The sequence below is a fragment of the Periplaneta americana genome, unplaced genomic scaffold, assembly GCF_040183065.1.
Source record: "Periplaneta americana isolate PAMFEO1 unplaced genomic scaffold, P.americana_PAMFEO1_priV1 scaffold_85, whole genome shotgun sequence".
Lineage (NCBI taxonomy): Eukaryota > Metazoa > Arthropoda > Insecta > Blattodea > Blattidae > Periplaneta > Periplaneta americana.
The window spans coordinates 156156-228244 of record NW_027185566.1 but is presented as its reverse complement, the minus strand read 5'-3'; the positions used below and the strand labels follow the sequence as shown (position 1 = coordinate 228244).

General features: G+C 33.6%; 2 protein-coding genes across 2 annotated transcripts; both read left to right on the top strand.

Moving 5' to 3' along the window:
• The first annotated feature begins 38148 nt into the window (after window positions 1-38148).
• LOC138694244 (V-type ATP synthase alpha chain-like) lies at window positions 38149-39915 on the top strand. Its single transcript, XM_069817774.1, has one exon. It carries the CDS (start codon window positions 38149-38151, stop codon window positions 39913-39915), a length of 1767 nt encoding a protein of 588 aa, XP_069673875.1.
• A 12-nt stretch (window positions 39916-39927) lies between these two features.
• LOC138694243 (V-type ATP synthase beta chain-like) lies at window positions 39928-41310 on the top strand. The gene has a single exon (XM_069817772.1). The coding sequence runs from the start codon at window positions 39928-39930 to the stop codon at window positions 41308-41310; it is 1383 nt and encodes a 460-aa protein (XP_069673873.1).
• The last annotated feature ends 30779 nt before the right edge of the window (window positions 41311-72089 follow it).

Here is a 72089-nt window from a genome sequence, read left to right as displayed (position 1 = left end):
GATCTACCCCAATCACAGGAATTCCAAGATTTCTAGATAATCTATCTAAATCCAAAATGAGTCCATTATGAGCGGCTACATCCAGCATGGTAACTACCAAAATAATAGGCTTACCCAGTTGAAGTAAGGATGTTGTCAAATATAAGTTCCGATCTAGATTATTGGCATCTACCACATTGATAATTAAATCTGGAGAATCCTGATTATTGGATAATAAGTAATTTCTAGTGATTTCTTCATCGGGAGCACGAGAAATAAAAGAATAAATTCCAGGTAAATCCACAATTTGATAAGTTTCTCCAGCAAAATCTAGAGTTGTATGTTTTTTCTCAACTGTCACTCCTGGAAAATTCCCCACTCTAAACTGAGAACCCGTAATAAAATTAAAAATAGATGTTTTCCCTACATTAGGATTTCCTACCAACACAACTTTTTTCATAGAGCTATTCCTGTATCTCTACCATAACTAGATCCGCTTCTGCTTTGCGAAGAGAGACAAGGTGCCCACTCAAATCTACTACCATAGGATCCCTTAAAGGAGACTTGCCCATCATTCTTACGGTAGCTCCAGGAATAATCCCTAAGGCAAAAATTCGTTCTCTAATCGTATCTTCTCCAATAAACGGAAATGTTTCTGTAAGCTGTTTTTTTGTCTGGCAATTTTTTTTACCAAAAAAAGCCAAAATTTTAGCACGAATTTTAGATGGTTTTTTTTCTACCTTTTGCCTATGTTGATGAGGACAACCTTCCAAAAAACATTGATCCGGACAAATATCCATAACAGCTTTAATTTTAGCCTGTTCATATTCTTTCAGCTGACTAAGTGCAATATTCATTTTATTACCCCATTAATTCCTATTAATTTACTTGGTATATAAAAGATAGTCGTTTTTTTTGTAAAAGTTCAAATTTTTATTACAAAATAATAGTATATTTTCTTGGTCAATATAATAATCTAAGAAGGTCTCTCTATGAATTTACTCCAAGAGATGTTGAGAACTCATATTTTCTCTCAAATTCAACAACTTTGGAATAACACCATTAGGGAAACAGATATTCTTATCTCCAGTACTCCAAATCCAGAATTAGGACATCTTGCCAGTTCTGTGGCATTTATCTTGGCAAAACACCTGAAACAATCTCCTACAGTTATTGCCGAAAAACTTGCCACAAAGCTTCAAGACCATCCTGATTTACAAAAAGTACAGAGTACAAAGGGATATATTAATATTTTTTTCAATCCTGCTTTTCTATTAAGAAGTTGTAAAAAACTCTTAAATGATCCAAAAGCTTATCAATTTGACAATCAGCACCAAAAAATACATTTGGAATTTATCTCTGCCAACCCTACAGGTCCACTCCATATAGGACATGGGCGGTGGGCTATATTGGGAGATAGTTTAGCACGAATTTTGAAACGAGTAGGATATAATGTTTTTACAGAATTTTATGTAAATGATGCGGGGAACCAAATCCAAAAACTCAAAGAGAGTGTGATTGCCCTGAAAAATGGTCAACCCGTTCCTGAAGATGGATATCATGGAGAGTACCTAAAAGAAGTGGCTCAAACGGATGAAGAACCCGTCGATTTTTTTAAAAAGCAACACGAAAATTTAATTAAGAAAATCGGTGTTACTATGGATAACTACTACTCCGAAAAATCTCTGATTGAAAACAAAGAAATAGACAAAGCTATTACAAAACTTCGTGAACAAAATTTAATTTACTCAAAAGATGGTGCCACCTTTTTTGCCACTTCACAACTGGGAGACGACAAAGACAGAGCATTAATTAAATCAGATGGTTCTTTCACGTATTTTGCCCCAGATATTGCATATCATTACACCAAAATTCAGTCGGGTGCTCACTGGATTATCGATATTTTAGGGGCAGATCATCATGGTTATGTCAAACGCATAACAGCCACTGTAGAAGCTCTCTCTCATCATCAAACAAGGTTTACAGTCTTATTGGGGCAACTTGTCAATTTGATGAAAAATGGAGAACCTATAAAAATGTCCAAACGAGCTGGCAATATTGTCAGCTTACAAGAAGTTGTAGATGAAATTGGTGTAGATGCCTTGCGAATCGTCCTTTTATCAAAAAAATTTAATCACTCTATCGATTTTGATTTGGATGTTCTCAGTTCAAAAAGCAAAGAAAATCCCTTATTCTATATCCAATATGCCTATGCCCGTATTCAATCTATACTGAGTACGCTTCCTTATCGTGATCAAGCTCCCCAAGATGCTCCAACAATCAACCATTGGGATTATCCAGAAGAATTACAAAGTGTTGAAACTAGTTTATTGTTACACGCCCTTAATTATAAAGAAACAATACAAATGGTTGTAAGAGAAATGGATCCGTACTATCTGTATGCTTACATTTACGATCTTGCAAGTTTATTTCATAAATTTTACGAAAAAATAAGAATCCGAGAAAAAGATATGATTATCTTTTATCGAGTGAGTATAATTGAAGGTGTGGCAAAAATACTCGTAGATGCCAGCACCTTACTTGGGATATCTATGCCAGAAAAAATTTAAAAGGATTTAAAATTCAATGAATATATCAGTTGTTCTCCCTATTTACGAAGAAGAAAAAGCTATAGAAAAATTATTTTTAGAAATTCAAAAAATTCTCACTCCATTAGAAAAAACTTTCGAAGTTATTATGGTGAACGATGGCTCTAGAGACAATTCACAGTCCATACTGGAAAAATTAGCCCATGATTTTCCTGAACAAGTAAAAATAGCCCAATTAACTAGAAATTTTGGACAGACCGCTGCCACCGCTTGTGGAATAGACATGGCTAGAGGAGAAATCATTATTATTATGGATTCCGATGGTCAAAACTCTCCTGAAGACTTCCCTTTACTTTTGCAAAAAATAGAAGAAGGCTACGATATGGTAGCTGGTTTTAGAAAAAATCGAAAAGATGGATTTTTTAGAGTTTTCCTTTCTAAAATTGCAAATACCATCATCAGAAAAATCACCCGCGTTTATATCAAGGATCTAGGATGCTCGTTAAAAGCCTATAAAAAGTCTGTTTTAGATAATGTAAAGCTTTATGGAGAAATGCATCGTTTACTACCTATTTATGTTGTTTGGACCGGTGCCAAATATACTAATGTTCCTGTTCATCATTATCATAGAAAATTTGGAAAATCTCACTATGGTTTTTCCAGAATTTTTAAAGTTCTAGCGGATATATGGATCTTAAAATTTACAGGTAAATTTTTTACTAAGCCCATTTATTTCTTTGGGAAATTAGCTTGTTTTCCATTATTTTTTGGTTTTATATCTTTCCTTATATATATTTATGTATGGATTTTTAAAGGAGATGGATTGAATTACTATCTTCCAGCTACATTCCTTTTTCTTATGTTCGCATTGGTTTTAATATGCTTTGGTATTGTGGCCGAAGTGCTTATGCGTGTTTATTACGAATCCCAACATAAGAGTATTTATTTAGTAAAAAATAAGTCTCCTGATCTAGAAAAAATAAAATCAAGAGAAAGTTAAAGATATAGATTTTTCTATTTTATACGCTGAACTTTTTCTTTGGAGTAACCCATTGCAAGATTCAACTAACATAAGTTTTAAAGACCTCAATCTAAGTCCTTCTACCTTAGATGCCTTAGAAAAAAAAGGTTTTACCAAACCTTCTCCTATACAGGAAAAGGTTATCCCTCTTCTTTTAAAAACAAGTAGTCATGTTATCGGTCAGGCACAAACTGGTACAGGGAAGACAGCCGCTTTCGGCATCCCTTTAGTGGAAAGGCTAGATGACCAAGCTCATTACACTCAAGCAATTGTGTTGACACCTACTAGAGAGCTTTGTCTTCAAGTTTGTGAAGAGATTAATTCTCTTAAAAGCACAAAAAAACTCAACATTATCCCTATTTATGGTGGACAATCTATCTCGTTACAAATGAGCAAACTGAAAAGAAACCCACATATTATTGTTGGCACACCTGGACGAGTCATCGATCATTTAGAAAGAGGAAGCCTAAAAATTGAAAAAATTAAATTTTTTGTCTTAGATGAAGCAGATGAAATGTTTTCTATGGGATTTCAAGAGGATGTAGAAACCATTATGAAATTTTCTTCTGCAGGAAATCCTCAAATTCTTTTATTTTCAGCTACTTTTCCTAAAATTGTTCAAAAGTTGGTAAATAAATACATTCCAGTTCATGAGCAGGTCAGCGTACAACCACAGGAAGTTACAACAGCACTCATTAGCCAAAAGTATTATTCTATACCCAATAACCAAAAATTCCAGGCACTTACTAGAATTATTGACACCGCTGGAAATTTTTATGGAATTATCTTTTGCCAAACCAAGTTGACTGTTCAAGAAGTAGCCCAGAAACTCATAGAAAAAGGTTACAAAGCCGCCGACATTCATGGGGATTTATCCCAGAACCAGAGGGAAATTGCTCTCAAAAAATTTAAAAAACATAGTATTAATATACTTGTAGCAACTGATGTCGCTGCTCGTGGAATTGATGTACAGGATCTTAACTATGTGGTCAACTATTCTTTACCTCAAGATCCTGAAGCCTATGTTCATAGAATTGGAAGAACTGGTCGTGCTGGTAAAGAAGGAGTGGCCGTTTCTTTTGTGAGTCAGTCCGAATACCCACAGCTTTTACTCATAAAAAGAGTTGCTAAGGCAGATATTGAAAAGGCTCATCTTCCTAGTGCTGAAGACCTTATAGAAAGAAGGAGTGCATTGTTTGTAGAGTCTTTGCATAAGCTTTCCCATGAAGATAAGTCTTCTAAAGATTTTTCTCATATATCTACTCTAGCGGATGAACTCATAGAACTTTACCCAGATACAAAAAACTTGGTCAGTTTGCTGTTGGAACATTTTGCAGGAAATATACTCTTACCAAAACAGTATGGGGATATTCTTGAAGAAGATTATACAAAATCCTCTTCTTCACAGAGAATTTTTATTGCTTTAGGAAAAGTACAAGGCACAACTAAAGAAAGCATTCAAGACCTCCTCTTTGACAAGGGTGGTATAGCTTCTAACGATATTCAGGACATACTGGTCTTAGAAAACTTTTCATTTGCCACTGTTCCAAATACTTATGCTCATGCTATTGTAAAAGATGAAAAACGACTAGCAACTAGAAATAAAAAACCTCTTATTACTTTGGCCAAAAATAAGGATGGTAATCACAGTGGGGGACATAGAAATTCTAGTGTCGGTGGTGGATACGATCGTAATGGAAGATCTTCTAGAAGATTTTCAGGTAGTGGTAGCTATGAGCACCGAGGTGGACGAGGAGAGCGTAAATATTCCTCTTTTAAACGCGGGGCTTAAAACTTAAAATATAGGGAGGAAGTTTTATTTATGGACAAGATGTTCATTGTTATTTCCTTCCTTATTTTTTTCGTTTTTCCTCCCGTGTTATTCTCACAAGAAGTGGAACAGCAAGAAATCGATCTGATTCAAAAACAATCAAAGAAGTTCTTCATCAGTCATATAAAGACAGATGTGAATAATATTTTTTTAAATGGTGTCAACTATATTGAGACTAAGGTATCCCCTTTTTTTAAAATTGAGAATTTTTATTTTGCACTAGATTTCCCATTACGAATTGCTGCAAATAATGGAGGAATCTTAAACAGCTGGGATTATATTTATCCCAGTAATTATCTTAATTTTGTTCAAACATTAGGCTATCAACTTCCTGATCAATCTTTTAGTTTAAAAGTGGGTAGTATTCACAATCTTTCTTTAGGAAGTGGTTTACTCATATCTCATTTCAGAAACGACCTATTTCTTCCTACTATTAGACAGTTAGGACTTTCCGTAAAAGGAAGTTGGAGATATGCCAGTTTTCAGTTTTTCACTTCTAACATAGAAAGTTTTGGACTCGGTGGAGGTGAAATTTCCATAACACCCTTGAAAAGTTTAGAAAACTCCCTTTTTCAAGACCTCAAAATTTACACAGATTTCATTTATGACCGAGATTCTTTACATATTCTCATGAGTAGTGAGAATAAAATTAATCTCAAACCAAATCCCTCTTCAAAAGCAAGATACACCTATTCTGTTGGTATTACCACTCCTGTATACCAATCTCAAAATAAAAAACTACTTTTAAGTTCCTCCTTGGAATATGCTGGGTTATTATCTTACTCTCAAAATGCTATTTTAGCCCAATTTTCTGTAGATTACAATCAGTTTTACCATCTAGACATAGGGTTAGCTTATTTACAGAATGGTTTTCATATCAATTTCTTTTCACCACTATATTTCCAACCAGAAATTAGAAAAACAAGACCCACTAGCTTAGACAATAAAAAATCTTTGGGCTATCAAATTAGTAACCAATTTTCTTTTTTCAAAAATAACCTTAACTTCTATTTAGATATTTATGGGCAAATAGACCCTTTGTTCTCATATATTCTTTCGATAGAACTCAAGCCCTATATACTAGGTCAACTCTCTTTGAGCATAAGTTACATAGCTGAAGATATGAGTAGTTTGGGACAAATATTGTCCTGGGACTCCCAAAAGGTTAATAATTTTGTAGCAACACAAATTGCATATCGCTTTGGTGATAACACACAACTCGCCTTTCTCTACAGACGAGGAATCCAAACTACGGTCAATAATGCCGATATAAAACCTAGTAGTGAAATTGGCGTCAAAGTGAGCTTATTCTTCTAATTTTTGTAAAGAAGATATGGATTCTTCCCTTCTCTTTCATTTTTCAAATTCTGAAAAAACACTTCTCTAGGATTTAAAGCAAGCAAAACATACTCCTTGCCTAAATCTAAAAAACCAACAGATCCTAAGTATGGGGATTTTTCTTCAAATAATGCCTTAGCTACTTTGATAGTATCCAAATTTTCAACAGCATTCAAGGTTCCTCTTACCTGTACGTCCCACATATCGGAAACAGATTTACCTTCCTTAATGATGGTCATCAGAACTTCTTGCCCAAAATCCACTTCTTGGATAGCATCCGAAGCCTTACTCAACAAGAAAAAACCGCCATCTGGAGCAACAACAAATCCAACACTTTTACATAAAAGTTTCTTTTCCGTATTAAATCCTACAACATGTCCAAATAGGGTAAAGGCAAGTTGTACATATAAATCTTTTTTTAATGCTATTTCCTCTGAGTGTTGCATATTTCCTCTCTCTTACAGTATTTTTAAAGTTTCTTCCATTTGAAACCGCGTTTTCTCTGCAATACCTTTATCGGCATAATCCAGTGGATCTAAAATTTTTATTTTGATTGGAACAAATGGATTGAGCATAAATTTCCCCTTAGGATTAACATACCAAGCATTTTTGATAACAACTGGCACAATTGGAGTTTTTGACATACGAGCGATAGTAAAAGCTCCTTTTTTAAAAGGAAGCAAATCCCCATCGTAAGATCGTGTCCCTTCTGGAAAAATACACAAAGAATAACCATGATTAAGATGTTTTACTGCCGTTTTGAGTGTTTTCATAGAACGTCCTAAATCTTCATCTCTGTAGGTTGGTATATGTCCTAAAGCCCACATGGCGGATCCTAGAAAGGGGACATTAAAGAGACTTCTTTTGGCAATCCAGTTCACAAAAGTATGAATCACCGTTTGGTAAAGATAAATATCCAAAGCACTACTGTGATTTCCAACATAAAGGTAGGTTTTTTTAAAATCTATTTGAGGTGAAATTTCCACTCTAAAACGGATAAAGCCCAAGCGAATTAACCCTCTTGCCCATAGGGAAGCAAAAAAATACTGAATCTTCTTCTTAATCTTCTCTGGAAAAATAAAGCTTAAAAAAGCTGTTAATGCCAATAAATAGCCTGCCCAATAGGTCCAAAAAAACTTGAAAACATGAAAATAAATACTGTACAAAAAAGCTAAAATAAATTGCCACCATTCCATTTGTTTCGGTGTGTACGGTACCTTTTTTTCTTTTGACATAATATAAAACTCCGTTTTTTGCATATATTCTTGGTAATTGTCCGCTGATTTATCTTATACAAACACGGACATTAAAATATACTCTCAATAAAAAAACTTCTTAATATTTTTCAATAATTTCTCAAACTTTTTCACGTTCAAAGCATTAAAAATCGGGTCTAAGAGTACCTGAACGAAAAGCAGATATTTTATTTCCTCGTTTGATAATAATAGCTCCACTCCAATCAATTTGTTGAAAAATTCCGCGAATTTCCTCTCCTGTTGACAAAAATAGAATAACCCTTTGATTTTGATAAAGCCAAGATTTTTGTAAATGATTCCAAAAATAGTCAGGAGTTTTTCCCCAGTAATTTATTTCTGTGTAAAAATATTGAATAAATAAATTTAAAAATTCTTCCTGTTTTCTTTTTTTTTTGTCAAATTGATACAAAGAAATAGCTGTAGACCGTAATTCAAAAGGAAATTTTTTTTGATTAAGATTTAAACCAATACCAATAAGATACCTGTTATTTATTCTCTCAACGAGTATTCCTGCTAATTTTTTATTTTGTAAGTAAATATCATTGGGCCATTTAACTTTTGTATCAATCTGAAACTCAATATAAAGTAAATGTTGAATGACAAATGCCAAAAAAAATACTAATAGCTCTTTCTGAGGTACATTTTTTTCTTCTAAACAAAAAGACACAGCAAAAACATCCCCTGCAGGAGAACTCCATTTTCTCCCTTGAGTTCCTATAGCTTGAGTTTGGTGCTTAGCAAGGATAAATGTTTCAGGTACAAAATCCCCCAAAAGGATTTTTTCTTTCAGATAGAGATGTGTTGATGGAAGTTCATCAAAAATTTCTATGTTCATTTCAAGCCTGTAAGATATCCTGGAGTTCTTGCCAGTTTACAGTTTGTTGCTTGGTTGTTTTTAGGTTTTTTAAAGTAAATAAATCTTGTTCCACTTCTCTATCGCCCAAGATAATCAGCCATTTTGCACCTAATTTATCCGCCCGAGCAATTTTTTTACTGATTCCTCTTTCTTGAATGTCAAAATGAATAGCAAACTCTTTTTCTCTCAAAGAGTTCACTATCGCAAAAATCTTGGGAAAGAGATGTTTTTCTGTAATAACAACAATATCTATTTTACGAGTTCCTTTCGGTATTGGATTCTTCAGTCCATCCAAAGCGATCATTAACCTTTCTACTCCTAATGCAAGTCCTACTGCGGGTACATCTTCTTTTTCTGAAAGAAGCTTAACCAAATTATCGTAGCGCCCTCCGCCACACACAGCATCTTGTGAACCTAGTAATTCTGGTAAAGTAATCTCAAAAGCCGTTCTTGTGTAATAATCCAACCCTCTAACCAACCTAGGTTGAACGATAAATGGAATAGAAAGTAACCCCAGCCCTTCTTTAACAAACTCAAAGTGCGTATGGCACTCTTCACATAAATACTCTAAAATAGAGGGAGCTTGAATGATAATTTTTTGACAAGCCTCCTGTTTACAGTCTAATATTCTGAGCGGATTTTTTTCCAAACGGATTTGACAAGTTCGACAAAGTTCTTCTTTGTACAACTCGAAATACTCTCTGAGTTTTTTCACATATAAAGGTCGGCATTGCTCACAGCCAACAGAATTAATCCATAGCCTTGGGGAAGGGATTTGTAAACAGTCTAAAAACATCATAGCAAAATGAATTGTTTCTACATCTGCCAAAGGTTCCGCTTCCCCAAAAATTTCTATTCCAATTTGATGAAATTCTCTCTGTCGTCCTTTCTGGGGTTTTTCAGCGCGAAACATAGAACCTGCATAAATATACCTTTTTAACGGTTCTCTGAGTTGCCCCTGCTCCAATAAAAATCTAACCGTTTGAGCTGTCCCCTCTGGGCGTAAGCATAAATCTCTGTCGGCTTTATCTCTCCAGCTAAATAATTCTTTAGAAACAACATCTGTGTCTTGTCCAATACTCCGTATAAATAGATTTAAATGTTCCAAAATAGGAAGTTCAATATACTCAAATCCAAATCTTTTAGAAGTCCGAATGGCTTGCTCTACAATAAAATGATATAAATGTGCTTGAGAACCAAAAATATCCCTTGTTCCTTTGACAGATTGAGGAAATTCCATAATACTAACCTTTTTTAGCAATAAATTTGGGTACTTCGACTTGCAACGTTTTGAACTGAGTTGAAAACCCCCATTTTTTCAAAAGTAACCGTATCATTCTCAGAGCATCAATTTCCTCTGGTGTGAGAGCATTAGGTTTATTAAAAGGAATTTTTATTCTTTTTGCTTCCCACTCTAATGCAGCTAAAAGTGCCGATACGGCCAGAATCTGTTTCGGTTTAGAGACTTTTTCAAAAGAATCATCATCCAAGATCGTTTCCGCCTCAAAGTAAAAAGATACAATACTAGGGTATGCAAAATTCTTTTGAGCCATATGGAGCAACTGTAATGATTTGTCTTGATTTCCAAAAAGGATACGAGGTGTTTTTGCATACATCCTACCCAGACCCAGATAAATAGCCCCATTACGAATATTTGAATCCGTCTTTAAAGCTTGTTCTAGAAGATTTCGACCTTTAATAATAAGAAATGGGGAGGAAGTTAGAGAAGCTATCTCTCCTTTAATCATTCCAGCTGTAAATAAAACTTCCGCTTTCATTTTTTTATCTTCTACTTTGTATTTCAACATCTCATCCGCCAATGCTTCTGCCTGTCTGTAATATTTTAGCCGTATATCTACATACTCTTTACCTTTGGATTCATTTTCTCTGGGGAAGGTATATGCCGCCTTGTAGTAAAGAGCATAAGCATAATTTAACATCATGGATAAATTCTTACTCTCTTTTGGGTGTCTTTTAATTCTAATATCCTCTTGCTCGTTAAGTTTAGCTAAAATAGAAATAGCTCCTTCCAATTCTTTTTCTCCTCTTTTTGTACTAAACAAAAGATATGTCGCCTGATCCAACTGTTTGTTAAAATCCTGGGATATTTGTGCATACAATAAAAAATTGGGTGCATAAAAAAGAATCCATAGAATCAAAAATAGATTTTTCAACATATTAAACCGCCGACCAAGGGAGTATGCAAAAATAATAGAGCGGTGCTGTAAATATTAATGCATCAAAAACATCTAAAATTCCACCATGTCCAGGGATGAGGTGGCTAGAATCTTTAACATTCGCCGCTCTTTTGATTAAACTTTCAAATAAATCACCCACAATAGTTCCAAAAGGTAAGAGCAACATAAAAAATGTAAAATGAACACCGACAAAATAAGAAGCAGCAAATAAAGAAATAATGGATACCACAATTCCAGAAATAAAACCTTCCAATGTTTTATTTGGGCTAATGGCTAAGTTGAGTTTAGTTCTTCCCAAAAGTCTCCCTCCAAAATAAGCCCCAATATCACACATCCAAGTCCCTGTGAGTAATATCACAAAATGTAAACTACCCACAAAAACTTGATTTTCGTTATAAAAAAAACTTTCCAATCCATTAAATTGTCTTAATAGAAGAGTTGAACCCCACATCATACCTAAATAAAACAAAATAAATAGACTGGACAAAATATTATTTAAAGATTTTTTAAAATCTTGTTCTTTTTTAACCCAATAGGCACTTTCCAAAACTAAAGTGAGAGAAAAAATGGCTCCAATATAAGTATAAGCCCTAAAAAACAAACTACAGTAAAGACTAACTAGTGCTACTGGAACAATAAAGGTATGCATCAATTCTATTTTAACAAAAATTTTATAGAGTTCTAAATAGGCTAAAAAACCAATAATAACTACTCCACAAAAAAAATAAACTCCATGATATGTATTGTCTGTAAGCCCAAAATATAACAACGGCAAAAATATAACTGTTGCCAGAACCCTCTTCCATGTCTCTATCATTATACTCCTCCAAACCGTCTATGTCTTGTAGAAAAATTATCTATTGCCTTATTTATATCGTCCAATGTTAAATCTGGCCAAAGAATATCTGTAAAATAATATTCTGCATAAGCTGATTGGTATAAAAGAAAATCACTCACCCTTTGTTCCCCACTAGTTCTAATCACCAAATCTACATCAGGAAGATTAGGAATAAATAGATAGTTTTTAAATAATTCAATATCCATATCTTCTACATTTTTCTCTTTTCTGAGAACATCCACAGCAAAAGATTTTGCTGCTTCTACAATTTCTCTTTTACTACTATAATTAAAACAGATATTAAGCGTATATTTTTGAAAATGTTGAGTCTCCATTTGAATATCTTTAAGATACCCAATGGTATCGGTAGAAAGAAAATCATTAACACCACTAATACAAACACGAACCTCTTTTTGCTTGTATTGGTCTAACTCCTTGAGATAAAATTCCTTGATCAATCCGTGTAAAAAATTCACTTCCGACGGATCCCTATTCCAATTATCCAATGAAAACGCATACAACGATATGACAGGTATTCCGGAATAAAAGAGAGGTTCCAAAATTTCTCCCATCGTTTTAAGACCAGCTTTATGACCATCTGATGTGGATTTGCCATTTTTTTTTGCCCATCTTCTATTCCCATCCATAATAAATGCTAGATGCTGAATAGAATGTTTCTTATCCATTTTAGACCTCTAGGATCTCTTTTTCCTTATGTTGGTAAGCATCATCTATTTTTGCAATATATTTGTCCGTCAATTTTTGGGTTTGATCTTGAGATTTTTTAGAATCATCTTCGCTTATTTCACCATCTTTTTCCAATTTTTTAATATGTTCATTAGCATCTCGGCGAATATTACGAATAGCAACTTTTGTCTCTTCAACTTTTTTCTTAGCCATTTTCAAAATCTCTCGTCGTCGTTCCTCTGTAAGAGCAGGAACATTAATACGAATAACCATTCCATCATTGGATGGGTTTAAACCTAAATCGGACTCTTGGATAGATTTTTCAATAACTTTAATCAGATTTTTCTCCCAAGGATCTATAACAATGGTAGAAGCATCTGGAGTGGAAAGCGCCGCCACTTGATTTAAAGGGGTTTTCTCTCCGTAATAATCCACACGAATATTGTCTAAGATAGAGCTACTTGCCCTCCCCGTTCTAACAGTTTTCATATCTTGGTAAAAATGCTCTAGTGTTTTTTCCATTTTTGTTTCATATTCTGCAATAATAGACATATTAAACTCCTTGCTTAATAAGATCCCTTTCGGTTTCATTGGTAACTAATGTTCCTAAAATTTTCCCTTCCAAAATATAAGAAAGACTGGTAGGATTAAAAAAATTATAAATAATTAAAGGAAGATTCCTCTCTTGGCATAAAGAAAATGCAGTCATATCCATGACATTATATCTGTTTTGAATTACCTCAGCATACGAAATCACATCCAATTTTTTGGCGGTTGGATCTAAAGTAGGATCAGACGTATAGATACCGTCTACTTTAGTACCTTTCAGAACAATATCGGCATTCATTTCTAAGGCCCTCAGAACACTCGCTGTGTCGGTAGTAAAATAGGGGTGTCCTAGTCCAGCACAAAACAACACAATTTTACCATTTTCCAAAGCACTTTTTGCGTCATTAGGATTAAAGCCCTTTACAATATGAGCAACAGGAAGAGCTGAAAAAATCTCTGATTCCAGCCCTTCCTCTCTTAAAATATCGCTTAGTGCCAAAGAATTCATCACCGTAGCTAACATACCAATGTAATCCGCATTTTGTTGAGCTATCCCAGATTTAGTTCCTTGAATTCCACGATAAATATTGCCGCCACCAATAACAATACAGACACGTTTTTCCGCTTGCAATATCATCTTGACTTGAGTTACCACATAAAAAATAGAATCATAAGAGAGAGAATTGCCTTCGCCCATCAGAGATTCCCCTGTGAGCTTAAGACAAATCGTTCGAATATTTTTTTTATAAGAAAAAGACAAGACTATTCTCCAATAATCTTTTTAACAAACCCTTTTACTTTAATATCACCTGCACCAGCTTTTTTACCCGTTTCGATAACATGTTGTTTGACAGTAATATCTTCATTTTTTAAGTAAGGTTGTTCTAAAAGAGTTTCTTCTTTATAGAATTTTTGGAGTTTTCCCTCCACAATTTTAGTCGCTATCTCTTCAGATTTTCCTTGAGCTTTTGCCTCTTCTATAAATTCTTGTTTTCTCTCTTCTAAAAGTTTCGCATCAATATCAGAAACGTCCACACCAGCCACCGCGTGAGCACTAGTATGAATAGCCACATCTCTTGCCAAAGCAACTAGTTCTGGGTTAGGTTTAAATGTTCCTTCTAGATGAACAATAGTACCATTTTTACCATTACTGTGAATATAAGCTCCTAAAACACCTTGACCAGAAATAGTCTGTATAGAGCCAATAACAATATTCTCACCAAATGTAGAAATTCCCAACGCAATCTTGTCCTTAATCTCCTGGGGAATATCGGTAGTATCGGTAATCCCAGCATCAAATAAAAGTTGAGAAACCTCTTGTGCAAACTGGATAAAATCTTTATTATTAGCAACAAAGTCGGTTTCACAGTTAATTTCTATGAGAGAGCCTTTATCGTAAGTTTCAGAAATAATAGCCGTCAACCTCCCTTCAGAAGCACCGCGATCTCCTTTTTTGGCAGCTTTTGCTATCCCCCATTCTTTAAGAAGCTCAATAGCAGCATCCATATCACCTTTAGCTTCTTGTAAAGCCCTTTTAGAATCCATCAATCCAGCATTGGTTCTTCTTCTTAATTCACCAACTTCTTTTGCACTAATATGCATAATATTACTTCCTTATCGTTATTTTTCTTCGGCAACAGATACCGTAGTTACTGCCAATTCATCTACAACTGGGGTAGTTTCCAGTGGGAATTCTTCAACTGACTCTTCGTTTGAAGTTAAAACTTCAACCGTATTTTCACGCATACTCTCCCCCCCTGTTGCCTCAGCAACTCCTTCATTAATCGCTTGAGCAAACTTGTCTGCAAAAAGCTTAATAGTTCTAATAGCATCATCGTTAGCAGGAACTCCATGAGTTACTAAGTCCGGATCACTATTAGTATCTAAAAGAGCAAAGGTAGGTATTCCTATCTTTGCAGCCTCTACCAAAGCTATTCTCTCTCTTACAGTATCAATTACAATCAAAGCATCGGGGAGTTTATCCATATCTTTAACTCCGCCTAAAAGACCTTCGATTTTGTTTTTTTCTTTAAGAATACTAATTCTCTCTTTTTTAGAGAATTTATTGAGACTTCCATCTACTTCCATTCTGTCAATTCTTCTAAGTTTTTTTACACTATTCCGTACAGAATCTGCATTGGTAAGTAATCCGCCCGGCCATCTTTTACACATGTAGGGCATATTGCAACGAATAGCGGCTTCTTTTACAGAATCTGAGCCCTGTTTTTTTGTACAAACAAACAAAAATTTCTTATTTTGTCTTGCCATATCACGAATCACATCATAAACCTGGTTAGCCATACGAACAGTTTTTTGTAGGTCAATGATATGAATCCCACCCCTCTTCGCATAGATATATTTTTTCATCTTTGGATTCCATTTTCTTACTTGGTGTCCAAAATGCACTCCTGACTCTAGAAGTTCTTTCATTGTAAATGCCTCATTCATGAGCATTCCTCCAAAAATTAATTTCACGCTTTTACACGGATGATACCATATTGTAATTCTATGGATTTTGCACTAAATATATCATATTTTACAGGAAAAATCAAATATTAATAGAGGTTCTTTTAATGGGGTGGTGAGTAAAGCGTATGGCTCGTTTAATAAAAAACTTAGCTTCTAAGAAAACAGTATGGATGTATGCTAGTATTCTGGTTTTTATTATTATCTTGGACAAGATTTATAGAGATAATTTCACTTGGTCTACTGGACTTTTAGGAATCTTTTTTATCTATATCTTATCTTATTGTCTATTTTTTGTTTCCACTACAATTTTTAAAGCTTTTATGTCTTTGGTAATTTTTATCTCTTTTATTGCTTTAGATTTTTTTGGATTCCAACACTATCCTGTACATCCTTCTATGACTTGGATGTTACTCAGACAAGCATCAGCTAAAGAAATCCTTTTCTATTTAGACGTAAAACTCATCGTTAGTATCGTCGTTCTCATTTTTTTATTAGTTTTACTTTGGAAAAAGACACCTGCTCGTTTGCATCCACTTTCTAAATTTTGGCAATTTACTCTCTTATTAGGATTTACTATCCTCCTTCCTTTGTTCTATGTCACATTAACAACCTACGCTACGAGCCGTTCTTTAGTATCTATCCCCTATGTTCTTTTTCATAGATCAAGGATATTTATGAACCCCACTAGCCACAGAACAGACTACATAAACCAACTGCAATACAAAAATAAACCTCTCCACCTGATACTCCATATAGGCGAAACAGTACGAGCAGATCACCTAAGTATCAACGGCTATGCAAGAAATACAACACCTCATCTTAAAAATCACCCCATTATTAATTTTGGTATTACCAAGTCTTGTCAATCTTTTACTCTAGCTTCTTGGATTTATTTGAATACTCCCATAGACTGTACAGATGATTTTGACAGTGTACAGCAAAAAACGCTCCCTTTTTATTTTGGACAAGTGGGGTATAAAACTTTGATGACAGGAGAAAATGACGAATTAAGTGTTTATAATGTTGTACAGGATAGTCAAACATCAAAAAAAATACAATTTTTTGAGCAAAATATTTACAAAGCCTATCACAGTTTAACCACAAAAACTCCTAGAGAATTTCTAATATTAAATTCCTATGGTTCACATCTACCATATCAAACAATTCCTAAGGATTTTCAACCTTTTAGTCCCACTTGTAATGGAAGAATTGTGGAAGATTTTAAAGAGTGCGGTGTAGAAAAATCTGTAAATAGCTATGACAATACTATCCGTTTTTTAGATCTTACAATATCTCAAGTTATTAAAGAAATAGAACATTCTAATGTCCCAACTGTATATATTTATACTTCCGATCATGGGGAAGATCTTTTTGATGGAAGTGGAGATCAATATATCGGTCATAGTACTAAAAGTATTGAAAATCGTATGGTTCCATTTTTTATTTACACAAATACTAGTTTTAAAAATACCTATCCAGAAAAATATAGTTCTCTTGTAAAAAATTCAAAGTATTTCCAAAATCAACTCACTCACGAGGTTATTTGGCATAGCGTAATGGATATTGGTGGATTTACCAATAAAAAAGGTAAAACAATCATCGATTATTCCCGCAGTATCTTTAGCTCTCAGCTCCGACCTAGAGTTAAACCAGATTGGTTTCAAGTAGATTACCAAAGAAACTAAAAAATTTTCTTTCATTTTTTTGGATCTAGAAGTTAAATTTATTCGGTTTATTTTAAACTTGTTAAGGAGGTCTTTATGAAGAAAGAAGGAACTATTGGAATCCATACGGAAAACATTCTTCCCATAATAAAAAAGTGGCTCTATTCAGAACACGATATTTTTTTAAGAGAATTGGTGAGTAATGCTCATGATGCTATTACAAAACTGAAATATCTCTCCAATATTGGAGAATATACAAAATCGCATTCAAACTACCAAATTGACATACTATTGGACCCTGCCAATAAAACATTGACTATTAAAGATAACGGAATTGGACTCACCGCAGAAGAAGTAGAGAAATATATTAGTCAAGTGGCTTTTTCAGGAGCACAAGATTTTGTGAGCAAATATGAAAAAAACCAAGATTCTCAGGATATTATCGGTTTTTTTGGCTTAGGCTTTTATTCCGCTTTTATGGTTTCTAATATGGTAGAAATCCGCTCTTTGTCTTATCAAGATAATGCGAAAGCTGTTTATTGGAAATCCGAAGGAACCCATACTTATGAAATGGATGAGAGCAATAAGACAGATATTGGAACAGAAGTGATACTACACTTGGACAAGGAAAGCGAAAGTTTTTTAAATGCCAAAACAGTAGAAACAACTTTAGAAAAATACTCCAGTTTTTTACCAACTCCTATTTTTGTAGATTCTCAACCATTAAAACAGCACACAGCTACTTGGCGAAAATCTTCTAACGAAATTACCGATGAAGATTATAAAACACTTTATCAATCTTTGTTTCCTAATCGTATTGCGGAACCTGTTTTATCCTTTCATATTAAAACAGAATTTCCATTTGAAGTTAATGGGATTTTTTACTTCCCTCGTTCTACAAAAGGAATGGAGCCACAAGAAGGTAATGTAAAACTTTTTGTAAAAGATGTTTTTGTGGGCGAAGGACTGAAAGAAATTGTACCTGAATTCTTATCTCCCTTGTTAGGAGTCATTGAAAGCAATGACATCCCTCTCAACGTTTCTAGAAGTCAACTTCAGGGAGACCCAAGAATTCATAAACTGGCAACCCACATCGAAAATAAATTTATAGACAAGGTCATCCAAATTTTTAAAGATGACAGAAATAAAATGATAGAAATTTGGGCAGATATCGCTCCATTTATGAAGTTTGGGGTCATGAAAAGTGATCATTTCTACGACAAAATTAAAGATTACATATTATTTGAAACATATAAAAAAGAATGGATTACTATGCCAGAATTTTTACAAAATTCTCATCTTCCTAAAAAAGATAATAAGACTATTATTTTTTACACGGATCGTTCTCAGGGCTTTTCTTCTTATACTCAAGCTTTAGAAGAAAAAAATATCCCCTACTTAGTTATGGAATCTCCTTTTGATGGACATTTTTATTCCTTTTTAGAACAAAAAGATTCTCAAATTCAGTTTGCTCGAGTAGACTCAGAACTCAATGAAACTTTATTTGGTAACCAAGATGCTCTTTCGACAGAAGAAAAAGAACAGATGTCCAAGTCTTTTAAAGAACTTTTAGTGGACGATAAAGCAGAAATAGAAATAAAATCTTTAGACAACATAAATATTCCAGCTGTTGTAGTAGCTAACGAACAAATGAGACGCTGGAGTGAAATGTCTTCTATGATGGGACAAGATATGGCACAGATGTATCAAGGGCTCTTGGGAAAAACAATTATTCTCAATAACAATAACCCTCTTACCCAAAAAGTGTTTACCTTAGCTAAAGAAGGTCAGCAACAAGAAGCCAAAAATCTAGCGGAACAAATTGTGGATCTAGCTTTGTTAGACACAGGAGCTTTAACACCAGAAAGACAGAAAGAATTTATTACAAGAACGATTCAGTATCTTAAGTAGATTACTCTAAACCCCCACACTTTTTTGATAGAGGGTGGGGGTTGTATCGCAATATACATATTTAGCTAAGTTTTCAAAAGGTTGGGCTTATGAAATTTATTGATTTATTTGCAGGTATAGGTGGTTTTCATATAGCTTTACATCAAATAGGATTGGAATGTGTTTTTGCATCCGAAATTGACAAAGATGCTAGACAAACATACCAACATAATTTTGAAGAAATTTCTCCTCAAATTTTTCCAAATTTCTTTAATGAAGATATTAAAAATATTATGCCTGAAGAAATCCCAGATTTTGATATTTTGTGTGCTGGATTCCCATGTCAACCTTTTTCTCAAGCAGGACTAAAAAAAGGTTTTGAAGATACAGCTAGTAATGAAAGAGGGAATTTATTTTTTAATATTGCCGAAATTATAAAAAAAAAATCACCTAAAGCATATATTCTAGAGAATGTACAAGGTCTCATCAATCACAATCAAGGAAAAACATTTTCTACCATCAGAAGTATCTTACAAGACGAACTAGGGTATTCTTTTTACTGGAAAGTTTTGAAAGCCTCAGAATATGGATTACCGCAGTTGAGACCACGAGTCTTTATTGTTGGATTTAAAAATGATGTGTTAAAAACCTTTATGTTCCCAGATAGAATTCCTCTTCAACTAACTATGTCCGATATTTTTAATGGACATTGTCTTAGAAAAGTTGGATTTACTCTACGTGTAGGTGGCCGTGGTTCGACTATAAATGACCGTAGAAATTGGGAATTTTATCACGTTGATAATACTATCCAAAGAGTGACTTCTAAAGAAGCAAAAAAAATGCAAGGTTTTCCAGATAATTTTTACTTCCCAGTCTCTGAAGTAAAGGCTATGAAACAGCTAGGAAATAGTGTTGCTATAAATGTTGTGTACAGCGTTGCTAAAGAGGTAGTTACATATTTAAAAAATCTAGAAAATTATAAAGAGGTATTAATGAAAAATAAAGGAGAATGGAGTGAGCTATTTGTTTTTGTAAAATTATTGCATGATAAATGTATTCACTTGGCAGACAAAAAATTACAAAAACAAAATGATAAACTAGAAATACTTAAGTTAACAACAGAAAATTGCAATTTAGATTTTGTTATAGACAATAAAAATAGTTTTGTTAAAATCATCAATAAAAAAGAAGGTTCAGAATCAATTTTAGATATTTCTTCTATTTACAATGAAAGTACATTATCCAGTATCTTTAATAGTATTGCTAATGCTTCAGGTAGTTCTTTTAATATACCTGAATTCAACACTATCCGACACAAACTTGGTTTAAGCTTTATTAAATCTGGAAATAGCTTACAAAAATCTGATATACTGATTTCATTTAAATATAATAATATTGAAAAATATAATGATGGTTTTGGCATTAAGTCATATATAGGGAGTACAGCAACTTTGCTAAATGCTTCATCTAACACAAATTTTTTATTTCATATTGAAGGATTAGATAAAAATAAAGTAGAAGAAATCAATGCTATTAATAGTAAAGAAAAAATTAAAGATAGAATTTCTAAAATTTATGAGTACGGTGGGCATCTTATTTTTGATAAAGCAGAAAAAGATACTATGCAATATAATTTAAAAATGATAGATATTTATATGCCAGAAATTATCGGAGAATGTCTCCTATTTCACTACAAACATAGAATTTCTAATCTAAAAGAAATAGTAAGTAGTATTTTTACTAAACAAACCTTTATTAATTCCTATAAAATTGATGACCAAACAATGATTAATGCTAAAATAAAACAATTATTAGTTGGTATCTTACTAGGCATGTTTGCAGGCAAAAAATGGGATGGAACTCTTCAATCTAATGGTACTATAGTAATTAAAAAAGATGGTGAAATTGTTGGTTTTCATATAATAAAATTAGATATTTTAAAAGATTTTCTACTAGACCATATAAAATTGGATACCCCTTCTTCCACTCGTCATCTATTTGGAAAAATAATAGACATTAATGGAAAGTTATTTTTTAAGTTAAATCTACAACTAAGATTTATTTAATTTTTATCCCAAAAACATAAAACTCATCAATAGACTCAATTCAAAAGAGATTGAATAAACTGTTTTTTATTAAAAGGTTGAATATCCACCATTTTTTCTCCCACCCCCACAAAAAAAACTGGTAGAGCAAGTTCTGAGCTGAGAGAAAGTACAATACCACCTTTACCGGAGGAATCCCATTTAGATAAAATCACTCCATCAATCCCTACCGTATCGTGGAAAGTTTTTGCTTGCTCTAAAGCATTTTGCCCAGTAGTGCTGTCTAACACCAAAAGGTTTTGGACTTTAGCATAAGGGGCTTTCTCCTTAATAATTCGTTGAAGTTTGTTGAGTTCTGCTAGTAAATCTTCTCTATTATGGAAACGCCCCGCAGTGTCTATCAGTAATACAGATCTTTTTTTAGCCAATGCACTGTCTAAAGCATCATAAACAACAGCAGCAGGTTTACTTTTGCCATCATGAAAAACAATAGGTACTTCCACTTGGCTTGCCCAGGTTTTTAGTTGTTCTACAGCCGCGGCTCGATATGTATCCGCCGCTGTAAGAAGAATATCTTCTCCTTGCTGTTTTAAATGATGGGCTAATTTAGCTACACTGGTGGTTTTACCCACCCCATTAACACCAAAAATGAATAAAATATTCAACTGATCTGGATCCAGACTTAAATATTGTTCCAATACTAGCTCATTCAGATAATTATCTAAAACAACTAAGGGAGTATCTGCCTTGCTTAATTGTATTTTCTTTTGGATATGAGATAAAATAGTCGTAGTTGTCTTCACACTGACATCAGATGTCAACAGTATCTCTTCTAAAGAAGAAAACAGATCTGTTGATGGAGAAGCAAATAATTTCTTGAGATTCCAACTGCTCTTTTTTTCAGTTGGAATCTCCAAAAGTTGATGAGATTTTTTCTTTTTCTTGAATAATCGCCCCAAAAAAAACATTAAGAACCAACCCGCATCGTATTCATAATATCTTTAGATGAATCGATTTCGGTAATTCTTACACCAAAATACTCATCAATAACAACAACTTCACCCTTGGCAATTACCTTGCCATTAACAAGTACATCAATCGGCTCCCCTGCCAACTTTTGAAGTTCAATAATAGATCCCTCACCTAGTCTAAGAATATCTCGTATTTTTATACGGGTATGTCCAAGTTCTGCTGTAAGTTGCATAGAAACATCTAAAAGCATATCTATTTTATTATATTCATCGCCTAAATTTTCAATCCCATCCAAAACAGAAAACTGAATTGGACGAGCTGTTTGTGTCATTTGAGTCCCTACCGGTTCTTGCTCCAAAAGTTTGGAGAGAGAACTTCCAAAAATATAGGGCATAATAAAATAAACAGGACAACTCACGCTCCCCAAAATCATATTGAAAAATATTTCAATAAACTGCCCTTCTGTAGTAATCAGTCCATTAATATCCGTAATTTCTTGAGATTTCATCACATCCAACGGTATCGTTTTTCCGTAATCTTCTTCAATATGAGAGAAAAATTCATCTGTCAATCGAGCAAAAGCTCTTTCTAAATCTTTAACAGCACGAGAATTCATTTCTAATTCTTGAAATTCTAAAAACGTTTTAGAAATTTTAAAAGCATTAGTATCCCTAGTCAAAAAAATAATTTCTCCAGGAAATCGAGAATCCTTAATCTGTTGAGAAAACGCAATAACTTTGCCGTCTACAACTTTAGCAAGTTCTTCTTTAGTTTTTACAACAACATTGAAACCACTAATCCCTACTCGAATTCTTGAGAATTTCGCCAACGCTTCTTTTAAAATAGGTGGTACTTCTCGCAAGAAAATACCCATAACTTCTTTAGCGGGGAGTTCTCCATAGAGACCTAAAGATTTATCGTCTTGCATTAATGCGTCCATTTCACTTTGAGATAATTGCTCACCCACTATAAGTCTCCTTTCCCTATAATATCATCTATCGTAGGTATTTTTTCATATGTATCCACAATCTGGACAGCCAATTTGTTTCCAGACAAACCAGGTACTACTTTAAATTTCGGCTTTTTCCCAATTTTCAAAAGGATTTCTTTGTTGATTTTATGACCAGGGAGTCTAATGACATCCCCAGGTTCTAAATTCATAGCATCATCCACAGTAATATTGGTTTCTCCAATTTCTGCAAAAGCACGCGTTTCTGTATCTAAGAGGTTATTTTTTAGAAGTTTATAATTCTTCTCTGAAATTCCTCTGTTAACACTAGAATACCAAAATTGAGCACTCAACTTGTTGATAATAGGTTCAATAGTTAAATATGGAATACAAAGGTTCATAGATCCTTCATATTCTCCTATCTTAATTTCAAAAGTAATAAGAACAACCATCTCACTGGGTGGCACAACTTGAGCAAATTGCGGATTAGTTTCTATATTACCTAAACGAGGTCGTAAATCCACAACATTAGACCAAGCCTCACGAAGGTTGTTCAAACTCCTCAATATGATGGTTTCTATGGCTGTGGTTTCAATATCTGTTAACTCACGATTTACACGAAGCGGTTGCCCAGTGCCTCCAAACATACGATCAATAATAATGAATGTTACAGATGGGTCAATCTCAAAAATAGCACTTCCTTTTAGGGGATCCATATTGATAATGGCCATAGTGGAAGGGTTGGTAATAGATCTGACAAATTCTTCATAAGTCAGCTGTTCTACGGCAACAATGTGGACCTGTACTAAAAGTCTTAACTGACCCGATAGAGAAGTTGTCATTAAACGTGCAAATGTCTCGTGAATCATCTGTATTGTTCTTAACTGATCCTTAGAGAATTTATCTGGTCTTTTAAAATCATAAACTTTAATTCTATGGTATTTTTTAGTAGTACCCATCTTTTTATTAGCAGATGTTTCCTCTATTTTACCTTCGTCAGTACTCGTACTGTTAGGATTTAAAAGTTTATCTATATCATCCTGTGAAAGAGCATCATTCATAAACTTCTCTCTTAATACCTTGTTCTAACAAGGTTAAAATCTGTAATATATACATCTTGAACAACTCCGTTGATCAAGATGGAGTTGATCTGATTAATAATTTCCTGTTTGAGCATCACCTGTTTATCAGGAGTATCTAAATCTTCATAAGATTTGGCAGAAACAATGCTAATCACCTTATCTCGTATTTCAAAATTTCGTTTTTCCAATTCTGACGCCATAGGACTGAGAACTTCACCACTCCCATGCTCTCCACCTTCTGCTTTATCAGCAGAGGCATCTGCTCCTACCTCTTGGTAAGCTAAAGCCATAGTAACTTTAACAAAAGCAGCACTATTACCTGTAGGATCATTTAAATTAATTTGTAAACTAGGAATGGCAAATGTCTTAAGAGGGGCAGTTTTAGATTCTGTAGCTGGAGCCCAAACTTGTTGTTCCACATCGTGAACTTTTGTATTACGAATATTAAAAACAACATTAGAAATAATCACCATAACGATAATACCCACAAGGAATATGGCAACATAAACAAGAATACTGATCAACCTTGATTTTTTCTTTGGTGCTACCACCACATCTTGTTCTACTACTTCATCTTCTGCCATATGCACCCTCCATTTTGTCTTTTAATAACCTGTAGGAATAATATTCCACTCTGTGAAATATATGTCGGAGATTTTTCCATTTACTAAAATATGATTTATTTGATTCATTAATTGTTTTTTAACTATCCCCATCCCATTTGTTCCTTTGAGTTCTTCGTAGGTCTTTTGAGATAGCATAACTCTAAAGATATCTGTAATCTGGAGTTTTCTTTCTTCTAGCTCGGCAGAAAGGACATTGTGACTCTGGTCTTCCGCTTTTGGATCGTATCCTTCTAAAGTACTAGGATCATAAACTAATGCTAAATGTATTTTTACAAATGCATTCACCTCGTTAGGACTGATTGTCTTAATTTCAAAATTGTATTGCCCTGCGTCAAAAGTTTCTAATGGAACTGTTTTCGGCTTTTGTGCATATACATCTAGGGTTGCCTCCCCCAGACTATCTTTTTCAATAACTTGAGTTCTGTCATAAACAAAACCACTCATCTTAAAAAAAATAAACAAAGCTAAAAGGAAAATACCGACAATAATAAAAATACGAACAAGTCTGACAATTAGAAAGAGAACTTTTGTTCTTCTACTGGATTTTTCCGAATCATTTTGAGAATTCGATGATTCTTCTGTTACCTGTTCTTCTTCCATAATCCCTCCCTAAGTAACAAAAAGGTAGTGACCGGATTTGAACCGGTGAATCGCGGTTTTGCAGACCGCTCCCTTAACCACTTGGGTACACTACCATAATAAAAACTCCCACCATCACCATAAATGATAACTTTTTTTGTCGCAATTTCATAAAAATTTTATGGATATTTTTTATATCGTGGTATATTTTATTTAGAACTACTAATGGAAGAGAGGGTTATTATTATGTTTCAAAAGTTTCTTTTAAGAACCGTAGGTGTATTGTTGATTGCTCAAACAATATTTATGTTTGTAGCCAATCATTCTTCTGTGTCATTATTGCACCAAATTTTGGTTATTCAAGCCATTATTTTTTTACTGATTGCTCCATGGATACTCAAACAGCATTGGTTAATTTCTATAGCTTTAACTGTTATAGCCATAGGTATTTTACTCTCTGAATACTTTCCTTCCTTCAAAAGGTATTATACTTTTATTATCTTCATTCCTCTTGTTGTTGGTATTATTGTTCTTATTTCTACCAATATTGGAAAAAGTAAAAAATCTTCAGAAGGTAAAAAATAAAATGACCCCAGCCTTGCAATCCCAAACCTCTCAATTATTACTGTTAGCTAGGCAAGAAGCGTTAAAATCTCCTTGTTTACGAGCTCAAGTAGGAGCCGTTATTGCAAACACTCAAGCACAAATCCTTTCCACTGGGTTTAATTCTCCTCCCACGGGAATCAAAAATAGTCAAGAAATGGGTTTTTGCAATAAAGAAAAATATGGTTTTACCAGTGGGGAGGGATATCATGTATGTCGTTCCATTCATGCAGAACAGTATGCTATTCTAAAATTAGGTATTGAAAAAACTGTAAATGCATCTATGTTCGTTTTTGGTCATTCTTTTATCTGTAATCAATGCAAACAGTACATCACTTTGGCACAAATTCAATGTGTAATTTTACAAAAAGATATGGAAACTCCCCCGTTATATATTGATCCTGCCGTTTGGGTAGAAGAACTTTCTATGCCTCAAAAGGATCTTTTTTTATGAGCTGGAAGCGTTTATTTGTTATACTTGTTTTGTTGATTTTTTTTAGAACTCCTGTTTACCATAACCCTAGCCAATACCAGTGTACCAATATTTCTTACTTTTCCAAATTAACTCAATTGGAGCCTTCTTTATTGGATTTCACAGAACCCAATGCTTGGAATTTGCTCGTTTTAAAAAATGGAAATTGGCAAAAAAATCCTTTATTATTACCATATATCGCTTATTCTCCAAAAGAATTGGTGGCTAATTATGGGGATTTTGGTAACAATGTTACCTTATTTTTCCAAGGCAATTCCCTTCCCTCCTTGGAACAAAGATCGCTTTTTCCTAGAATTGCTTTCCCGTTTTTGTTCATGACCTCTTCTGATAGGACTTACACAGAAATATACAAAGTCAGTTCCAGCGGTTTTGAACTTCTAGCTCATTTAGACACTCCAAATATTATCACCTCCTACAATGCCTCACCCAGTGGACAATATGCTATTATTACTACTTTATCCAATGAGCTAATTGTCCTAGATTCTACTGTGGAACACAACAATATTGTTTCTATTCACCTTAATTTTCCTCATTCCGTAACATATGCGGCTCATATTACGGACTCTGGAACTTACTATGTATTGGGTAGTTATAAACCCAGTTTACTTCTTTCTGGCAATATTTCCGAACCTGAAAATCAAGAAAGTATAGAAATTCCTAACAATTTAGAAGCAAAAACCCAAAATCTGTTGGCACAGAAAAATTTTTTATTTGTACATAGCATCTATGGTTTTACTACCATCAACATTAAAAATGAACAAGACCCTACCATAGAGAATTTTGCTCTACAAAGACCTTATCCTCTGAAAGATACATTTCAATTACAAAAAAATGATATAGCATTTTTGTATGAAATTAATCGTGACGAATACCTCTTGGATATTATTGATATAGAAAAACAAAAGCTTGTTTATAAAACACAATTTTCAACTTCCAGTATTCCAAAATTTTTAAAACAAAACCATCAGCATTATTTACTTTATAAGGAAGGTGTTATTCTATTATGAAAAAATTTCTACTCATCATTATAGCATTATGCACAATATTGCTTCATCCTTCTTTAATAAAAAGCCAAACGGAGTATTCTAACAGAATTGCTGAAAATATTGTTCAATTGGAACCTGTCTCGTACAATAATCATATTAATAACTTATTTGGGTTGACTCACCAAAAAGATTTACCCTCTCTCTTTTCTAAGAATATTCTCATAGAAAATATAGTTTCCAGTGTTCCAACGCTGGAAACAGGGAATCTGATTTACTTAGACACTCCTACTACAAAAAAAATACCCGAGTCTTATGGTGATAGCGACCTAGCTGTCATAGAAAATAACAATCAAGTTAGATATTATTACTCTAAATTTTCCGCAGATCGTAAGCTTTCCTTATTTTCGTTCAGAGAAATTAGAGAACCTATGGAGTTAGGAAAAACAAATTTCGCTTCCTCCATATACAAATCTTACTCTCTCAAGGTAAATAAAGGAGACCTATTTCTTAATCCTTTACTATTTCTGAAAGCAACTCAAGTAGATAATAGAGAAAAAAAATTTATTATTGGGAGTGTTTTATTAGAATCTGGAATTTTTATTAGATTTATCGACTCTGAAAGAACTATTAAAATTCCATTACGCAAAGATTTCAATATTTATGTTTATGCATACGAACAACCCTTAAAAACATATCAAAAAGCGCTGCCACGTTCCATAAAAGTCACTATTACAGACGCAAAAAGTCAAGCAACCGTATTTGATCAAATTGTTAATTTTAGCAACATACAAAAAAACAAAATCAACAATCAATTTACCGTAGAAGAAATTTATAGAAAGTATAATACAATAAAAATGCTAAAAATTGGAAATTGGTCTGAAAAAGACAGACTATCAACTTATATTGTCAGTGTAAAAGCCACCAGTTTCTATGGTACAGAAGATACGATGACTTTTTCACTGGAATTTTACTAAAAGATTGCTTAAACCAGTTTTTGGATAATTGTTTGAGCAAGTTCTTCTGGAGTCGTCACGGAAGCATCTAAACGAATAATTTTGTTGCCGTACCTTTCGATAAGAGGTTTTGTTTCTTTCTCGTATATGTTAAGACGTTTTTCAATAGCCTCAGCTCGGTCATCTTCCCTTTGGAAAAGAATCCCACCACAAACATCGCAAATGCCTTCTTGCCTAGGAGGCATAGTTGCTAAGTTATAAATAGCTCCACATTGCTTACACTGAACCCGATTTCCTAATCGATGTATAGACACTTCACGAGAAACTTCCAAAACAACAACATAGTCAATAGGGACAACATCATCCAAAACATCAGCCTGCTCTTTATCTCTAGGGAAACCATCCAAAATAAAACCATTCTTGCAATCCGACATAGCTAATCTATCTTGAAGCATTTTTTTGATGACCCCCAAAGGAACCAAAAGCCCCTGATCCATATAGGACTTTATCTCTTTTGCCACTTCAGAACCCGTATTGAGTGTATCTCGCAGCAGATCTCCCATTGAAATATGGGGGATACCAAAATGTTTATTTAAGATTGCCGCTACAGTCCCTTTACCTGCCCCTTGAGGTCCCATTAATAACATATTCATATTGTCCCCTTTTTTAAGAAACCTTAAATTTAATGATCTGAACCTATAAAAACAAAAATTAAATTTTTTTTCATTTTCTTAATTTTTTATGTATCTTTCTCCTTTCAATAGTATCTTTTTAAGGAGAAAGGCATGAAATGGATAGACAATTTTTTTAAACTTTCTTATTACAAAACCAGTGTAAGAAAAGAATTTTTAGCAGCATTAACAACATTTTTGGCTATGAGTTACGTTATTTTTGTAAATCCTAGCATTCTGGCAGAAGCAGGGATGCCTAAGTTGGCACTTATTACCTCTACTATTCTGGTTTCTGTTATAGGTACGCTTTTGGTTGCATTTATTCCAAAATTACCTTTAGCAATAGCTCCTGGTATGGGGTTAAATGCTTTTTTTGTTTACTCTTTGGTAATTGGACAAAAAATTCCTTGGGAACAAGCTTTGGCAATTGTTTTTACTTCTGGTATTATTTTAACCATTCTCGCTTTTTTTAATTTTCAAAAACGCATTATGCAATTTTTTCCAGAACCGATTAAAGTGGGGTCTATGGTAGGAATTGGATTATTTTTAACATTGGTAGGTCTTAATAATCTAGGATTAATTGCACCAAGTCCCATTACATTTGTTCAACTAAAGTCTATGACTCCAGAAATTTTCATTGGACTTTTAGGGTTTTTGCTTACCGTAGTACTCATTATAAAAAATGTACCTGGAGCTATTGTTATTGGAATTATTATTTGTACTGTGATATCTGCCAGCATGGGTTACAGCCCTGTACCTGAAAAATTCTTTTCTATGCCTCCTAGCATTCATGAAGTCTTTTTAAAATTAGATTTTACTGGGATTATTGGGCTTTCATTAATTATGCCAATTTTCACACTCATGTTTGTAGATCTTTTTGATTCTCTAGCTACTCTTTCTGCCAATGTAGAAAGTCTGACATTTATGACTGAACAAGAAAAAGAAAAAGCCCTCAATAAAACATTTAAAGTCGATGCTATCAATAGTTCTATTGGAGCATTGCTGGGTAATAGTACCACCATTGTTTATTTAGAATCTCTTTCTGGTATTATTCAAGGAGGAAAAACTGGATTAACCGCACTTTTTATTGCTTGTTTTTTTATTATTGCTCTATTTTTGACACCGTTAATTGCCATTGTTCCTAGTTATGCCTCCGCCAGTGCTCTTATTATTATTGGAATTAAAATGTCTGAAATGATGAAAAAAATAGATTTTTCTACATTTAGATTTGCCGTACCTGCGTACATTACAGCACTGATGATGCCTTTTACATACAATATTAGTTTTGGTATTATTTTTGGATTTTTAAGTTACCTCTGCATAGAAATATTCACAGGTCATGTTAAACAAATCCACTGGATTAATTGGATAGTAGGACTTTTATGTTTTGTTAATCTTTTATCCCATTAACAGGTAATAAATCAATAAGCTCTTGCAGATGGGGAACATATTCATACTCTAATGTATCGCAGAGTGTGATAATATCCTTTTCTACAAGGGCTTGATCTATAGATTTTATGTTTTCTTGTATTTTTTCTTGGACGGGTTTTATTATATCTGTATCTATAAGCTGCAGTAAATTACAGCGTAAAATCATCTGAGAAGCAAATTCATACATCAATAAAAATTTTTCTAACCCTCGCACCCCTTCCGTATCTTTCCCCATCTGAAAAGAAGTAACTACATCTCCAATACTTTCAAAAACTATCCCCATTTCCTCTTGAACCTCAGACATATCTGTAAAAAAATCTTTAGCCAAATACTCTTGACTTTTGGCATATAGCAGATTATAAACTTTAACCAGCTGTGGAATAAAAAGTTCTTGAATGTTGTTCAGTCGTGTAAGCGAAGTTGTTTTAAAAATATCGACAAAAGCTTGGGAATCTCTCAATTTATTCTCTAGCTCCTTTTTGTCTGAGAGAAGTCCATAGGCATCATCTTTAAGAAATAGACCATTTTTGAAAACATAAATAAATGGTACATAAAGCACATTAGATGTATTGTCTAAAACTTGATAGATACCTTCCATTGCATCTAAAATTTGTTCTTTATGGGAAAAAATTTGTTCCTCTTGCACACTGAGATTGTAAATTTCCATAATTATAGCTCTGATATGAGCTAACATAGATTCGGCATGAGAAAGAATACTTTCTGTTTTTATTTTAATGGTATCAATTTCAACAAGAGGAATTTCACTACTAAAGACTTGTTCTAAAGGTATGCTTTCTTGGTTAATTTTAACTTCCATTATGAAATCATTATAAGAAGCAATATTTTTTTCTAAGGCTGCCATAACTTCATACAATAATTTCTCTTCTTCTAGAGTAAATTCTACAGAGACATCATTGATATAAATTTGCATAACAAACCTCCAAAAATTAGAAAATATTTTCTCTTTTATTGATTATATTTATAACTACTTCAATTTAAAAAAATTTATATGCAGCATAAAACAAACAATATTGTCGACTTAATTAGAAACAACGTTAAACTTTCTCAATATATTGGTCAATATATCACACTAACTAAACGTGGCTCTCAATTTATTGGTCTTTGTCCTTTCCATGCTGAAAAAACTCCTTCCTTTAATGTTAACGATGATAAAGGCTTTTACCACTGTTTTGGTTGCAAAGAATCAGGTACTATTGTCCAATTTGCGCAAAAGTATCTACATTTGGAATTTAAAGAGGCCATACAACAAACTGCTAATTTTGCCGGTATTATACTGGATAAAAATACGTATCAAAGATATTCAGAACAGGAAAAACTCCATAAAGAGATTATAGACTTAAATAATCAAGTAGCACTGATTTACCATCAAGCACTAAGACTCCCCTCCTGCGAAGGAGCACAATCTTATCTAAAACAAAGAGAGATACAACCAGAATTGGTAACCCAATTTCTTTTGGGAGCCTCTCCAAAAAAATACTCTTTTCTTTCAAAAAAAATGGATCTTGCAAAATTCAAAGAACAAACTTTATCTGCAAGCCAACTATTTTATGGATCTCTCAGTGATGAAGCTGGACTTAAAGATCGCTTTAGAGATAAGGTGATTTTTCCTATTCAAAATATTGAAGGAGATGTTATTGCATTTGGATCTCGTGTTTTAGATAATTCTTTACCCAAATATATTAACAGTGCCGAAACTCCTATCTTCTCAAAAAAGGAAACTCTTTATGGTTTATATCAAGCAAAAAATACTATCAAGGAAGAAAATCTTGTTTATATAACAGAAGGTTACTTTGATGTAATCGCAATGCACCAAAACGGACACAAAAACGCTGTAGCAACATTGGGTACGGCCATTGGCAAACAACATATTCAGATTTTAAGACATTATACGGAAAATATTGTTTTACTATTTGATGGAGATTTAGCTGGTGAAAAAGCAGCACAAAAAGCTCTTTTTATCTGCTTAGAAGAAGAAATTACTCCAAAATTTGTTCTTTGTGATCCAGGTAAAGATCCGTACGATATGGCGATGTATCATCGGGAATATTTGAAACAGTGGATTACACAAAAAACAAAGTCTTGGGAAGAATTCTTAATTTACACTCTTCAAAAAGAAACAGATCCAATCAAACAAAAAAAATCTATGAATAGCTATCTTCAAAGTTTGGAAAAAATTACTCCTTTTTTAAGAGAATCTTTTTTTCAATCTGTACGAACATCCCTACGAGCACCTCAATATAAAAATGCACTTATCAATAAAAATCAGCTCTCTCCTGTAACAGAAAAGAATATTCCAAAGATTCAACCTATCTCTCCTCAAGAGCGAGAAAAACAGATGGAAATATTGTTTGTTTGTTTATGTCTCTATGTTCCAGAATATTTTTATCAACTTCAAGAAAAATTTCATATGAGTGGTGCTTTTTTTAATCATCCCAATGCAAAAGAATTATTTAATTTATTTATTTTGGAAAAAAATTTTGTTTTAGACATTTTTTTTAGTACCCTTCCAAAATTTCTTAAACAGGTCGTCACTCAACATAAAAAACTCATTAGCTCAATGGAAAATAAACAAAAAGCTCTTTTGGATTGCTACTATTCTATTCAAATTTCGGCGTTACAACAACAGGAAAATAATTTAAAAAAAAACCTCAATACCTCAAAGAATCAGGAAAGTATTGTATTTATAATGCAAGAACTACAGATATTGAATAAAAAGAAAAAAGATTTCGAACAAAAAATAAAAACCAATTCATAACAAAAAAACACCAACCTATCTCAGAAAATATTTTTTTTTAAAAAAAACTTGACTTTGCCTTAATTTAGTTTTAATTTAATCTTAAATATACTTTTGAGGTTTATGCATTATGAATAAGTATTCGTTATTAAAAGATTTTGAAAAATCAAAAGTAGAGGAAATTGAAAGGTTTAAGATAGAACAGCAGACCTCCTTAGAAAATTTAGAGAAAGATTACACTCTAAAGATGCAAAATATCAATGAAGAGCTCTCCAGCCATAAAAAAAGTATACAGGTTGAGTATTCGAACAGGCTTCAACAGGAAAGTCAAAAAATTTCAGATCAGACAAAAAAACAAACTGAGTCATTGGCTCAACATAAGAATAATTTGGATCTCTATGCAAAAGAGATTGCAAGGCTGATTATTCAATAGTAAGGAAGTATTAATATGGGGATTGTAGCACTAAGTAAAGTACGGATTTTTGGGGTCAAAAAAAACCAAGATGCTCTGTTGGAGGAGTTACAGAAGCTAGGAGTCGTGGAACTTCGCAAGTTAGGACCAGAAAGCTACAGAAAAACCAAGATCCAATCCGAAGAATATATGAACAAACTGGAGCGAGTTCTAGAAATACTGGAAGCTGAAGCTAAGTTAGGCTTTAAAGCTCAAACACAAATACAATATCTTTCCGAAGAAGAGTTTTTTGCTCGACAAAGAGACATTTTGCAAGATAATTATAATTTAGTGGACGAAATTTATGATGTTCAACAAAAAATTACCGAGAAAGAGTTAGAACTGAACAATACAGAAAATCAGTTAGATATGTTGTCTGCACTCAAAAATGTAGAAATTACTCCATTGGACTTAGAACCAGGGGGATATTTTGTTCCAGTTTTAGGAAAAATAGAGAAAGAACACTTGACAGAACTTCAAAAAATTTCTCTCCATTCCCTTTGTGATTTTGACATTCTCTCCCAAACTCAAGATAGTGTATATGTTTTCCTTTTCTGTTATAAAGAGTATTACAAAGATATTCTAAATGATCTTAAATTGGTAGAATTTCAGGAATGGACAGGACCTGTACCAAAAAAAGATTCTTTTAAAATTCTTTACACTGATTTATTTCATCAAAAACTCAATTTGGTACAGAAAATAGAAAATTTAAAAATTCAACTTCAATCCTATACTGCTTCTCTAAAAAGATTGCAAATTTTTTATGACTATCTATCCAATAAGATTGCCAAAGATTTAGCCCAGTTTTATATTCAAGAAGATGCATTTTTATTTTGTACAGAGGCGTATATTCCTACTCATAAAATTACTGTTTTAGAAAAGACTCTAGAGAGGATTTCTGGTTGTGACTATGATATTCTTGCCCTAGACGAACAAGAGGAATACCCTTCGCTCATACAAAACTCTAAATTAGTTCAACCTTTTGAATTTGTAACAGATATATACAGTCGACCTGGAAAAGAAGATTTAGATCCAACACCATTTTTTGCACCATTTTTTGCAGTTTTTATGGGTATAGCCGTAGGTGATGCTGGTATTGGACTGGTTTTAGCTTTGTTATCTCATTTTGCTCGTAAAAAATTGAGATTAGCAGAAAGTACAAGAAAGCTCTTGGGAATTTGTTTTTATGGTGGTCTTATGTCTATAGTGGTAGGGATCATTACTGGTACTTATTTTGCTATTCCTTTTGAAAAAATGGGAATTCATGTGCCGTATTTGTATCAGCCCGAAAAACAAATTATGTTGGCTTTAGGAATATCGTTGACAGCTGGTTTTATTCATTTAACTTTTGGGTATTGTATTCGATTTGCTCATCTCCTCAAACGTGGAGATATCTTTGGTGCTATTTTTGACGGATTAACTCACATTATTGTTATGTTATGTGGATTAATGGCTGTGTTAGGAATGCAAATCCCCTCTTTAAAATATCTTACCACCGTTGCAACCAATATTTTTATTGTGGATGTGATTGCTATTTGGGCAACCTCTGGAAGACATTATTCTGATAGTTTTGTAGGTAGATTGTTATGGGGATTTTATGGAGTCTATGAACTTACAGCTATTGTGGGGGACTTGCTTTCTTATGCACGTTTATTTGCATTGGGACTGGCTGGTGGGATTATTGCCGCAGCTATTAATGAGCTAACTCCGCAACTTTTGGTTGGTATTCATTTTAATTCCATAGGATCCAGCATCTCTGCCATTATTATGATTATATTGTTTTTTGTTATATTGCTTGTTGGACATATTTTTGCCGCTGTTATATCCATTTTAGGGGCATTTATACATACAATGAGATTACAGTTTGTAGAATTCTTTGGAAAATTTTTTCAAGGCGGTGGAGAGGCATTCAATCCACTACAAATTAGATCTAAATATTTTTGGATAAAAAAAAATATAGATGTAGATAAACCATAAAAATTTATTTATAAAAAATTAGTGTTAAGGAGGATTTTATGGGAATTGTATTAGGAGTTATTGGGGTATTTCTGGCAGTAGGAATTTCAGGAATTGCGTCATCTGTTGGTTTAAGGAATGTTGGAGGAGCAGTTAATGCAGCTATGATGGAAGAACCAAAACATTTTGGTAGATATCTTATCCTTTCTGTTTTACCTGGAACTCAAGGTATTTACGGGTTTGTTATCGCCTTTTTAGCAATTAGTCATTTGGATGCAAGCATGAGTGTAAGTTCAGGACTATCTCTCTTATTTGCTTGTTTACCCGTTGCCATATGTGCGTTATCTTCTATGTGGCAAGGTCAAGTTTGTGCTGGGGGAGTAGAAATGACCGTCAAGCATCCTAACGAATCTGGTAAAGTGTTAGTTTTAGCTGTTTTTATTGAATTTTATTCTATTTTGGGATTTGTTATTTCAATTATGCTTTTAGGACTAAACATTTTCAAAGGGTAAGGAACCAATTATGAGTTTAGAAAGTATACAAAAAGAAATTCAAATTTCGGTGGATTCTATAAAACAAGAAATAAGTCGAGAATTTGATGAGAAAAGGCAAAATCAGAGGGATATACTAGAAAAAGAGTACATCCAAGCCAAAGAAAATACATCAAAACTCATAGAAAGAGAAGAGAAAGAAAAGTTTGTGGGGAGTACTTTAGAATTCAAGATGAACGAAAAAAAGAAAGTTCTACAGGCTCGTCAAGAAATTATAGATGAAATTTTACAAAAGGTAAAAACTTCTTTAGAAGAATTATTAGGTTCTGATATCTATTATTCTTTTATTCAAAACCGCATACAGCAATATGCTCAAGATGGGGATAGTGTTTATCTTTCTAATAGAGATTATCAAAAATTTTCCGAAAAAATAAAAACATCCATACCTACAAAAGTAAACCTTCAACAGAAGGAATCTTTGGAAGGTGGAGTAATAATAGAAAAGTCTAACTTTGATTATAATTTTTCTATCTCTTCTATAATAGAAGAACATTATTACGACATTGAAAACTATTTAGGACAGAAGTTTTATGACTAGAACGAAAAATTTATTTAATTCATCTAGCTGGAAGCCTATAAAATCTTCTCAGGATAATACTTTTGTTAATTCACGCTTAAAACTGAGCTACCAAAGGCTTTTGAGAATAGAAGATTACGAAAAGCTGGTAGATTTTGATTCTTATGAGGAAATATATAGAACTTTAAAAGAATCCTATCATTACGAGTTAGATGAGTCTGTTTCGTTCAAAGAGAATATCAATTCAGCTCAACTCGGGTACATTCATTCTATTGTCTATAGTATGGGTCAAAAAAGCTACGGTATTTCAAAAAATTCTCTGATTGTAGATTTTTTTCTCATTCCATTGGACTTTTTTAATTTGAAAGTTTTAGCAAAAGGTCTGTTGGAAAAAAAAGATTTTCAAGAGTTGCCTTTTTCAATAACAGGAAATTTGTCTTTGGAACATTTAGAAGGGTTTTTTCAGGGTAAAGTTTACAGTTTTCTGAATCCCTATCTCAAAGAAATCTGGCGACTATACAATCGTCAAGCAGAAAAAATAAAAGATTCTTATCATTTGGATTTATTTTGGGATCAACAACTTCATTTATTTTACAGCTCTGTTTTTAAAAAAATGCAAAGTGAAATTCTTACAACTCTTTATACAACACGAGTGGACATGATCAATATTTTAACCGCCTTGCGACTCAAGTTAGCAGATAAAGAAGAAGATGATCTTGCAGATGCCTTTGTACCTACGGGAACATTGAAAAAAAATAAAATATTTCAAATTTTCTCCTCAGATATGGATGCTATTAGTGAGCTTTTGAGTAACCTTGCTTATTCAAAACAAATTCAAGTGGGTTTAGAGGCTTATAAAAATTCCCAAAATCTTTCTTCTTTAGAAAAATATTTTAAGGAATATTTACTTTTGCTTTATCATCGTTTGGTACCTCGATGTGCCAATGAAGATTTAGTTATCATTTTTTCTTGGTTAAAACAAATCGAGTTCGCTAATCTCAGTATGGTAATTTCTGGAAAAGAAAGTCATATCTCCCATTCTTGGATTTTATCTAAATTGAGGGTGGTTATATGAAAGATGTTGCGATTGTTGTAGGTCATAGAGATACCGTTTTAGGTTTTAGAAGTATTGGTTTGTCCACATTATTTTGGGAAAAATCAAAAGAGCAAAATTTATCCACGTTAGAGACATACATTAGTAATGGAACAAAAATTATTTTTTTCACGGAGAATATTGTAGAGGATATACAGTTAACAATACAAAAATACCAAAATAATGTTTATCCTATGTTTGTGGTAATACCATCCTTAGGACAAGAAAATACACGAGGAAAACAATATATTCAAGATTTAGTTGTACAAGCCTTAGGCTCTGCATCTTTTGATAATAAATAGGGGTTTTTATGAATGAAGGAAAAATTGCAAAAATAGCTGGTCCATTAGTTCTTGCAGAAGGAATTACTGGAGCAAAAATGTTTGATATGGTCAAGGTTGGAAATATGGGATTGATTGGAGAGATCATCGAACTCCACGGAGATAGTTGTTCTATCCAAGTTTATGAAGAAACCGCTGGACTGGGAATTGGAGAACCCGTTACTAGTACAGGAGAACCATTGGTAGTGGAACTAGGACCTGGAATTATAGAAAATTTCTACGATGGAATCCAAAGACCTCTTAAAGATTTAGCCGATCAGTCACAATCTGCGTTTATAGCTAGAGGAATTACCGCTCCTGGTTTATCCAGAACAAAAAAATGGGATTTTAAACCCACCGTCAATAATGGTGATACCGTACAGAGTGGAGATATTATTGGCGAAGTACAAGAAACTGTGTTGATCAACCATAAGATTATGATCCCTTTTAAAGCTTCTGGTGAAATATTGACAGGAAAAATTAAAGATATCCGATCTGGATCTTTTTTGGTCACAGATGTTATTGCACAACTGGAGACCTCTGATCATCAAATTCCCCTCACACTGATGCAAAAATGGCCTATAAGAAAAAGTAGACCTGTAAAACAAAAATTTCTCCCAACGGAACCTTTATTTACAGGTCAGCGTGTTATTGATGCTCTCTTCCCAGTAGTTAAGGGTGGAACTGCTTGTATCCCTGGACCTTTTGGGAGTGGAAAAACAGTAACACAGCATCAATTAGCAAAATGGTCCGATGCAAAAATCGTGGTCTATGTAGGTTGTGGAGAACGGGGAAACGAAATGACCGATGTTCTTATGGAATTTCCTGAATTGATTGACCCAAAATCGGGTCAACCGTTGATGAAAAGAACGGTCCTCATTGCCAATACATCTAATATGCCTGTAGCTGCTAGAGAAGCTTCTATTTATACAGGTATTACATTGGCAGAGTATTTCAGAGATATGGGCTATGATGTAGCTATGATGGGCGATTCGACCTCACGTTGGGCAGAAGCTTTGCGAGAAATGTCTGGTAGATTGGAAGAAATGCCCGGAGATGAAGGATATCCTGCTTATCTTGCCAGTCGTATTGCTGAATTTTATGAAAGAGCAGGAAAAGTAGAAGCATTAGGAAATCCTAAAAGAGAAGGAAGTGTTACCGCTATTGGTGCTGTTTCTCCTCCAGGTGGAGATTTGTCTGACCCTGTCGTTCAAGCCACTCTGAGGGTTGCTAAGGTTTTTTGGGGTTTAGATGCTTCTTTAGCCTACAAAAGACACTTCCCTGCTATCAACTGGTTAGGGAGTTATTCTCTTTATTATCCCAATATAGATAATTATTTAGTGCAGAATATCCATTCTGAATGGGTAAAGCAGAGAACAGAAGTTATGGAGCTTTTGCAAAAAGAGGCAGAGCTAGAAGAGATTGCTCGTTTGGTAGGAGCGGAATCTCTTTCTGCAGACAACAGACTTATCTTAGAAACAGCAAAATCTATTCGTGAAGATTTTTTACACCAAAATAGTTTCCACGAGATTGACACTTACTGTTCTCCAAATAAAATCCAAAAAATGATGGATATTATTTTAACATTCCATTCTGATGCCCAAAAAGCTATTGCAAAAGGAGTAGCAGTAAAGTTACTTTTTAATTTAGAAGTTCGCGAAAATATTGCTCGATTCCGATATATTCCTGAAAAAGAGATAGATGCAGCATATATTGATATTAAAAATAAAATCCAAGATAGTTTTGGAAAACTATAAAGGGAGAAAAACATGGCACAAGAATATAAAAGTATAAAAGATATTTACGGTCCCATTATGGTGGTTTCCGATGTCTCTGGTGCGAAGTACGATGAATTGGTTAAAGTCCAACTAAAAGACGGAAGCACAAGAACTGGAAAAGTTCTAGAGGTTGACCACGATATAGCCATTGTCCAACTTTTTGAGGGGACAAGTGGAATGGATAAAGAAAATACTCGCGTAATGTTTCAGGGTAAAGGGGTAGAACTCTCTTGTAGCCCAGATTTGTTGGGTCGAATATTTGATGGACAAGGAAGACCTATTGATGGTGGAAGCCCTATCGTTCCAGAACAAAGAATTGATGTCAATGGGTCTTCTTTGAATCCCTATGAAAGAGATTATCCAAATGAATTTATTCAAACAGGGATTTCCACTATTGATGGTTTAAATACTCTGGTTCGCGGTCAGAAACTCCCTATTTTTTCAGGGAGTGGGATGGCTCACTCCAGATTAGCGGCACAAATTGCAAGACAAGCAAAAGTAAGAGGCTCTTCGGAACCTTTTGGAGTTGTTTTTGCCGCTATGGGAACTACTTTTGAGGAAGCCAAATTTTTTGAAGAAGAATTTAGAAAAACAGGTGCCTTAGAAAGAAGTGTACTGTTTATCAATTTAGCTAATGACCCTGCTATCGAAAGAATTACAACTCCAAGACTTGCTTTAACTGCAGCAGAATATCTAGCATTTGAAAAAGACATGCATATGCTAGTAATTTTGATAGATATGACTAACTATTGTGAAGCTCTAAGACAAATTTCGGCTACTAGAAGAGAAGTTCCTGGTAGAAGGGGATTCCCAGGTTATCTGTACACAGATTTGGCTACATTATACGAAAGAGCTGGTCGTGTAAAAGATAAAAAAGGCTCTATTACCCAGATCCCTATTTTGACTATGCCAGAAGACGACAAAACCCACCCTATTCCTGACTTGACTGGGTATATTACAGAAGGACAGATCGTTTTTTCAAGACCTCTTCATAATACTGGTATTTATCCTCCAGTAGATGTACTTCAGTCCCTCTCTAGATTGAAAGATAAAGGAATTGGACCAGAAAAAACGAGAAAAGATCATGCCGATGTCTTTAACCAACTTTTTGCAGCCTATGCCAGAGGTTTAGAAGCCAGAGAATTGGAAGCTATTTTGGGAGAAGCCGCTTTATCCGAAATTGACAAGATGTTTTATATTTTCGCCAATAGTTTTGAAAAAGAATATATTCATCAAGGATGGGATGATGACAGAAGTATCGAAGAAACATTAGATTTAGGCTGGAAACTTCTTTCTAAATTACCAAGAACAGAGCTCAAAAGAATTCGCGTAGAATACTTAGATGAGTTTCTACCAAAGTTTCTAGATAAATAACGCAAGGAACTATTATGGCAAACATACAGGTTAATCCTAATAGAATGGAGTTGGCAAAGCTCAGAAAACGGCTAAAAATTGCTAAAAAAGGACACAAACTCATGAAGGACAAGCAAGAGCAGCTTGTCCGGCACTTTTTGGATATAGTTAAAGAAAACGGCTCTCTAAGAGATGAGGTGGAAACAGATCTGCAAAAAGCTTACCAAAGTTTTTTGTTGGTAAAAAATTTTATGGGAGAAAGTCAGGTAGAAGAAGCCATTCTTTCTCCTGCTCTTCGTGCAGATATAGAATTTGGACAAAAAACAATTCTGAGTTTAGGAGTTCCAACATTTACTGTAAATATTTCAGGGGATACTTTTTGCTATAGTCCACTGGAATCTTCACCCCTTTTAGATGAATCTGTAAATATTTTTGCATCTGTGTTAAAAAAACTACTCCAATTAGCCGAAACTGAAAAAGCAATTGTTGAATTAGCTCAAGAAATTATTTCAACAAGACGTAGAGTCAATGCCCTAGAATATGTTTTGATCCCGAATGTTCAGGATGCTATTAAGACAATCAAAGGCAAACTAGCAGAAATGGAAAGAGCAGCCATTGTACAACTTATGTTTGTAAAATAGTTTGATGCAATCCATTTTTTAGCTATATTTTTATTAGTTGGAAAAGGGAGTTTTTTTATGAAAAAACAATTATTTATCGCCCTAAGTATTTTAGGAATAGGTACTTTTGGATTCGGACAAACACAGCAGGATAGTTCTTCTCAATCTGCAACAACAGCTCAGGCACATTCTGGTATCTCATACAATGCTCCATCAGGGTCTTGGGCACCTATACCTACGGCTCAATCTTTAGTACCTTATATGGATAATAAAATTCAGGAACAAATTGAAAGTGAAAAAAAAGTTACTGTGGTTTACCAAACAGCAGGTGCATATGCAGATATTCCGAGTCTATTCGATCAGGTAAAATCTGTTTTTGCTCTTAACTGGGGAAATCCAATTGTAGTGCAACAGATGCATCTTATTTCTCCCGATGGAGAAAAGGTTTTTCATGGACCTAGAAAATTTTCTGCTGTTTATAAAATTGTTGAAGAATTAACTCAAACAACTTTTAGATTAGAAGTTGTGGTTGTTTCAAGTTTTGATATGCGAGGAAATAAGGGAGTACTTTACATTCTTTGTCCTGAACGGAGCTATTACGACAATAGATTTTTAATACAATCCGTTAGAGATGCATTGGTGTTGGATAATAATGCTGCTACCAATACAGCAAAACCTTCTAAAACAGCCTAAACCTGTATATGAGTTCTTTTCGAGAGCTAGAGTCTCTAACTGATGCGAACTTAAAAAAACAATTACATTTCTGGATGGATCTGCCTATCCATTCTGATTGGAAAGAAGAGATTTTGTCTTTGGTACAAAACAACGATGTTGTTTCACTTCAGAAAAGACTCCAAAAGTCTCTGAATTTTGGGACAGCAGGTGTTCGTTCCATTATGGGATTTGGATTTGATAGACTCAATGAATTTACCGTTTCTAAAATTACTCTGGGTTTAATTCAGTTTATTAGACAACAGTATGCTTCAAATTCCATTGTGGTTATAGGATATGATTCTCGTAATCATTCTAAAGAATTTGCACAGTTGGTTGCAAAAACCTTTCTATATTCAAAGATATCCCCAGTTTTATTTGAAATTCCCGTCCCCAGTCCAGTTTTAGCCTACTCCACTCGTTTTTATAATGCTTCTGTAGGAGTTATGATTACAGCTAGCCACAATCCAAAAGAATACAATGGTTATAAAATATACAATAACCATAGTGGGCAGTTTGTTTCTTCCGAAACAATTCAAATCTTTAATGAAATTCAAAAAATTTCCCATATCCCTTTACAGGATTTAATGGCAGTATCTTTAGACAGTGTAATCCCTCCAAAAAAAGAATTTTTTGACAATTTTTTTGACACCATAAAAAAAAATATTCCTCAAATAGAAACAAAAAAACAAATTCCTATTGTTTACTCTCCTTTATTTGGAACAGGAAAATGGTTTGGTGAACAAATGATACAAAATTTAGGTGGAAAATTGATTATTGTGGAAGAACAAAATATGTATAATGGTGATTTTCCAGGTTGTGTAGCCCCCAATCCAGAAAAACATGAAAATTTTGATCTTGCAATTGAATATGCCCACAAAAATAATGTCCCTTTATGTGTTTTAACAGATCCAGATGCAGATCGTATAGGGATTTGGGAAAATGGATATTTCTTTAATGGTAATGAAATTGGAATACTGCTCAGTGCATTTTTACTGGAGCATCGTGCAAAAAAAATGCCTAATACCCTTGTATCTTCAGTAGTCAGTACTAAAATGACCCAAAGTATTGCTGATTTTTGGGGTGCTACATATAAAAAAACACTCACTGGCTTCAAGTACATAGGAGATATTATACAGAAAAATCCAGAAAGTTTCTTACTCGGTTTTGAAGAAAGTTATGGTTTTTTAATCGGGAACTATATTCAAGATAAAGATGCTATAGGAACTTTGGGTTTAATTTCTGTCATAGCCAATACCCTTTACTCAAGAAATGAAACTTTTCTTTCGTTTTTAGAAGAAATTTATGATAAAATTGCTTTTAGTAAAACCAGAACTATCGAGCTCACTCTTTCAGAAGAAAAAATGAAGATAATTATGAAAAGTATTGAGGGTATACAGCAGGAGGTATTTCAACATAAAGTGATAGAAATTTTTAATTTTCTTTCGCAGGAGTATTTTTTGAATGGTATCCAAACACCCACACAGTACTTTGAAGATTTAGAAACTATTCCTTTGATGATTTTTACACTGGAAAATTTTCTGACAGTTGCAATAAGACCAAGTGGTACAGAGCCTAAATTAAAAATTTACATAGAATTATTTATTTCTCGAGAAGAAAAAGTCGATAAAAGAGAAAGAGAATATTACATACAGAGGTTCGAAAATCTAATTAAACAAATAGAAAATTTGCAAGTTTTTTAGAAAATTTGCTTGTTTTTATTAGTAGGTTAGTTTACCTTTATTGTAGATAACCACTCGGAAGTGAAAATATAAAATAGGAGCTTTTGACAATGAATAAAATGAAAACTCTCTTAGTGTTGTTTGGTTTAGCTTTCATTCCAAGCACATTTTTGGTAGCAGAAGTTAAGTATGCTGCATCTGTTCCTTTTGTAATGGATGATTTTGAAAAACCTGGTAACTGGAATATTGATTTTTCATCATTAAAATGTGAACAATGGGAAGCTCCAGATTGGGTAAAAAATAATAATGGAGCATCTTCCACTCAAACCAATACTACCAATACACAACAAACAGCCGCTGCAGATAATAATACCGCTCCTGCACCATCCACACAACAACAGAATAGTACTGGTAGTTCCACAGACTGGATAAAATGGTTTAGTGTTAACGATGTTGCTGAAGATAGAAAATTAACTTTTCTACCCTTAGCTCTACAAAAAAAACAAGAAAATAAATCCATTATGGGAGTAAAAGGTTGTTGGGTAAGAAGAGGCTACAACTGGTTAGCTGTTTCGCCTAAAGAGCCTATGTACACTCCCTCTTATCCTGTAAGTTTTTCCATTTATACTTGGGGAAACAACTACAAATATGACCTTTATCTTACGGTAAAAAACAGTGCTGGAGAGTTTTATAATCTATTTGTTGGTTCCTTGGACTATGTAGGTTGGAGAGAATTAAAGATCAACTTCCCAAATTATGTTTTTCCAACTAACAGACATAATGATAATTCCAAACTAGAGATTGTAAAGTTAAAAGTGTTTGGCAAACCAAATGAAGACAGTATTGGATTTTATACATACTTTGACAATATGGTTGTACAGCAATCATTTGAGCAAACAGGTCTATATGACGGTGCAAGTCTTAATGATGAAAAATGGTAGGAGAAAAGTATGCAAATTAAAAAAAATAAACTCACCTTATTATTGGTATTCTGTTTAACAGTCTTTTTCTCTATAGGAGCTTTCTCACAGGCAAACGCTCCAGCAGCTACATCTACTGCTGGAAATACTGCATCTCAAGATGGTAATACCTACGACCCTAGATTTGACTATGGACAGTTACAAAGAGAACCTCAAATAGCAAATAAAAAATCTTATGAACAGTCTCTTTATCGCGTATCCTTAGACACTTTTGAAGAAGGTGGGAATTGGGCAGCAACAATGCCATTTGATTATGGAAGAGCAGTCTTGGCAATGAAACGAGGAGTGCCTGAAGGTGTAAAAAATGCACCAGCAGAAGTAACTCAGCTTTCTGGGCAGGATGGTTCTGCCAATGCCAATGCAGTCTCAGATGCTAATCCATCTGGATATTTTGTTTCTAAACCAGATACAAAAACTACTGTTTTAGGTGCTAAGGTTAACTTTTATCCTGGTCGTAGAGTAGCACCTTGGGTAAGAATAGATGCTGTTCAACCAATTGCTATGGATGGTATGGTAAGAGGATTTGAAGTTTGGACATCTGGAAGAGAATTGAAACACGATTTATTTATTGTTGTAGAAGATGTATACGGTAAGGAACAATTGGTTCCTATGGGTAGCTTGAATTTTTTGGGTTGGAGAAAGATGACCGCACAAGTTCCAAGTTATGTTGTACAACAAGATCCTCATGAACTGGATCGTAGAGGACTTATTTTTAAAGGATTCTATATTAAATTCAGAATGCTGGATGCTATGGGGACATATTTTATCTACTTCGACAATCTCGCTGCTGAGGTTTCTAGATATGTTGAAGAAAACCAAATCAAAGACGATATCAGAGACAACTGGTAAAATCTCATCCATCTCACTCCTTTTGGAGTGAGAACTTTTTCATTATTTACTTAGATTTATTTTACAACCCAAGAGATCGAGGGGTTCGGGAGTATGGTTGAAATGGATAGCAAAAGCTATCCATAAGCCTGTTGTGCCTTTACAGTTCGTCCTTACTTAAAAAAGCAGCCAACTTACCTGCCAAAGAGTCTAAAACTTGGTTACTGGAATAATAACCACTCTCTAGTTTAGCACGAGCATCAGCTATTTTGTCTGATCTGACATCAGGAGTTTGACTCAAAATAACATTCTTGTAAAGATTGACTTCGGCCAAAATTTTGGCTTGTTCTGAAATTTTGATAGAATCTTTCACATTCATCTCATTACTTAAATGATTAATTTTTGAAATTCCCATCACTTCTTTGGCAACATGAGTTTTTTTGATGTCCATATACACTCCTTAGAACAACACAGTAGTATCTTCGGCAAAGAGTACTTCTAATCTTTAGCAAAACCTATTGGTGTTCAGTGTTATCTATAATAATAACAAATTCACCCTTGCAAACAAAATTATTTGATAACACCAACTCTTGAATCTCCAATAAAGTTCCACGGTACAAACTTTCATAAACTTTTGTGAGCTCTCTTCCAATAAAGATGGGAGTGATAGCGGAAAAAACTTCAGATATAGTCTGTATGGTTTTTATCAAACGATGAGGTGATTCATAAAGCACACAAACCGTTTTCATTTGGTAGATTCTATGTAGCTGGGTCTTTTTTTTCCCTTCTTTAGAGGATAAAAACCCTGCAAAAAAAAATTCTCCTAGAGGATATCCAGAAAGTGGTAGAGCCGTTGTCAAAGCCGTAACCCCTGGTATAGAAACTACTGGTATTTTATGTTCGATTAAATTTTTTACTAACAGATACCCCGGATCGCTAATGAGAGGTGTACCTGCTTCGCTCACCAAAGCCATACTTTGGTTATCTAATAGGCGGAGTATCTGTGGGATTCTCTGTAATTCGTTCTGAGAATGATAGGAAAGAATGTATTTATTTTTTAGTTGATAGTAATGGAGAAGATACTGAATAGAGCGAGTATCCTCAACAAGCAAAATATCTACTTGTTGTATTACTTCTAACGCTCTTAAAGTAATATCTTTTATATGACCAATAGGTGTGGAAACAATATAAAAATATCCTTTATGGACTTGCTCTTTGACCATCAATAAGACTCTTCATAAGAATATCTCTTATCTCTAGATGAACGAAAATTGCCAGAATAAATAGAAGAAGGAAGTGCAGAAAAAATACGAGTTGCCATGCCAAACATTTCTCTAGGTATCCCCAAAAGATAAATTTGCAATTGGGTTAGATTTTTGTTTTCCTCATATACCGCTAAAATAGCCTCCCTGATAATCTCCAGTTCTGTTTCAATACGAAAACAATCCAAACCAAAAATAGGAAAAGCTACCGATTTTTTCCCATTTTCCAAAAGATGCAAAAAGATAGAACTTAAAGATTGTTTTAGAAGGAAAAAATAAGGTTTTTTTAAAAAACTACGCACCATCAAGTAGTAAATAGATGAAAATGGAACAGAACTCAGTTCCGAAAATTCATAATGATAATACTCTCCTACATCCAGATAGCGGAGTCGAAGTTCCTTTCTATGTAAAGGAAAATCTAGCCTTTCCTCCAACAAATGTTTTAAACTTCTTGTATGTTTCATCTCAAAAATAAGATCATCATAAACAGGACAGATTAATGCTTGTGCATTCGTTTCTCCAAGTAAACCTTTTCCAAAAATTAACACCTTATGCTCCTTGTACACTATAAAACTAAGCATAAAAATCATTTTTTTAAAACAGATTTAGAAAAATCAAAATTTACCGAGAATAGTGGAAAAATTTACGTAGGATAAAATTTTGAAAAATCTTTATATAAAAGCACTCATCCTTGTCACTATTATTTTTGCTCTTGGAAGTCTTGTCTATTACATATTACTCAATAAAGAAACCGCTAGTGCTAGCATATTATTGAATCAAGAAAGTACGGAAAAAAGTACTAAAGAAAATAATTTTTTTTTTATTGGAACCCAAGATGGATTATACAAAATACAAAATTCCACAAAAAAAATTCTAAATGACGAGATTTTAAAAATTTTACCCACTCCCCAAGGGATTTGGGTTCTAACAAAAAACAATCTCTTTTTTTCCAGTGATCATGAAAATTTTCAAGAAAAGTCTCAAGGAATCAAAAAAAAAATTATTAAACTAGTAGTTGGTAAAAAAAACCAAATTATTCAAGAAAATGAACTCTTGAAAGATATTGCTTTTGACCCTTATAATTCTAACAATATCATTACTGCCGGTGTTAATGGCGTTTATTATTCCACAAACAACGGAAATACTTGGAATTATGAAGCCAGTCGTTCATCCACTAATGGAATTAAATCTGTGGCAATTTACTCTTGGAAAGATCAAATTCACTTGTTATTTGGACACCCCTATCAAGGGATTTATCATAAAGTTGTATCTCATAAAAATTGGAATATCTTTTCAAAAGGTTTAGATAAACAAGGGGGATTTAGAGATGAAGTCTCAAGTATTGCTATTATTAAACAAAAAAACCAACCTCCGATAATTTTAGCAACACAGAATTTTGATCCTGTAATTTTTAAATTAGATCTGACAAAACGAATTTTTACCCCCATTTATACTCCTAAAAAAACAGCCGCAGTAGAAATGATAGAATCCTTGCAAATAAATTCTCAAAAACAGCTCATTTATGTTAATAATCATGGGGTTCAAGTTTACAATTCCGCAACAAAAACACTAAAAACACTGGATAAAATCCAACTCTTTATTCAGCAGTTTACCCAACAACATAAAACAATTGTAAATAGTATCAGTACTTTTTACAAAAATCAGAATTTATACTCTATTTCAGAACTCTGGATGTTACAACCAGCCCCACTCAACCCTTACCATCAACAAGCTAGCCATAAACGAGGTGTTTATGTTCAAACAGATGTGCTTCGTAGTTCCAAAAGGTTCCCAGCTCTTCTCACATTGCTAAAAACTACTCAGCAAAATATGATCGTCGTAGATATGAAAGATGACTTTGGAAATATTCGCTTTAAAACAAGTAACACACTCCTAAATAAAAAGGGTGTGGTTAAAAATCCGTTGGATCTTAGGCGAGTTCTCCCTATTCTCAAAAAAGCAGGAATTTATGTAGTTGCTAGAATCCCCGTTTTTAAAGATACCATCTTATATAAGTACAACCATGGAGAATATGCTATCAAAGACTCTCTAAGTCATAACAGTTGGATGGGATTGAAAACAACTAAATCAGGTCGACTGATCCCCACAAAAGAATATTGGGTAGACCCTTATAATGAAAAAGTCTGGGAATACAACATCATTTTAGCACAAGAATTGTTGAAATATGGAGTCAATGAGATTCAATTCGACTATATTCGTTTTCCTACTGATGGAACCAATTTAAAAAATGCCTCGTATCCTGCACAAGTAGAGGGAATGGACAAAGAAAGTGCTTTAATTTCTTTTTTAAAATATGCACGAGAGCATATCCAAGCCCCTATATCCATTGATATCTACGGAGCTAATGGCTGGATGAGAACTGGTGCAAGAACTGGTCAAGATGTAGAGTTACTTAGCCTTTATGCTGATGTCATTGCTCCTATGTATTACCCTTCACACTTTGGAAATACCTTTTTAAATTACCCTCCTTACGAAGAACGACCTTATCGAATCTACCAACAAGGAAGTTATAGAAATTACTATATAGCAAGAAAAAAAAGTATCATTAGACCTTACATACAGGCGTTTATGCTGACTGGCAATGACTATGATAAACATTACTATAACGAGTATTATGTAGAGAGACAAATACAAGGAGTAAAGGATTCTGTAAATCTTGGATATACTTTTTGGAATAGTTCTACAAAATATAGTATATTATATAGAACGACTTTAAACGAATCAAATTAGGATTTTTTTTTCTTATGAGTAGCACAAATAGAACCATAAAAGTTTTTATTCCCTTCCTTAAAGCCACTATGCAAGTTCTACAAGAACTGACCCAAGAAGTCTTTATTAAAAGGAATGTTTATACTCATGTGGGAAACTTAACAGGAGCCGATTATCAAGTAGAAATTGGGATTATAGGCGATATTAGATCTCGTGTTATTTTTAGCTTCCCTAAACCTTTTGCAAAAGAACTAACGCGTATTATGCTAGATATTAGTGATGAAGAGACGGATGACGAGACTATTGAAGGCTCTATAAAAGAAATAGGAAATATGGTTTCTGGAAATGCTATGGGACTTTTGGAGGAAATTGGGGTAGATTCTGATATTACTCCTCCCAAGCTTTATCTCCCTGGGGCAAAACTCGTGGGAGACCAGGCTCAATTAGGTGTTTTAGAATTTAGTAGTAATATTGGAAGTTTTCAAGTAGCTATTGTTACAAATGAAAATAATCAATTCCTCAAAAACGATGCAATTTTTTGTATAGGCTTTCCTACGGAGACAGATGAGCTGCTGGCTCGATTTTTTTTCCCAAAAGGGATTTATTTAATCGGTTGTTCTTCAAATAATTTACTCCAAATGCTAGAAAATCATAAACCATCTCTTATTTTATTAAATACCCAAGATCCAAAAATAGAAGAAATACTTTCCTTGCTTTCACAGATAAAAGATATGGGTCAGATACATTTAGCTCTTTTTGGAGAAAAAGAGATTTCACTCCCTTTTCTATCGACACTCACAGAAGAATATTCTAAAGACCCCTATGTAGTGTTAGAATCCGTTAAAAATGTACTTTCTCAAGTGGGACTTTCCATTTATGATAACAGAGAAAATATTATCTTGAATGTCCCCGCACATTCCAAAGATTCCGCTTTTTTTCTTGTAAAAACAAGAAGAGGAGATTTGGAGCAGATCCCCATTATGCAACTCAGTTTCTCCAGCCTAACCATTAATATAGCTGAGCATCAATATATTAATTTTCCAGAAAGAAAAAACTTGGCAAAAAAAAATCAACCTCAAATTAAATTGGCTAATAAAGAAATAGTTCATATTGAAAAAGCCCAAATTGGTAAACAGATGGAAGATGATGTTATTGTCATCCTTTTACATCATATTTTAGAAACCGAATTAAGCAAAATTACTAATTATATGTACCGCATTCTATCTTTCAATAAGTAGCTATGATTTACAAAGCCCCTGTTGTTCCATTTCTTTTACCTTTACCATTAACGTCGCAAATGATAAATAAACAACCCATTATAGAGGTTGGTTGTGGAAATGGACATTTTTTAGTAGAACAAGCAACTAACAATCTAGATAAAATATTTATTGGTTGCGATATAAAAAAGAACCGTATAGAAAAAACACTTTCCAAAATTCGCCAAAATAAACTTTCCAATGCTTTTGTTGTCTATGGTCGAGGCGAAGAACTCTTGGCATCTTTCCCAAAAAATTCCCTTGGAGGATTTTATATGAATTTTCCTGACCCTTGGTGGAAAAAAAAATATCACAAGCGAAGATTTTTTTACCTCCAAACAGATGTCGATAATCTAGTGGAAAAGTTGGTGGAAAACGGATTTATTAGTTTTATATCAGACCATCAAGAGTACTTTCAACATGTTTTTACTCTTTTGGCTTATCATCACCTCCTTATTCCTCAACTTCAGGAAGGCTTTATAACAACTCAAACAACAGACTATAACACTATGTTTGCTCTGAGATGGCAAAAAGAAGGGCGAACATTTTTTCAAACAGAATTTAAAAAAATACTTGTTAATAATAAAAATTCATATTTTTAAAAGGCACTTTAGGATACAAAAATGAACTTTAAAACTCGATTATCAAAGTTATGGCATGGCAGACTTACTATAATGCTCGTGCCACACTCCCCAGATTCTGTTTTTACGCTAAGACTACCCTACTGGTTAATTTGGCTCATAATGGGTTTATTTGTCTGTTTAAGTATTGCCAGCATCTTTTTAACGTCTAGTATTAATAAAAAAATTGTTTACTATGATTACATTCGTTCTACAAGTTCTAATTTTCAGGATCAAATTGAAAAAGCTAATCAATATTTACCAAATATTACCTCTTCCCAAGAGAATATTTATAAACAATTAATGAGTGTGTTTTCTAGTGTGGGGATGGCAAAGGATAAACAAACTGATTTGATGGTGAGAGATATGATTAATGGTGACAACACCCTATTTTTGGAGTATTTAGAGCAAAAAGTCAAAAATATTAACTTATATGTCAATAATTTTAAATCTTTTTTTAGAGCCATCCCAGCTGTTCTGCCAACCAATGCTCATTTTTACATTTCTTCTCCCTTTGGATGGAGAATGCACCCTATCAAAAAGAAGAAGTTTTTTCATGCTGGAATTGATATGGCTATTATGCCAGGAACCCCAGTATTAGCTACAGGAGATGGCGAAGCCATACAAGCAGGTCCTCAAGGAGGATATGGGACGGCTGTTTATATAAAACATAATGAAGGTTATGAAACTCGTTATGGGCATCTAATGAGAGTTGCTAATGGTGTTCATAAAGGTTCTAAAATTAAACGAGGTCAAATTATTGGTTATGTTGGTACTACGGGTATGTCTACGGGTTACCATCTTCATTATGAAGTTCGAGTTAATGGAGAATCTGTGGAACCTAGCCGATTTTTCTATTTAGATAAGTTCAGAGCATAGATATGATCGCCGAAAATACTCTCATTCTTCTATATCTTCCAACAGAAAAAATTTCTTATTTTGTCAAACTGAAAGCTGGTGAAACCTTTTCCACACATAAAGGAATGATTTCACACGGTACTATCTTAGCTGCAAATTTTGGGGAGAAAGTTATATCTCATAAAGAAGAAGAGTTTTATATATTCAGACCTTCTTTAGCAGATATTTTGATGAATTTAAAAAGACATACACAAATTATTTACCCTAAAGATATCGGCTATATTCTACTCAAATTGGGGGTTAGACCTGGAGATACAATATTGGAAGCAGGAACTGGCAGTGGAACTTTAACCATTGCCTTAGGCTACGGCGTTTATCCAACAGGGCATGTCTATACCTATGATTATAGAGAAGAATTTTCCACTAAGGCTTACAAAAATATTCAAATGGCTGGAATTGAAGAAATGGTAACGCCAGATGTTGCTCTCATTGGTGAAGAACCTTTTAAACAAAATAATGTGGATGCTGTATTTTTGGATATGAAAGATCCTAGTTTGGCTATTGGTAGAGCTTTTGACGCTTTAAAAGCTGGTGGAAATTTAGGAATTTTAGTTCCTACAACTAATCAAGTATCCGCCTGTATCCGCATTATAGAAACCTTAGCTTTCTCTCATACAGAAGTTTGTGAAATTTTGGTGAGGGAATATAAAATTAATGCTGATCGTCTAAGACCAAATGACCGTATGGTAGCGCATACAGGTTATTTAATATTCGCAAAAAAATCATTTATCACCGCCTAAATTGGGAGAATCTTAAAATTATGCAACAAAAAATACCTTTTTTAAGCCTCAGTATTCAGGAATGTTCCCAATTATTGGAACAGGTGGGGCATCCAACTTATAGAACCAAACAACTATGGGAATGGGTTTATCAAAAAAAAGTACCCTACTTCTCAGCAATGTCTAATCTTCCCAAACCATTAATAGATTGGTTGGAGAAAAAAGTAACTATTACAAGCCTGATTGTTAAAGAAATATTAGAATCTCAAAAAAATATTGGAACCTACAAACTCCTCTTGGAAACTCACGATCAACATTTTATAGAAGCTATCATGATGCCCAATTCTCATGGTGCTTATACTCTTTGTATTTCTAGTCAACTAGGGTGTGATATGGGGTGTGATTTTTGTGCCACTGGTAAAATGGGGCTGACTCGTTCTCTAACCACCGAAGAAATTTTAGGGCAATTCTTTTTAGCCTCGCAATATCACCCTGTATCTAATATCGTCTTTATGGGGATGGGGGAACCCTTTTTAAATAACGATATTTTTTCTGTCCTAGAAAGGCTCACTGCAAAAGAGTATTTTGGATTTTCTGATAGATCCATTACTATTTCTACTGTGGGTATTTTAGAAGGTATAAAAAAAATGATAGATTACAAGCAAATCGGATTGGCTTTATCTTACCATTCATCTATTCCAGAGATAAGAGAAATAATATTTCCTACTCTCCATTTAAGGCATAGTTTAGACGAAATTATAGATACTCTGATATACTACCACAAACAAACAAAAAAACGTATCACTTTGGAATATACACTGATCCAAGGAATCAATGATACTCCAGAAGAAGCTCAAGCTTTAGAAGAATTATTCAAAAAAATGTACTTTTTTCTGAATATTATCCCATTTAATGCTCATAGTTTTTCTATTTACACCTCCCCCACCAAAAAGGATATACAAAATTTTATTAACTACCTACCCTCATCTATTCCTGTAAATATTCGTTATAGTAAAGGACAAGATATTTTTGCTGCTTGTGGACAACTTGCTTATACAAAAATTCAAAATTAGTTTTCTGCTATACGCTCTAATCTTTCCATTAATGCCAACCCTACTCCTGTTAAAGGATATTTTTGAATCCATAACTCTTCATATCCTTGATTTTCCAAACTATAAAGTAAATGATAAAGGTCTTTAGCCATATCTAGGACCTCTATATAGACCCAAACATCTCCGTAAAGTTCTAAAATTCTTGTTTCCTCTGGCTGATAAGTAATAATAGCTCGTTTCTTTATAGATTGATCTACGTGTTTTGGAAAATGCTCATCCCAGAGATAAACAGGAAAATGAGGCTGATAATGTCTATATTTTTGTCCTGGAGACTTAAGAAGTTGGTTTTCATCATAACTTTTTTGAGCTGGTATCAATTGTATATCTGGTAACACAGCTTTCAGCTCTTCTAAACTAATAGAACCAGGTCTTAGTATAACTGGAATAGACTGTGTTAAATCCACAACAGTAGACTCAAGTCCAAATAAACTAGGAGAATCCTTAAAAATCAAAGGGACCCTCCCTAAAAGCTCTCTTTCTATATCTTCCACATAAGTCCCACTAGGTCTACCAGAAAGATTAGCACTGGGTGCCGCTAAAGGGTAACCAACCGTTTGTAACAGCATTCTAAAAATAGGATGACTCGGCATACGGATAGCAACTGTATTAAATCCTTCTGCAGCGTAATTAGTTTTTTTGATGGAAATATTTTTAGGAAGCACTAAAGATAAAGCACCTGGCCAAAATTTTTGAGCTAAAGTCCGGACTTGGGTTTGTTGTTTTTTTGTAAGTTGTGCTAGGACACAAATCTCATCAAAATTATTAATATGGCAGATCAGAGGATTATCATGAGGACGATTTTTAACACGATAGATATTTTCTACCGCTTTTTTACTATAAATATTTCCTGCAAGCCCATAAACAGTCTCACTAGGAACAACCACCACTCCACCCTCATCCAAAATAATCTTGGCTTGTTTCAACCCTTCTGAAAGGTCTTTTTGTACATCAATCACTAAACTCACAAAATCAAAACCTTACATATTCTCATTCAATCTTTTAATGTATCGATACACAAAAAGAAAACTAACCACTCCTAAAGCAAAAAAACCTACCCAAAGCAAAGTATCTAAAATCACAAAATGGTGTAAAAAAGGTGCATCAAATATGGACTGAAATTCTTGTGCTACCTTATTTTTAAAGCTACCAATCACCCCAGTAATAACTGTAAACCCTATTTTTAATAAAATAGTAGAAATGACAAAAGCGATTAAATTTAATGTACATAAGTAAGATGTATAGAGTAAAACTACTCGCTGTGCAGAAGAACCAAAAAATTCATAAATAGAAAATTCCAATGTTTTTCCCTGCAAAATCCAAAGGATTGTGAAAAATAAGATAATTATACCAAAAACTAAGATAACCAAAGAAATCATTTGTAAAAATAAACCAAACCATGTTTGTTGTTGTTGCAAAATACTCGATAACTTATTTAAAATTCCAGTCCCCTCTCCCAGCTGAAAACCCATTTCTGTAAACAGCTTTTGCAACTTTTCATTTTGAGAAAATGGCAAATCCACAACTAAAGAATCGTAGGAACTTGGCTTAAAGTTTGCCCAGTATTTTTCCTTATAAATATCCAAAAATGTCTGTGGAAAAGCAAGACCAATGGAATAATCCATATCAACAAACCCAACAATAGTACATTCTACAACATCAGAAAAACTTACATTTCCAACCTTTTTCTTATCTTTTTCATCCGCATTGCCCAGTTGAGAAAAAGCATCAGATAAAGTACTTTTACCAACAAAAACTTTAATCGTAAATCCTATCAGATCTTTCTCCGTTAACTGAAAGCCACTAACGCCATTATTTTGAGCTACCGTATTTAAAACAGGTAAAATAAAACGAGACATTAAAATAGGTACCTTTTGACCTGGTTTATAGGAGAAATTTTGAAGAGAAGAATTAGGATGAACAAATTCTTTGGCATCTTGAGCAGAAAGACCAGAACCGATCATCTGCATTTGCATAGGAGTATCACTACCTGGAACGATAAATGCAATTCCCATAGGGAAATCAATGCTATAAAGCGGAACTGCCTTAGAAACACCTGACGTTTGTTTTACTTTTTCTAACATCTCAGAAGTAATAAAATCTTTATATTTTCTGTTATCTGCATTATGAGCACGAACTTTGAATAAACCCGTCAATAAACCCTTTTGGGGGGCACTTCTTTCATTAGCAGGAACCACTAATTTAATTCTATTGGGTGGAAGTTTTTGATTTACTTCCTCCAAAAGACCTTTAATTTTAGCGTTACTTTCTATTAAAAACCCTGGAATAGTTAAACATAAAACCAACATAATGGTGTAAAAAACACTCATTTTTATCCCACGCTTAAAGTACAGAGAATAAAGATATATATAATCTTTCCATCTCACTGGGTGAATTTTTTTATTCTTCCGTTCCATAAGGATCCTCTGTAGTTAATATACCCTGATTTAAGAAATACTGTCTATCAGAATGTTTGCACATAGATATATCGTGCGTAACAATAACAAAACTAGTATGAAATTCAGCTCTAATTTGTTTAAAAACTTGTATGACTTCTTTGGCTGTTTTTGTATCCAAATTTCCCGTAGGCTCATCGGCAAAAATAATCTGAGGATTTACAGAAATAGCCCGTGCGATCCCCACTCTCTGAGATTCTCCACCAGAAAGCTGCCATGGATAGGACTGTGCCAAATGTGGAATTAAGCAAAATTCTAAAGCCTCTTGTGCTTTTTTTTCCCAATTTTCCATCCCTCTTAAACGAAGAGCCAATGCTACATTTTCAAAAACGTTCAAATGGGGAATAAGCTTATAATCTTGAAAAATAAAACTAATTTGAGATGTATAGTAATTTTTATATTTCTGAATATCTTCTTCTTCAAAAATAATTTGCCCTTCATCATAAGAAAGAATACCAGCTAGAATTTTTAAAAAAGTACTCTTTCCTCCGCCTGAAGGACCCATAATAGTCAAAATTTCCTGCGTACTGAGGTAAAAATTTACTTGCTTGAGAACTTGTTTAGTTAGTCCCTTCTTTACAGTGAAGGACTTCTTTATCCCTTTCACATCTAATAATACATCACTCATATCATCGTCCTTCTGGGCTAAAAGATAACATATCACCCTAAAAAAATGAAATCTTTTTCTTTTAGACTAACTTACTACAAATTAACATTTTTTGAGTTCGTGTAACTTTTATATTAGTTTTGAAATATAAAAGCTTATCTTCTGTGTATATTTCTCGATTTTTTACTAGATAATCTTTAAGATATTCCAGTTGTCGTGTTGTTAAGTAGTGATTTGGGTCTAAGTATTTTATTTCATTTTTAATAGATTCTTTGATAAGATAGGGGTGAATTTTTTCTAATTTGTTGAGATAGATAAAACTTTCAGCCTCTTGTCTTTCCCATTTGGGAAGTTGTGATTTAATAAAATGGTTCTGTTCCTCCAAAATTTGTCCAAACTGAATTATCTTTTGCTGAAATTTCGGGAAACATTTTTGAATGTTTGGAATAACGTCTATTCTCATCATATTTCTTTTATAATGAATATCCAAATTACTCGGATCTACCAAATAACTCCAATAATTTTGATGAGCCAAATTTAAAATTTCAGTCTTACTTATATGAAGTAAAGGTCTTATTAAGCTGTTGGAATCCATTTGAATTGCCATAAAAGAAGCAGGAGAAACTCCTTGAAACAAACGCATTAACATTGTTTCTACCAAATCATCTTGATGATGGGCTGTACTTATTGTTTCTAGATTTTGTTGTTGCATAATTTCTTTCAAATACAAATATCTAGCTCTACGACCTAAATCTTCCAATGATCCACCTATTTTATTTTGAATTTCTGAAATATGGACTGTTTTAGAATGAAATTGAACAGAATAAATTTGACAGAGTTTTTTGACAAAATCATAGGATCGTAGAGAAAATTCTTGGTTATTGGGCATATTATGGTTTAAATAAAAAGCGTGTACAACAAAATTGGGTCTTAATTTTCTCAACTCTAAGAGTAAAAAAAAAAGAACTACAGAGTCAGGTCCTCCAGATAATGCTAAAAGTGTGGAAGAATAGGAGGAATAGGTTGACATCATCCTTTTCAATAAAGACTTCATATTTTACCTATAATTTGCCAAGCTCATCGTTTTGTCAAGCCCTTTTTCTACAAAAGATTGGAGTATTTTCTCTCCATCTGTAAAAACATTTTCCAAAATTTTCATTTCATCCTGTGAAAAACGAGATAAAACAAAATCTTTTAGAACTCCTGTGGTTTTTTGCACTGAAGCAATACCAAAACGAAACCTAGGGATCTCTTGTGTTCCCATTTTTTCTATAATAGAAGCTAATCCATTATGCCCACCAGCACTTCCTTTTGGTTTTAAACGATAGTCTCCTACTGGAAAAGCTAAATCATCATAACAGATCAGTAAATTAGAATTTGGGATACGATAGTAAGAGGTAATTTCTTTGACAGCAAATCCACTCAGATTCATAAACTGCATCGGTTTCAAGAAAAAAAGAGAAGAATTAAAAAGATATTTTTTTGCCAAATGATAGTGGGCTTTCTTTTCCCAAGAAAGCCCCCAAGAAGACGCCAAAAAGTCTAAAAACAAAAAACCTGCATTATGCCTAGTTTGTTCGTATTTCTGACCTGGGTTTCCCAATCCTACAAAACAAAAATTATTCTTGGATTCCATTGGAACTATTTAGCATCACCCTCTGATTCCTCAGAAGATTTATCCACTTCTCCTGCAATAACCACAAGAACAGTAGAAGGATCATGGGTAAAACGAGTATTTTTGGGAACAGTTAGGTCTTTGAGGTGAATAGAAAAACCCATATCTAAATCTGTAATATCCACTTCAATGGAAGACGGAATATGTTTAGCCTGGCACGCCACTTCCACTCTATCTTGTAGAATTTCTAAAATTCCACCTTCCTTGACACCTTTTGGGGTTCCTTTGTACTCTAGAGGAACAAGAACACGAACTTCACGAGTCTCATTTACTTCCAACATATCAAAATGAATAAATTCATCTGTTAATGGATGGAGCTGAAAATCTTTTACCAAAGACAACATTTTCTTCCCATCAATATTCAACTGCACTAAATTAGAACGCCCAGCCTCTTCCAAAACTCTTCTAAGATCCGCCACTTGTGCAGCAATACTAATATTTTCCTTGCCGCCGTAGACAATACCAGGTATCTGTCCCTTTCGACGGATAACTTTATTTTTTTCTTTTAAATTTCTTGAAACTACAGAAAATTCTACCATACATAACTCCTTGAAGAAAAAACTCTCGAATTTTTCATTTAGAAAAGCTGGGATGGAAGGATTCGAACCTCCGGTACATGGTACCAAAAACCAATGCCTTACCAACTTGGCTACATCCCAACACGACAACAATGTTTTATTGTTATTAATACCATCAAAATCTACAATATTGTAACCCAAAAGTCAAAATTTTTTTGCAAAATCCTGAAATTTTCTCTAAAAAAGTTTTGACAACCTTCTTTATTTTTATGAATAACAAATAAGGAAGCCCCACTACCACTCATTTGAACAATACCACCAGAAGTTTTTAAAAAATTTTCTATTTCTCTCAAATATTCACTTTCCGTTTTCATAATATCAAAAAAGATATTTTTTGCTAAATCTTTTAAATCTTCAAATTCTATTTGACTCTCTCTTATTTTTTCTAACAAAGCAGAATTTAGAGAATATTGATTATAGTACTGTTTTTCCTTAAGTTTTTTATAACCATCTACAGTAGACATGGCTATACTCTTGGGTTTTAATATCCAAAGCGGATATCTGAAAGGTTTATACCCTAAAGGCTCTATATGTTCTCCCTTACCTGTTATTAAGCAAATTTTGTCTTCCCAAAAAAACGTACAATCGGCTCCAATAGAAGTTGCCATAACTTGAAGCTGTTCCGTGCTGAACCTACAATCCCAAATTTGGTTTAACCTCTTTAATATAACCACCGCATTAGACGAAGCTATACCCAACCCTGCATTATAGGGTACTCGTTTTTGTAAGAAAATTTGCACTCCTAGAGCGTTGTTCTTATAAGGTTCTAATAATTTTATGGCTTTTCCTATAGTTAAATGCCCAAAGTCCAATTTCTTTAAAAAAATATCATCCGTGTCAAACACTATGTTATTGTTATTATCTGGCAAAACCTTCGTTGTTATTTTATCTGCCCAATCTATAGGTACAAATAAAGATCTAATATTATGAAAACCATCTTGTTGTCTTATTCCAAGTACATCCAAGAATAAGTTAATTTTTGTGAAAGAATAATCTGTATAGAACAATTTTGACCTCATTATTTTCTTTTTAGTTCATTTTATTTAAATTTAATCCGAAAATGGAAATGGAATACTATTTTTAATTGGATATCGTTGTGGAAGAACAAGAAAACAAGCCTTCTAAAGAAGAGGTAGATGCACTATTTAAGTCTATAGACACAAGTCGTACCAATACAGAACAGGATAATGATGCAAATAATACTGATTTTAATCAGGAACAAATCTTGGATTCCAATATGGACGAAGATACTGCAGGTTTGTTAAATTCTTTTCAGAAGCTTAAGGAAGAAGCTCCTGGTTTACAAACTGAAAGCCCCTTTACAGATCTCGTTTTGAATGATAATATTAACATCACTCCAGACTCCAATATTAACCTTGAAGCCGATGCTGAAGAGGCTCCACAACCCAATATAGAAGAAAATTCTACACCACCAGTAGAACCATCACCTCAAGAAGAAAATAACAGTAGTTCAATAGATGAACCTCAAAATATACCAACACAAGCAGAACCAATACAGGAAAGCAATGTAGAAAACACAGAAGCTGATATGCCCGATTTATCCACCATTGATTTAGATTTAGATACCCCCATAGAGATGGATAATTCAAACTTAGATGAAACTAACTTAAACTCCGAAAATTTGGACTTTAACGAAGATTTTACAGATAATGACAGCCTAACACCCAATAGTGAAGAACTTCCAGACTTGGATCAAATATTTAACACATCACAACCCTCAGATTTAGATGTAGATTTAGACCCACTTCAAAATAACGAAAATTTAAATTTAGAAACTCCTGCAATTCAAGATTCAGCTGGTCAAGATAACTTTGAGTTGCCTGATGAAAATATCAGTGACTCACAAGAAAATCCACCTCCAGAACCAAACTTCAACACGGCAGAAGATCTTACCAATACTACTACAGAAAATGAAAATAGTCAAGATATAAACTTCTCCAAGCCTTTACAAGAAACAGATGAAAATATCAACGAAGGTATCCCTGCAACAGATATTGATTTTGACTCCGTTCCTGAGGCTGACGAAAATTCGGATTTTCCACAGGAAGATGTGAATCTATCCGATGAAACTCCAGAAAAAACCCCTTTTGGAGAAACAGATCCAGAAATAAACGGACTGGACACTCCTGGAACCTCCGATTTAGATATAGAAAACGACGATCTACCCTCAGAAAATTTCAATCCAAATACTCCTGAGAATCAAGATTTCACCCTAGACCCAGACGATTTTAATTTGTCTGATGATAATACCAATAACTTACAAGAAAGTCTAACTCCAGAACCAGATTTCAGTATTATGGAAGATACTCCAAATTTTGTCTCAGACGTTGGAGAAAACCAAGAGACTTCTTTTGATAACAGTTTGGATGACTTTAGTTTTGATGATCCTAATACGGATAATATGGACCTAAAACTAGAAGATATTACGGATATTGGAAACAGCTTCTATAATCCTACTTCGTTTGAACAACAAATTCAAGAAGAAACCAACGGTGCAGATAATGTTTTTGAAGATAGTCTTTTAGAAGAACCAAACGACACCTCAGATACCAACATCAAAAATCTTAAAGAAAACCTCAGTATACTCCCCACAGCACTGGCTTTACATATTAAACAGCTATTTGACGGGACCGATGCCAATAATCCACTCACGGTAAAAATAAAACAAGAACTAGAAAAACATGATTTTAGCATCCAAAAAATTGAAAAGCTAACAGGATTTGCCAACACTCAGAGAAAAAAACCAAAAAAACTCTCTCTTCTGCTGTTCTCTGTATTAGGAATTTTAATTATTGCAGGAGGAGCCTACTTAGGTACGTATATTGGTGGTAGAACCGGTAATAATTTACTACAACACGGTCTAGACTTGATTAACGATGGACGCATTAATGAAGGAAATGAAATTTTTATCCATAATGAACCTAATTTAAAGTGGTATAATGCCTATACCAAAGCCTTAATTGATCAAGGAGCATATGGACTTGCCGAAATTAAACTTTTTGGAGATAACCTGCAGCAAAGAGGTGCATTAGAATTAGAACCAAAAAATAAAGAAGCTTTGATGAATCTTGCTCGTTTATTTATGAAAGAGGGCTTATATGACAAAGCTCTTTCTACTGATGCTACTTTTAATGGAAAGGATGCCAAGAGTTTAAGTTATTTAAAATTAGCTTATCCAGACGATCTTGAGGTTCAAGATTTAGTAGGACAAGCAAAAATTGGTTGGGCAGAATCTACCCAAGATAACAAAACCAAAGAAACTCAATTAACTCAAGCTTATGGTCTCTATATTGATCTAGACAAAAAATATCCAGAAAATTCAACTGTACTTTCTCGATTACTTGAAATCTCTCTCTTGAGTCACAATCCTAAAATTCAAGAACAAATTAAAATTTTATCCAGTCGTAACATTTTAGATACTTTAGAAATAGACACTCTTGCAAAAGTGGGACTTTATTATTTAGATCGTGGTTCTTTAGGACAAGCCACCGTATTTTTTAATACGCTCAAAATCAAAAATGGAAAAACTCCTGAAAAAGAATATACCGCCTTAGCGTACTACTTCATTGGTAAATTTTATTTACTTTCTGGAGATCTAAAAAGTGCCGAGAACAACCTGATACGTTCCGTTTACAAAAATACCCAGAGAGATTCTCAAGACAATATCATTTCTGTCAAAAATGCCCCTCTACAAGGCAATATCAGTAATGCTTTAGGTAGAATTTATATGACCTTATTGCAACAGTATAGTGATGACAACGATTTCAATAAAAAAAATAAAAAAAATTATACCGACCTAGCTCTTTATCATTTGAAAGAATCACAAAAATATAATCCAAAAGATCCCATGAATTACTATCTTATAGGAGAGATAGCCTATACTGTGGATAAAGACTACTCTAAAGCCATAGATCACTATAAACAGGCAATCAGTTTATTACAACAAGAAAATAAAGAAATACCTATAGATTTATCTTTCAACTATGGGAACTCCCTGTATCGTAAACAAGAGTATAACCAAGCAATTCAAGTTCTCTCTGAATTACGGTCAGAAAGCCCTTTATATTATCCAGCATTGGAATATCTCCTGGGAATGTCTTACTTAAAAACAGATGTTTATAGCCAAGCTGTAGATAAAATGAATCGGGCCTTAGAATTTTATACTCCAGAATTACAAAAGTTACAGCAAAAAGGATACTCTAGCAATATTACAGAAGATAAAATTCTTTACTTTGCCTCTGTCATCAATAATAATTTGGGAGTAATCTACCAAAGAGAAGGAGAAAGACTCAACAATGATGCTATGAAAAATCATGCTAGAACCTATTTTTATAGTGCGTTGGAATATAGTAAACGAATGAACCCTAATACTACCCTCAGTTATCCAAGTTTAAATTTACAATCTAGTCTGTTTGAAGGTAATTTAAATATAACCAATTCTACCAATATTCCAGGCCGCTCCGCATTACTTTATGAATATACACCAAATACGGTGTGGGAGTATAAATAATTATGAAATGGTTTTTTAGATTTTTCTTTTGGTCTATTCTTTTGGTTTTTTTTGGAGTATGGGGTTATATCAGTTGGGTCTACCCAAAATCTATATCTGTGATGGTTATATCTCCATTGCAGGGCAATCACATTTTACACGCTAAAGAATGGGGAATATACCCAGAGAGAATTATACCGGGCTATGTTCATATAGAACCTATTCCCAGTCAATTAAAAATCGTAGGGAATATTTCATCAAAACTGCCTTACGCCGATCTACTCAATAATATCGATAATTTTGAAATACAAGCTAACTATACATGGAACTATACACTTAAACCAGAAGATATTAACAGCTTTACTACTCATACTCAAAAAGACTTGATAGAATATTGGAAATCAAAAATAGATGGTTTACTACTTGGTGAAATTCAAAATCATTTCCAAAATAATCAGTTCCTTAGCTCTACAGATCTCAAAAATACCATACTTAAACAAATACCTTCTATGCAAGGTTTAGAATTTAATTTTACAGAATATCCAAATATGGAAGAATATAAAAAGTTAAAAGATCAAGTTGTTTCCGTGCTCAGTCAAGAACAATTAGCTGCAAAATCAGCTGCTTTTAATTTTGAAGTATTACAAGAGCAAAAACAATTGGAATTAAAAAAACAAAAAATATCACAAACTTTAGATTTCTCCATAGAAAAATCTAAAAGTATTTCTGAAGCCAATGCCGACCCACAAACAACATTTTCTATTTTAAGTTATTTGTTAGGAACCCACTTTGAAAGTAATACGCAAATTCCAAATAACTCTAAAACGACACTTGTAGAGACTGAAAAAAAATGAACCAATCCCATCTGTTTACCCTTATTTTATCCTTAACTTGTCTTTTATTTCCAAATTTGCTTAAAGCGGATTCTGGGAAATTTGTGACATCGAAAACCATTCCCAAATCATCTATATCCTCTCAACAAAAGGTAGTAGAAGCATCCAAAGATAAAAATGGAAATCTCCCAAGTGATCTTTTAAAAAAACTTTTTGAATATTACAAAACCAAAAACTTCAAGAAAGCCAGTCAAATTACAATAGGGAAAATGGGTCACGCTATTCACTCTATATTGAATACGCAAAAAGACCCAAGAACCAATCCTAACCCAAATCATACCTCTTTTTATGATCAACTAAAAGATTTTAAAATTCTGGGTGAAAAAGAATATAAAAATTATTCTATTGTAAGCTTATTTTGGGTATCATACCTGCCAGAAAAATATAATGCTCACATTCATTATACAAAAATAGCCTATGTGGATTATCTACTCAAGAAAGATACCGTTGGTAATTGGAAAATCACGGATGCTAAATTTAGAAATGAATATATTCTTTACAATAAAGCTCCAAAACTATGAAATATTGCACAAACATACTTTCATTACTCGGACTATTCATTATTTTCTCTTCTCCTTGTTTTGCACAGAAAGCTCCCACCACTATTATTGTAAAAGAAGATCCCAAAATAGAGCGAATTATACAGCAGTTGTTTAACGCTTATCAATACAAAAACTTTCAGAATTTTCTCCCTTACACCATAGGTAATTTTAAAGATTTCATCATCAATATTCTGTCTTACCAAAGCGACAATCATGGACAAATTCCTAATGGAATAGAGAATTTTATTTCTCACCTGAAAAAATACAAAATACTCGGTCAAGCAATTTTGGGTAATAAAGCTGTAGTACATATGCAGTGGGTTTTACTTTACTCCAAACCCAATCCTTACTTCAAACTTATTAGTATTGAATACCATTTAGTCAAAAATAAAAATCAGTGGAAAATTATAGATTCTAAAAATAAAGGAGAAAATTATCTCACTATCCGTTAATCTTTTTTGAAACTTTCCGATACTACTACTAACACGTACTGGAGAAGTAATGATGATTATGGATAGCTTATCCGCTTTTGAAAAAAATAACACCATTCTCAAAAAAACCTTAGATAGTTCTATGACAAGATGGAATGTGCTTGCCAATAATATTGCTAATGCTAATACACCTGGATTTAAAAGAAGTGATGTGACCTTTGCTGCTGAAATGAAACGGGCTTTAGACTCTGAAAAACTCCAAAGAGAAAATATCCCCAATATAAAAACTAACAGTAAACATTTTGATTTTGATCCCATAATAGATTATCGTTTAGTAGAACCTAAAATCAAAACAGAGTATTATACTACCGCCAATAATAATGATAACAATGTGGATATGGCTTTTGAAACTGGAGAATCTTTGAAAACCAGCCTACTGTATAGTGCCGCTAGTTCCATTTTACAAAGAAATTTCAGTATCATTCAAGAAATGATTAAATAATTAGGAGAAAAATATGGGTTTATTTCAATCTATTAATGTCAGTTCTTCTGGTCTTTCCGCAGAAAAAACTAGATTAGATGTCATATCAAACAATATAGCCAATGCTAAAACAACTAGAACTTCCGAAGGTGGTCCTTTTAAAAGGGCTTTAGTTGTTTTAAGACCTAAAGATGAACAACTCACTTATAAATCTGCTTTTTTACCAGAAGCTCTTCACCCTTCATTAGGGCAAGGAGTGAAAGTTCAAAAAATAGAAAAAGACAATACAGCGGGAACTCTTATCTATGACCCTACCCATCCAGATGCTTATCAGTACGGACCCAAAAAGGGTTTTGTAGAAAGCTCCAATGTGAATATTGTTAAAGAAATGGTAGATATGATCGAAGCGACAAGGGCTTTTGAAGCCAATGTCACTATGATTAATTCCTCAAAACAGATGTTTGATCGTGCTTTAGGGATTAGTGTAAACCTAAGATAGTAGGTAAGAAATCATGATCTGTAGAGAGACACCTAAGTAGATACTAAAAAACAGCAGTATTACAAATATCGTCATCCACAAGCTTAAACTTACCATATAAACAAATTTGGCGGATATACCGTAAACTTCCATAAAGAGTCTACTTCTGTTTCTAAGTAACAAATAAACAAAAAGTAAAAAAAGAATAAAAATAAAACTCCCATTCAACCAAAAAGAAAGCACATAAAGTAACGGAAATCCAACAAAGACAGGGATGTCTGACAATGTTGTTAGTAGTGCCACATCTTGAAAGTTGATCAATTCTTTCCTACGATAAGAAATCATTAGAGTATAAAAATAATTTTTCACTAGGGTTAAAGTAATCAGCAAAAAAAACGCTAATAAAAAGACAAATCCTCCTAATTCGGAGGCGTTAAAACCCAAAAAAAGAGAAAATATAGAAAAATACCCTACTACATAAATGAGTAAAGATGTCCATAAATTAAATCGTGCTGCTTTGAATAATGAAGCATGAAGCACTCTAAATACCATTAAAGGGTTAGTTATCGCTATACTCCAAAGACGAATCATCCCGCCCATTATTTTCCTCCTAATGTGCTATAATAAAGAGGAGTGTCCAAATGTTCTCTTAAAAATTGATTAGCCACATCACTCATAGGATTTAAACGGGAGATCATATTTCTTGCTCCTCCACCAACAATAGAGGCTAACTGATCTAAATATCCTCGTGAAAAACTTTTGATAGAAATAGAACTGGAATGAAGAAGCTTTTTCATTTCATCTTCTGCAGTAGAATAACCACCCAAAACATCCACTAGACCAGCTTTTTTAGCATCTATTCCAGTTAGCACACGCCCATCTGCAATAGAAAGTAGTTTTTCTCGAGTAATTTTTTGTGAAGAACCATTGCGTCCTGCTAAAACATCTCCCACAAACTGATTGTAGATAGTTGTAATCATATTACGGATATATTCGGCCTCATCGGGTCTAATATCTCTAAATGGCGAAAGCATATCTTTCATTTTTCCACTAGTAAAAGTAACAGACTTAATCCCATATTTATCTGCAACTCCCTTAAAGTTCATGGTAGACATAATTACACCAATACTTCCTGTTAAACTACTCCCATTAGCCACGATAATATCCGAAGCACTTGCGGCATAATAACCACCACTTGCCCCTAAATCCCCAATTACAGAGACAATTTTAACCCCTGATTTACGAAGTTTCATCAGTTCGTTATAAATTTCCTGACTTGTTCCTGTTGTTCCGCCAGGAGAATTGATTTTTAAGATTAATCCCTGAATACCTGACATACTAGACACTCTTCTGAGATTTTCTAAAACAAACTTAGAATCTCCTGCAGAAATACTCCCCTCAATAGGGATAACAACGACAGAAGGTCCACCCACCGCCATACTTACAGAACTAGCTGAAGACACGGTAGATGTAAAACCACCTGTAAAAAAAATATTAATAAAAAAAAGTATTATGCTCAAGCCTAAAAGGAAAGACAACATTCTATACTGCTTTTTTTTCATAAAAACTCCTCGTTTTCTTTTTTTATTATAAATGACTAATAAGTACTGTTAAGTGTTTGTTAATTTCTGGATGATTTGGGATTTTATCAAAAGCTGCTCGTAAATATTCTTCAGATTTTTTCAGGTCCCCTAATTGTAGATAGGACCAACCCAATGTATCTAGTATTCTTGGATCCTTGTTGGCATAAGGCTCCAATATATCTATTGCCTCTTGGGGATTTTCTTGAATTTCGGATAGTATACTTGCTAAGCCATTACGAGCCGTAATATTTAACTTATCTTCTTCAATAATTTCTCGGTACAAATCCGAAGCATCTTCTATTTGTTTTAAACCAAAAAAAGTATAGGCAAGCATGTTTTTAATATCCAAGTCTGCATTAAAATCTTCCACAAGTACCTCTAGAATAGCTCTGGCATCCCAGTACCTTTCCTGTTTTAGATAACTATAGGCTAAAAGTTTGTAAGACTTGGGTAAAAAATATGGACTCTCCTCAGAATCACAAATTTTCAATAAATGAGGTACAGCCAAATCATATGTAGCCATCTTGATATGGTACAAAGCAATAAGGTAGTGAGTATAAAGCCCCAGTGATTCCTCAGATTCTACTAGTTGATCCAAAAGCTTTTTTGCAACAACCAAATCACTTTGACTTAAAGATTCTTCTATTTGTTTAACCAATATCTTTGACATACCATTCCTCACTATTAAGATAATATTTTTTATCCAGAATACAAATTTTTACCCCATTCTAAAAAATCTTTCGGGTCTAGCAGTAAATTGTTCATCCTAATTTCGTAATGTAGATGTGGACCTCGTGAACGACCTGTATGCCCTATATGGCCAATAATATCTCCGCGTTTAATATTTTTGCCAGGTTTAATCCCCGCCTGAAGAGATCTGAGATGCCCATATAAAGTTAAAAATCCATAAGAATGTTTCACAACAACATTTAATCCATAAGCAGGTTCTTTATCTGAAGGAAGTACTTCTCCATCAGCAGCAGCGAGTACAAGATCGCCTTCTTGAGCATCTAGGTCTATCCCAGTATGAAATGACTCCTGATGATTAAAAGGATCCAAACGAACTCCAAAAGGTGAATTGCTGTCCGTATAAAAAATCAAAGGTGAAGAAACAGGAATTTGACTCTTCAATACAGAAAGTTGCAGATGAAACTGCAAAATAGATCGTAAATAAGTAGTACCGTAATCAAAAAAATCCATAAAACTCTTAACACTAACGCCAGTTTGGATACTATAATGCCGCAAAAAATCTCGAAAGGAAATATCCAAATGTTTCAAGTTATCTCTATAAGATTGAACTTGAAGCAATTCAGCACGATACTGGGATATTTTTTTTTGGGACGCAAAAGAAAGATAATCCTCAGAAGTCTTATACCAGATAAAAGGAGCAATACTCAAAGAAAAAATGAATACACCTAAAAAAAGATAACGATGTAACATCCCACTACTATCGCCCCATATAAGAAAATCCTAATGGGTCTAAAGGGTAAATGCCCTTATGGTTTCCTATAAAAAGTCCATAACTCAAAACAGCCGAACCCCTATTTTTAGAAACATATCCTAGTATATCTCCTTTACGAATTAAAGCTCCTTTTTTTACATTAGGAGAAACCTGAAACAATCCATTATAGGTACTAATAAACTGATATTTATGTAAAAGAGTTACTTTCATCCCCTTGTCTAAAAAACTAATCCCAGCTACTTTACCCTCAGCCGTTGCAATAACAGGTGTAAAGGGAATAGTATTAATGGTCATGATACCATTTCTAGAATCCAAAATTTTCCCTTCACCGTGCAAAGGCCAAATAGAAGGAATATACCGAACAATACTTTCAAATGTCTTTACTTTATTGGTAAGTAACCTAATTTTCTTTTCCACAACTTGAGCATTATTACTCAGATCTTGTAAAACATCTACTTCCTCAGAGGAAGTGGAAACCCTATCCAATCCTGGAATATTCATAATGTTTTCAGAAGTCTTTTTGGAGGCCTCCTGTAAATTTACGAGAGGTCCCCCTACACCTACCTGAAGATTAATGGCACTTTTTAGACCTAAATCACTCAATAGCCCATTTAATGTATTATTAAATTTTTCTTGAGCCACCATTATCTTTCCACTGTTAGAAAGTAGATGGCTCATTTCTTTCACAAATTCCTCATGCTTATGGGCATAAATACTCTCTCTTACCGAATAGTAAATATACCGACCCAAAGTAATAGTAGAAAAAGCAAAGAGTGTAAAAAATACAAATAGAAAAGAACAGAATTTGAATTTAGACAAATTATAATTCCTAACCTTAGCTTGATTATCTGGAATAATCATCAGCGTAAACTTCTTTCCACTCAAAAAAATAAACAATCTTTTCCAAAAAGAATCCCATTTCTGCTTCATTTACTCTGTCCTCAATAATACGAGTGTATTATCGTACCAATAAACACCATACTTTAAAATTAAGTATTTTTTATATAAAGAAAAATTTTTTTTCAAAAAATATAAAAAAGTACAGTCAATTACTTATTCTTTTTTATCATTAAAGGGACCGCAGTATTACCGACGACATTCCCCATTGTAACAACCATATCAAAAAATCGATCACAGGCAAAAAGTAAAGGTAGAGCACTCAATGGAACCCCACCACTCACAAAAACAGCGGCAATCAATAACGATGTACCAGGAACCCCAGCTGCTGCTGCTGCACCTAAAACAGCCGTTGTAATCATTGCAATATACTGAGAAAGACCAAATGTAACGCCAAAAATTTTACCAAAAAAAATGGCTGACATAATATAGTACATTGCCGTTGCTTGTAAATTAACTGTTGTTCCAATAGGAATCACAATATCTGCATCTTTTTTACTGGCTCCAAGTTCTTGAGCTGTTTTAATATTTAAAGGCAAACAAACTAATGAAGCACTAGTACTGAGTGCAAAAATTTGTATCGGGAAAATTTTTCTTACCCAGTCTTTATATCGAACACCCCCTTTTAACCACACAAGAAACCCTAGGACAACATAGATCCAAAATAAAACTAGTAAAGTATAAACAACAAAATAAAACCCTATTTGATAAATAATCTCAAGTCCTGCTACAGATATTGTATACCCAATAAGAGAAAAAACGGCAATGGGGA

What these genes read in the sequence shown, in the direction of transcription:
- LOC138694243 (XM_069817772.1), top strand. Translation starts at nt 39,928, where the DNA reads ATGGCACAAGAATATAAAAGTATAAAAGATATTTACGGTCCCATTATG.
- LOC138694244 (XM_069817774.1), top strand. Translation starts at nt 38,149, where the DNA reads ATGAATGAAGGAAAAATTGCAAAAATAGCTGGTCCATTAGTTCTTGCA.